The sequence below is a fragment of the Manihot esculenta genome, chromosome 13 (assembly GCF_001659605.2).
Source record: "Manihot esculenta cultivar AM560-2 chromosome 13, M.esculenta_v8, whole genome shotgun sequence".
NCBI lineage: Eukaryota > Viridiplantae > Streptophyta > Magnoliopsida > Malpighiales > Euphorbiaceae > Manihot > Manihot esculenta.
Genome location: NC_035173.2, coordinates 5,940,228 through 6,005,857, shown reverse-complemented (window position 1 = coordinate 6,005,857; position 65,630 = coordinate 5,940,228). Strand labels below are relative to the sequence as shown.

General features: G+C 39.9%; 5 protein-coding genes across 9 annotated transcripts; all 5 read left to right on the top strand.

Annotated features, from left to right (window-relative positions):
* Positions 1-5,951: 5,951 nt before the first annotated feature.
* Positions 5,952-11,047, top strand: LOC110629660 (chloroplast envelope quinone oxidoreductase homolog). 4 transcript variants are annotated; one of them, XM_043949201.1, is made up of 4 exons: positions 5,952-6,145; positions 6,335-6,482; positions 6,990-7,087; positions 10,098-11,047. In XM_043949201.1, the coding sequence occupies exons 1-4, from the start codon at positions 6,080-6,082 to the stop codon at positions 10,785-10,787; spliced, it is 1,002 nt and encodes a 333-aa protein (XP_043805136.1). In that variant the 5' UTR covers positions 5,952-6,079; the 3' UTR covers positions 10,788-11,047. The 4 variants fall into 4 exon arrangements, with proteins under 4 accessions (XP_043805136.1, XP_043805138.1, XP_043805137.1 ...); XM_043949203.1 differs by having other exon boundaries at positions 5,954-6,145; positions 6,341-6,482; XM_043949202.1 differs by having other exon boundaries at positions 5,954-6,145; positions 6,996-7,087.
* Positions 11,048-14,413: 3,366 nt separating this feature from the next.
* Positions 14,414-18,501, top strand: LOC122721536 (chloroplast envelope quinone oxidoreductase homolog). Of its 2 annotated transcripts, XM_043949417.1 has the most exons (5): positions 14,414-14,761; positions 16,486-16,627; positions 16,844-16,935; positions 17,183-17,872; positions 18,059-18,501. In XM_043949417.1, the coding sequence occupies exons 1-4, from the start codon at positions 14,696-14,698 to the stop codon at positions 17,870-17,872; spliced, it is 990 nt and encodes a 329-aa protein (XP_043805352.1). In that variant the 5' UTR covers positions 14,414-14,695; the 3' UTR covers positions 18,059-18,501. The 2 variants fall into 2 exon arrangements, with proteins under 2 accessions (XP_043805352.1, XP_043805351.1); XM_043949416.1 differs by lacking the exon at positions 18,059-18,501 and having other exon boundaries at positions 14,415-14,761; positions 17,183-18,018.
* A 3,756-nt stretch (positions 18,502-22,257) lies between these two features.
* On the top strand, positions 22,258-24,756 carry LOC122721471 (cell wall protein RBR3-like). The gene is made up of 6 exons (XM_043949303.1): positions 22,258-22,573; positions 22,703-23,112; positions 23,184-23,498; positions 23,544-23,703; positions 24,106-24,383; positions 24,751-24,756. Exons 1-6 carry the CDS (start codon positions 22,258-22,260, stop codon positions 24,754-24,756), a joined length of 1,485 nt encoding a protein of 494 aa, XP_043805238.1.
* Positions 24,757-35,933: 11,177 nt separating this feature from the next.
* LOC110608159 (chloroplast envelope quinone oxidoreductase homolog) lies at positions 35,934-38,732 on the top strand. The gene is made up of 4 exons (XM_043949620.1): positions 35,934-36,123; positions 36,329-36,470; positions 37,099-37,190; positions 37,819-38,732. The coding sequence occupies exons 1-4, from the start codon at positions 36,058-36,060 to the stop codon at positions 38,506-38,508; spliced, it is 990 nt and encodes a 329-aa protein (XP_043805555.1). The 5' UTR covers positions 35,934-36,057; the 3' UTR covers positions 38,509-38,732.
* A 1,581-nt stretch (positions 38,733-40,313) lies between these two features.
* On the top strand, positions 40,314-43,057 carry LOC110608158 (chloroplast envelope quinone oxidoreductase homolog). Its single transcript, XM_021747365.2, has 4 exons — positions 40,314-40,495; positions 40,651-40,792; positions 41,458-41,549; positions 42,235-43,057. Exons 1-4 carry the CDS (start codon positions 40,430-40,432, stop codon positions 42,922-42,924), a joined length of 990 nt encoding a protein of 329 aa, XP_021603057.1. The 5' UTR covers positions 40,314-40,429; the 3' UTR covers positions 42,925-43,057.
* The last annotated feature ends 22,573 nt before the right edge of the window (positions 43,058-65,630 follow it).

Below are 65,630 nucleotides of genomic sequence, written 5' to 3'. Positions count from 1 at the left end.
CATAAAAGTTTCATGTAGTTTGTTATAAGAGATTAGCCTACAGATAGATCACAAGCTGTATAACAAAATAAATTGAAAATATAACATATAACTTATCCTTATTATTGAAGATATAACGTATCCTTATCATTGAAGATCTAACTTATCCTTATCATGCCCCTGCAATTCGAGCAGCTGTTGGTGCTGGTCGAATTGACAAATGATGCATAAGCTAATAATGCCGGGCCTTTGCTAATGGTTTCGTCAAAATATCAGCAAACTGATCCTTCGAGCATATAAAACGAACCTGAATCTCCTTCTTTTGAACCTTGTCACGAACAAAATGGAAATCGACCTCTAGATGTTTTGAACGCGCATGAAAGACCAGATTTGCAAACAAATATGTGGCACCAATATTGTCACACCAAATGATTGGACTGTGTGTCGAAGCATAGTCAATATCACGCAACAAAGACTGAATCCAAACAAGTTCTGTAGTTGCCAAACCAAGAGCTCTATACTCAGCTTCAGTTGAGGATTTCACTACTGTTTGTTGTTTCTTGGAATTCCAAGAAATCAAATTGTAACCCATAAATATAGCAAAACTCGACGTTGATTTTCTATCATCCAAGTCACAAGCCCAATCAGCATTTGTATACACACTTAATGTTGTGTTGCTAGACTTGGAAATAAAGAGACCATAGTGTACAATAGCTTTTAAATATCTCAAAATGCGTTTGACATAAACCCAATGCTCAAAAGTCGGAGAGTGCATAAATTGAGAAATTTTATGCACCGAAAAATAAACTTTTGGCCGTGTCAAGCTTAAATACTGTAAACCACCAACTATACTACGAAATAATGTGGAATTTGAAAAAGTATCACCTTGATGAGAAGATACACGATCTTTCGTAGTTGCGGGAGTAGAAAAACCCTTACAATCGGCCATTTGAGCTTTGGCTAAAAGATCTTGGATATACTTTTGTTGTGTAAGAAAAAGACCATCTACTGTCCACTTAGCCTCCATACCTAAGAAATAGTCAAGCTGCCCAAGATCTTTAAGCATGAATTTCAACTGAAGAGCCTTGATAATATGCTGCACAACATTAATATTGTCACCAGTAATGATGATATCATCAACATAGACTAAGAGGAACACAATATTTTTGTCTTTCGTATAAACAAACAAGGATGAATCTGCAGGTGATAAACGAAAGCCTTGTTGTAAAAGAACATTAAACAGATGTTTATACCACTGGCAAGGTGCTTGACATAAGCCATATAAGGATCGCCTTAAACGACACACATAATCAGGATGTACAGTATCCACAAATCCCGGCGGCTGCTCCATAAACACAAGATCATCCAAGTCTCTGTGCAAAAATGCATTAGAGACGTCTAATTGTTTAATGTGCCAACCAAAAGAAACAGCAAGTGACAAAATAATTCTGATGGTTGTCGGTTTAACCACCAGAGAAAAGGTCTCTGAAAAATCAACACGTGGTCTCTGATGAAAGCCCTTGGCTACAAGTCGAGCTTTGTATCTATCAAGACTACCATCTGATTTATGTTTAACTCGAAAAACCCACTTGCATCCGATGATATTTTGAGCCTGTTGTCGAGGAACAAGCTCCCAAGTCCCAGTCTAAATTAAAGCATTAAGTTCAGTGATCATGGCTTCACGCCACTGGGGTTGTTTAATCGCCTGTGTATAATAGCTAGGAACAAATGTAGAAATAGCCACTGTATGAGCACTTGGTGACCAAGGCAATTTGGGTTTTAAGTTGCCTGTTTGTTGCCGAGTTATCATAGAGTGTGTCTTTGTCAAAACGGGATCAACAGAAGCAAGAGGAAGCTGCTGGTCTGTATTTTCATTCGAAGAAGAAGGATTAACACCAGGTGCACTGAATGAAACGGTGTGTAGTGGTGTAACCAACTCGGGTTGACTCGTTGGCTGAGGGGTTGATGGCGCCGAGTCAATTGAAATCAGGTGGTCTAATTGGGGCTCCACGTCATTTAATGAAATGGTGTATGGAATATAGGAGCTCGGCTGCATTTCATTTATGGAAACGGTGCGCAGCGTAGAGTCAGTAGGTTGAGATTCAAAAGTTGCCAAAGGCAGAGGCTGACTTATGTCTAAATGTGCATAATGTGGTACTGCAGGAACAGCTGGTGAAGCACGAAGAAGACCATTTTTTTGTGTTGGAAAATTTGGAACTGGAGGTAAAGGTATTGATGTTGGCTGCTGGTCAGTGACCGAAGAGCAATTATCAAACGGCTGCTTGAAGGGAAACATCTGTTCATAAAATAAAACATGGCGTGAGATAAAACGTCGACCAGAAGAGAGTTCAAGAAAGATATAACCCTTATGCAATTTACTATACCCAAGGAAGACACATTGAGTAGACCTAGGTGCCAATTTATGTGGAGCATAAGGCTTTAACCATGGAGAACACAAAGACCCGAAGACTCGTAACTCATCATAATTTGGTTTGGAGTGAAACAATAGTTCGAATGGGGACTGATTATTATGATAAGTTGAAGGCAATCGATTGATTGTATAGACAACATTATCAAACGCAAAGGTCCAGTATTTATAAGGAATAGATGCACTATGTAACAATGCTCTCCCAGTTTCCACAATATGTCTATGCTTGCGCTCAGCACACCCATTTTGTTCAGGCATGTGTAGATAAGAAACACGATGAACTATGCCATTCTCTTTTAAATATGTTGACAAAGATTGATATTCTCCTCCCAATCAGACTGAAACTGTTTAATAGATACCCCAAAATAAGACTCAACCAATTTACGAAATTGAATAAACACCTGGAAGACATCTGATTTGTTTTTGAGGTAATATATCCAACAATATTTACTAAAATGATCAAAGAACAAGACATAATATCGATAGCCATCATTTGAAACCACAGGGGAAGGACCCCACATATCAGAACATAATAATTCTAAAGGTTGTTTGGCAGTAAACAATGAATCAGAAAAAGACAATTTGTGTGATTTTCCTACACTACAACTATGACAAAAATCACAACCCTTATTTGCAACAAAAGAAATATTATTATTGTTGAGAACATTCTTAACAACTCTAAGATTAGCATGACCGAGACGTTCATGCCAAAGAGAAATGCTTGCTGGAAACGCTTTCGGTGAAAAAGAACGAACTTGAGACTGCATCGGAAACAAATACAACCCATTCTTACTCTGGCCTTTGTACAACACCTACCTCGTGGGAATATCCTTCACAAAATATTTGTTAGGAAAAAAATTCAATGGAAGCATTATTATCAGTGGTAAACGCAGAAACAGATAATAAATTCTGTTGAACATTAGGAGAATATAATATATTGTCAAGAATAAAAGAATGACCATTAACATGAGAAACAGAAGACCCACAAGATGAGATTGGGAGAGTTTTACCATCTGCAATAGTGAGAGAGGTGTTGTCTAGCACAGGAACAACATGAGAGATGTTCTCCTGATTCGCAGCCAAATGATAATTTGCCCCAGAGTCAACTGTCCAGGTCGGCATGGGAGGAGAATCTGTGTGAACATCATGAGCTTGAGGAGGAGGTTTAGGTGATGGACACTGTCGACTCATATGACCATTGCCAGTGCAATTGTAGCACAAAATAGTTGTATTCTGCCCAGAGAAAGAACCAGAACCACGTCCATGGGTATAATTAGTAAAATGTCCAGTACCATTATTTCGGCCACTATAACTTGAATTCTGGCCACCATGTCCTCGTCCACCCCTTCCACGCGATCGCCCACCGCCACGATTAGCATTACTATAATTAGCAGTCGGCGGAACAGTAGACGAAATAGCCAAGGTATCCATTTTCAATTGAGTTTCTTCACTCAATAACAACGCATACAGCTCATTAAAAGACATCGCAGAATTTCGGGCTTCCATAGCCCGAGCAAAGGGTCGATACTCAGTGCCTAGGCCCTCCAATACATCAGCAACAAGTGAATCCTCATCTACAGAACTGCCGAGAGACTCCAACTGATCAGCAAAGGATCTGGCTCATTTCATATAAGCATCGATTGAATCAGATCCTCGAAACAAGTGCTTAAGTTGCTTGCAAAGTTGCTGAATTTGTGTTCTTGCGCCTTTGGAATAGACAGTTACAATCTTATCCCAAGCCTCCTTGGCAGTCTTACACCGGAGGATTTGGTGCATAATAAACTCAGACACATAACTGTTTATCCAACTTCGCACAATTTGGTCTTGACTAAACCAGTCAGAATAAGCAGGATTCGGTTCACCATTTGCAAGAGTTTGAGAAGGAGCTTGAGACGATCCATCAATATGAGATGCAAGTTTATAACCATGTAACAGCGTCATAATTTGTGCCTCTTAGATCAGAAAGTTGGACGATTTTAATTTGAGGGATAGGAAAGGTGTGACATTCGGAACAGAAACGGATTGAGAAGCAGAGGTAGCAACAGTTGCTGGAGAAAGAGATGAGGATGTAGTAGACGAAAGGGATTGTTCTGCAGAACCCATTCTGAGATTCGAGAAACAGTAGAGATGAGAAAAAGAAAATCGCAATGGCAGAGAGTCCTTTAAGGCTCTGATACCATAAAGAGTCACACAGTTTTGGAATTTTAACACTGCTTGTATTACTTATGTTGTATGTATATATACACAAGAGTTTTGTGTAGTTTATTACAAGAGATTAGCTTACAGATAGATTACAAGCTGTATAACAAAATAAATTGAAAATATAATTTATCCTTATTATTAAAGATATAACTTATCCTTATCAATATAGACTTATTAATATCGTGTTTTGGTTGAGGGTTTATGATTGGGACTCCCACTCTTTAGTTTTGGCAAATTAGTAGTTATTATGGTAAACTATTTTAATTTTTAATGGAAAATTTATTTTATTTAAATAAATAATATTATTATAAATTCATTATACTTTTAAAATTATATAATAATAATTCTAATTACTCTCTATATTTAATTTACTTGTAAGTTTTACTAAGTATTTCAATTTCAACATTACATTTTTCGAATTGAAGAAGTGAAACTGTTGCATATTAGAGTTCATTAAAACTCAATTCATATTATTATATTCCATAAAAACTTAAAATGAAAAATTGATACCACGATACGATAAACCTCAAAATATCCAAATATACGGTCAAATTCTTGAGTAAGCAGGAGGGAAGATAGAGTTGGTGTCTGAGTGAAGAGGTGTTGAGGAGGATCGACTGCTTCAGCAGGGAAGAAGATGAATAAAACGGCAAGACTAGAGGCGTTTTGGGAGGGAAGAGAAATGTCGGTTTGGACAGAATTAAAAAGGAACCAAACAAAAAATTCTCTAGTTAAAAATTTTCATATCACTCCCCAAATTCCCCTTAAACAGTAAAACTAGGAGGTGTATATAGGGTTTCCTTAATCCAAAGGATTTTTTTTTTTTTTTAAAACTTCTTGATCAAGTGGTCATAAATTATCTTTTAAGAAAATGGATAGTCTTTTTTTTTTTTAAATTAAAATTTAAAAAGACTCAAAATTATAGGTTAATATTTAAAAGTACTATTTTTAGCTTTTCATAAAAAAATAAAGTAAAATTAAAATATTTTTTTAATTTTAATTTTTAGTTTCTTTTTTATAAGTTCAAATTCAAATGTTAATTTAATTAAAATTCAGACAAAATAATTATTGAAATTTTAGAATTAAAAAGTGAATCAAAATAAAATTTAATTGAAATAAAATTAAAAATATTTTATAAAAAATTCAACTAAAAAAATATTAAAATTTAAATTGCGAAATGAAAATTTTTAGTTTTTTTTTATTTCTTTTGTTTAATTTTTCTAGACAAAACATAGTGGGGACCATCTGAATAAAAGATAAGATAGCGGAATTATAATATTAAAATATAAAACACATTGCTTTTATATATATATGTATTGTAAATTTTTGCAGAATTATTGGGACAAAATTAATCCAAATATCAACATAAATGGCCACTCCCAACACCCATATGCTACTGCTTTTCATCTCTCACTTGTCTTCCCGCAAACGCCTGTCTTCTCTATCCACACGGCTTCGCTTCTTCTGGATATGGCAGGGAAGCTAATGCACGCTCTTCAATATGATAAGTATGGTGGAGGAGCCGATGGTTTGAAGGTCAGTTTGTATTTGAATTTGGCTTCTCCTACTTTTACTTAGCATTAGCTTATTATTATTCTTATATTTGGTATTGAAACTGTTAGTTAGGTTTTTTTGTAATTTTTGCTAAATTCTTTAACTTGAATTACTTATAGATCCATTGAAAATGATTTAAAGTGGTTTGATAAAGCAGAAAATTTTTGGTAGTTGCAGCATGTTGAAGTTCCAGTCCCAACTCCACGGAAGGATGAAATTTTGCTGAAGTTAGAAGCACTAAGTATAAATCCAATTGATTGGAAAATTCAAAAGGGTTTGTTGCGGCCTCTTTTGCCTCGTAAATTCCCTCATATTCCAGGTATAACTCATATTCAAAAGTGTTTTTAGATTTTGGTCATATTTCGATTCTGAAGGCTAGCAGATTGTTCTCAACTATGTTAACATGACTGTGATTTAGAGGGTTGTTTGGTTCAGCTTGGGTATGTGGCTACAACTACTTGCCGTTTGTCCCCAGTATCTTAACGGTTATTTTTTAGCAGTTGGACTGTACATTAATTTATCAATTGAATTGAGAGCTTTCTCTCTTTTTTTTCTTTAGTAATATTTTACATGATCTATTGTTTATAGTTGATGATAATTATATATAAAACTTAATGACTGCAAACAATTTCTCTTTGATCTTATTCCTTCACCAAGTCATTGGCAAGTCTGTCTGATTCAGGAATGTTATATTCTTGGACCTTATGTTGGTCTGTTAATGTCTTAGTTTGTTCGTGTAGGAGGCCAATCCGCACAAAGTAGCATGGTTGGATGTAAAGTTTTGTGGAGCTACAAAATGATCTTTTACCCTTATTTTTTTTGGTTGCAACAGGTACTGATGTGGCGGGAGAAGTTTTGGAGGTTGGACCTGGAGTAAAAAATTTCAAAGTTGGTGATAAAGTTGTGGCTAAGATTAGCCATTTTGTAAGTGCTTAATCATTAATTGATTCATCATATTTAAGTTTTGCAAGCAATTCTATTTCTGAAGCCAGCCAAATGTTCATAAGCTATTTGGGTAAACTGAAGGGACAATTGCCTCATTTGACATTTAACCTGTCTATATACTATACTAATGTTTTTGGGTTTTTTTGCGAATTTAGGGATGTAAGATTTTTAATTTATAGATTTGAAGTTAAAAAAAAATATTTATAAATTTGAAATTGAGGTACGAGATGACATTCGAAAAGGCTAGATATTTAGCGCCTGTTAAATAGGCGCTAAGTCTTGGCGCCACTCTAAGCGGCGCTTAACATTATTTTTTTTTTCTTTTAAATTGTGATCTGGCGTCACTAGACCGTGATTTATTTATTTTTTAATTATTAATATATTATAATAAAATATTTATATTATATTAATTTAATATATTATTATAATATATTTTGTTAATTATAATATATTTTATTAATTATAATATTATAATTAAATAATACTAATTATAAATTTATTTACTGTTATTAAATATATATATATAAAAGTACTAAATTAAATAATTAATAAAAAAATAGATAAATTAATTAATTAATTAATATAAATATTTAAAATTATAAAAATTAAATTTATTTTTTATTACACTCTTATTTAGAATCATAAAATAAAATTATACTGTAATTTAAATAATCAATAAAAAAATAAACTAATTAATATGAATATTTAAAATTATAAAATTAAATTTATTTTTTATTGATTTGCTGTTTAGAATTATAGAATAAAATTATGTTGTGATTAAATATTATAAGTGATCACCTTATTATTTATAATTTATCAAAAATAATAGATTAATTAATTAATTTATTTCTGTAAGTAGATTAATTAATTAATTTATTTCTTTTTGATAAATTATAAATAATTTAGTATTCTCATATAACATTTAATAATAAAATAATATAATAATTTTAAATATTTTATATAAATTATTTATAATTTATTAAAATAAATAAATAAATAAAGTAATTAGTTCAATTAAATAATTTTGTATAGATTTAATAGCAAAATAATATTATAATTCTAAATATTTTTTATGCATTTCTTTATGATTAGCTTTTATAGTATTTTTATATATTAAAAATATTTTTATAAAATATAATAACTATTTATAACTGTTTTTAATACTTTCTAAATTTATGAAATAACATTAAATATATATAAAATTATTGATAATATTTAATTATAAAATTACTATATTAATTTATTAAAATAATAAAAAATTTTATCATTAGATAAATATATATAATATAATTAAATTATTTTTATATATCTAATCAGAATATAATATTAATTTTATAATTTTCAAATTATATAATATCAGTAATTTTTTATTTAAATATTAATAATAAAATCTATTAAACATTAATATATTAAAATTATAAAAAATATTTATTATTATAAAAATATAATATAAATATTATTATTAAATTAATATAATATAAATATATTATTATAATATATTAATAATTAAAAAAATAAAAGAAATTAAATCATTCCCTAACGCTGCTCTAAATGGTGTCAGCCCAGGTCATTATTTATTTATTTATTTATTTTTAAAAATAGTTTGGCATATTCACAGCGGCGCCCTTTAAATAGCGCCAGATTATAATTTTTTTTTAATTTTTTTAATTATTAAAATATTATAATAATATAAATTAATTAATATATTATTTTTTATATTACATTAATTTAATAATTTTATTTATATTATATTTTTTTAATAATAAATTTTTTTATAATATATTTTAATTTTATGGTAATATTGTGCAGTCATATATTATTATATAATAATAATAATATTAATTTTATGATAATACATATAATTATAGAATAATATTAATATTTTTAATTTAAATATTAATATATAAAATATATTAATATTTCAAATTATAGAATAAAAGTATGATGTGATTAAATATTGTATGTGAACACTCAATTATTTATAATTTATTAAATATAATAAATTTAATTAATTTATTCTTTGATTAAATTAATTTATTTATTTTTTTTAATAAATTATAAATAATTTTAGTATTTTTATATAACATCTAGATAATATAATAATTTTAAATATTTTATGCGATTACTTAATTATTTATAATTTAATAAATAGAAAAAATAAATAAAGTAAGTAATTAATTTAATGAAATGATGTTGTATATGATTAATAACAGAATAATATTATAATTATAAATAGCTTTTTATGTGCAGTCTTTTCTATTAAACTCTTATATATTAAAAATACTTTTATAAAATATAATAACTATTTTTAAAGACTATTAAACTCTTATATATTAAAAATACTTTTATAAAATATAATAACTATTTTTAATTTGTCTCAGTGTTTTAGAGGGTTATTAAATAACATTATCATTATCATGTGATTAAATACATACAAAATTGCTCAAACTATTTAATCGCAATATTAATATATTAAAATAATAATAAAAATTTAATATTATATAAATATATATTATATAATAAATTATTTTAATATATCTAATCGCAATCAAATTATTTTTATACATCTAATTACAATAAAATAAAATTTTAAAATTATATAGTATCAATAATTTTTTATTTAAAAATTAATAATAAAATTTATTAAATATTACTATATTAAAATTATAAAAAAATATTTATTATTTTAAAAATATAATATAAATAATATTTTTAAATTAATATAATATAAATATTTTATTATAATATATTAATAATTAAAAATAAAAAAATTAAATCATGTGTTAGCGCCTCTTTAAGCGGCGCTAGAAACAGCACCAGCCAAACAACCATCAGCCACTCCGATCCTAAATACATAAATACGTTTTTTCTAATCCTAAATTCACAAACTAAAAATTTTTAGCCCTAAATTGGAAAAAAGCTTAATTTTCTTTTTATCTGTATCAATCTTTCTTCTGTAATTATTTATGTTATGTAACACTAAACGCAGGTTGGAGGTGGACTAGCCGAGTTTGCAGTGGTTAAGGAGAACTTGACAGTTGCAAGGCCACCTGAAGTTTCAGCAGCAGAAGGGGCGTCCTTACCAGTTGCTGGGCTTACAGCCCATCAGGCTCTCACTCAGCCTGCTGGGATCAAGCTTGACGGCAGCGGCAAGCAGGCAAACATTCTGATAACTGCCGCCTCAGGTGGAGTGGGTCACATTGCAGTTCAGCTAGCAAAGCTCGGAAACACACATGTGACAGCCACTTGTGGAGCCCGTAACATTGAGTTTGTAAAGAGTTTAGGGGCTGATGAGGTTATTGATTACAGGACTCCTGAAGGGGCAGCTCTGAAGAGCCCATCTGGACGGAAGTATGATGCAGTGATCCATTGCGCCACTGGGATTCCTTGGAGTACTTTTGAGCCTAATTTGAGTGAAAAGGGGAAGGTGATAGACATCACTCCTGGCCCTAGTACCTTGCTGACGTTTGCTCTGAAGAAAGTTACCTTTTCGAAGAAGCAGCTGATACCGCTGCTTTTGTTTCCCAAGGTTGACAACCTGGAGTATCTTGTTAAACTGGTGAAGGAAGGGAAGCTTAAGATAGTTATAGACTCGCAGCATCCGTTGAGCAAGGCTGAAGAAGCTTGGGCTAGGAGTATAAGCGGCCGTGCCACTGGGAAGATCATTGTGGAGCCTTAGATAAAAGTATTGTCCTGGAATTGTTAAAAATGTCACTACTATACGTGTTGTGCATCTGGGCCGTGCAGATTCAAGGACATGGATCTGTGGCTTTTATGTTTTTCTCTTCATTTTGTGTGTGTGTGTGTGTAAATGATGGATAATGGTTGTAATTTGTCTTCAGACTCTGCTTGTTTGTTTTCATGGCTTTGGTTGTACTTCAAAGGACATGGTATTTGATTGGATGGAATCAAGCATGATGGGAGAAATTAGTTTTTTCATTTTAAAAAATAAATTAAAATATTTTTGAGATTTTAAAAAATTCATTAATTTACTGCCTGATTATTTTTAGATTTTTAGCTATTAAACAGTATATTCAAAATATATTTTGATATGAAGAAATTAATTAATAAATATTTTTATAAAATTAAAAATAAAATGGAAGTAGAATTTATAATTTATTTAATTATTATTATATAAAATTTTATGCTTTTTACTTAAAAATTTAATGAATTAAATTATAAAAAGCAACAACAAAATATTTAAAAAATATCATTACTATCCAAACTCTATGTTCTTTTATTAAATTTTTTTTTATATTTCAACAAAATTTAAAATATAAATTCATTCAAAAAAATTAAATTGGTACATAAATATAGAAATCCCTTTATTAACATTTAAGTTTATATAATCTATATAAATAGTTTTTATAAATATAATTATAATTGTTTATAAAATTTGCTATTTATTTATTTATTATTATTATTTCCAAAATGATAATGTATTACATTGCATGGGCTGTGATGGGGTAGGTGTCTCAATCTCATTAAGATTTCCATTATCTTTCTTTTTCATGGTAGGCTTTTGTTTTTTAATTCTTCTTATTTATTTTTTAACTTATTGGTAGGACCAGCAATAATTTTTTTTTTTTTTTTTTTGAAATGGGACCAGCAATAATTGAAGATATCTCCTGTCGTTATTATCTGCTAGAAAATAATTAGAGACATCTACAAAATTATATTAATAATTTATTTAATTAATATATTAATAAAAAAATATAGTTTTCATATTCAAAATAAAGTGAAATTACATATAAAAACTATAAATATATTTATTAAATTAAAAATATACACTTTCTATTCTATAATTTTTATCTATTTTTATTTTTTTAAAATATTTTAAAATTTTATTTTTTATTTAATAGATAAATTAACTATTATAATTTTATTTTATTTTATTTTATTATCAATATAACTCACTTTAATTATTTATTTTTTAAATGAGAATACAAAAGATATCTAATATTTAGTTCAAATAATATATTATTAATAATAATTTTATTTTTTCAATTAACATATTCATTTTATATTAAAAATAGTATAATTTAAAAATTAATAAAAAAATTTAACTAAAATAATTATTATTTATTAATTTTTATAAAAAAATAAAGTGCATAAAATTTAAGAGCCTGAAAATATTTCAGCCATAATATCCATTACAATATTTCATACTTAACTTTATACCATGAAAATAAAGAAGCCTTTCATCGATCACCTTCCAGGCATTCTGGATTGCAGTTCTTCGTCTCCATTAAAGTATCTCATGCCAATTTTGTAATATGAAACAAAGAGGAACATTTCATCAAACACGTTACAGGTATGAAATTGAAGCAATAAATCAACACCTGTAAGCAATGAATCTTTGAAAATATTTACAACATCACTGGAATTTTGTTTTCAAAGTAAGAATATGGAATATGAAATTATCATGGATTGAAACATGAAGGAAGTAGCAATAATAACCTTTGTTGATTCCCAAGATAACAACAATTTGGTAGTTTTGATGGCTTTCCTTTTTATAGAATATTTGGAAAAGTAGAAATAATTTTGTCTTCAGAGATCATCTTATTCCTTATCACTTTGACCATTTACTCTTGGGAGGAATTTATTTGTACTTTTGGAGGTGACATCACATCCTCAAATGGCAACCCATCAGATCTCAGCAGCTGGCCTGGTGTCCTCCACCCCATGGTTGTATGAAAATTAATTTCAATGGTGTGGTCAATACCAAATCCAATTTTGGTGCCATTGCAGCTGTAGCTCGTGATAGCCAAGGGCAGCCTCATGGATGGATCGGTAAGCATGTTCAGGGCATTGTTGATCCTTTAATTCTTGAAGGCATGGCTTGTAGAGAAGCTGTTATCCTAGTAAAAGAAAGAGGCTGCAGCCGGGTGATCTTTAAAGGGGATTCACTATCTGTTATTCAAGCCATTCAAGGATCTTCATCCTTTCTTTTCATTCAAGGAATTGTTTAGGACATTAATGTTTTATTTTCTTCTCATTTTTCAGTTGTTTTCATTCATGCTAACAGGTCTAGAAACTCAGCAGCTCATGGTTTAGCTAGAAAGAGCTTGTTGGATGCTTCCTTTTTAGATAATCCTTTGGCGCAAATGAACTTTTGTAATTTCTTCTCTGGCTCTTCAGTGGCTGCAATGAATATCCTCTCTTTGGGGAAATAAACTTTTTTTTTTCATTTACCTTTTTTTAATAAAGTATATTGTAAATAATAATTATAAAAATATACTTTTATTATAAAAATTATATTAAATAATATAATTAAATAAATTCTATATAATAATGATAACAATCATAATAATTTTTTAAGTTACACTTTTATCGTTGATTAGTTGCTTAAGAAATAATAAGAGAGATTTACAATTTAATTTATGGATTAACAAGTCAGTTTCTATATTTTTAAAAATCTATTAAAATATTTTTATTTTTTTTTATCAACGAAATAGTTTTTTCATTTATTTTTATTGTTAAAAGTATAGCAAAAAACTAAATTATTCCATTTTTTTCCTCCTCCTCCTCGTTCTTCTTCATTCTTCCTCCTTCTCCTCTTCTTTTTTTGTTTGTTTTTTTCCTGTTCTTCTTTGATTCTTGAGATTCTTCTTCTCCTCCTCTTCTTTTTTTCTTCTTCTTCAAAGAGGAGGAGGAAATTCTTTTTCTTCATCATCATCTTCTTCTTCTCCTCCTCCTTCTTCTTTTTCTCTTTTTTTTTCTCTTTTATCGTAATTTTTTTTCTTTTTTTTCTCCTTCATCGTAATCTTTTTTGTTTAAAGAGGAGGACAATAAGAAGGATGAGAGACTATTTCGTTGATTGAAAAAAATGATAAAAATATTTTAATAGATATTTCAAAAAAAAGAATATTTTAATAAATATAAAAAAATAAGGACATTTTAATATCTATGAGAAAAGATAAGAACGTTTTAATAGATTTCTGAAAATATAAGAACTGACTTATTAATAATAGTAATATGCGAGAACTAAATAAGGAATTTATTTGAGAATAAAATTAGATTTAAAAATTTTTTTATTATTATTTATCTATTTTTAATGAAAAAGATAATAAAAAATTACTTAATTAATAGAAAAAAAATATTTTAATATATTTTTAAAAATATAAAAATAGACTCATAATAATTAAAGATTAAATTATAAATTTTTAAATAATAATTAATAATTATATTATTAATAAAATTTTATATGATAATAATTAAAAAATAATTTTAAAAAAATCCCTTTAATTGATGGCTGGCAGAATTTAAAAACCTTTAATTTCTGCCAGCCATCAATCACATAAAAAAATAAAAAAAAGGTAACCATGGCTTCCAGCGGTAGCCTTATTGATGGCTGACAGATTCCTCTGCCAGACATCACTCATAATTTAGAAAAAAAAAAAAAAAAAAAAGACTTCTGCGTGTTTAATCAGTGGAAGCCATTTCCGCCGATCACCACTATAACATTTTTTTACACCATTTTAATAAAATCCCCCGACAACGCCCATCTGCTACTACTTTTCTTCTCTCACTTGTTTTCCTGCAAACGCTTGTTTTTCTGTCCACACGGCTTCGCTTCTTCTGGATATGGCGGGGAAGCTAATGCGCGCCGTTCAATATAATAAGTATGGTGGAGGAGCCGCTGGTTTGAAGGTCATTTCTTATTTGAATTTGACTTGTATTACTTAGCATTAGCGGATTATTATTCTTCTATTTGGCATTGAAACAGTTACATGGTTTAATTTCAATTCTTAAAATTTTATAAAATTTAATTGAATTAAATTTTATATTTTGTATAATAAAATTTGAATTTGAAAACAATTTCACAAAAGTTACTAATAATATTTGATGAATTAAAATACCTATAATAAAATTTTAGGATATTTTTTTATAATTTTAAAAAAATTATCTTATAATTTAGTCCGTTTTCAAGTAGAGTATATACTTTAATTGGTATAATAAAAGGTCATATACTTTTATACTTGTCATAAAGTGAAATTTTTTATTAAATACTAATAAATATTATTAAAAATTTATAATTTATTTTTGATATTCAATGAAAATTATATTTTAATTCATATATTTTTAAATTTAGTCATTAAATTTTATTTAATTAATAAAATAATTTTATATTTTTAATTGAAATTAATTTATATATTTTTATAAATGGTTCCTTAAATAGTATAATTATTAATAAGTTTTACATTTATAAATTAATTTATTTATTTTTTAAATTTTAATATTTTATATGTAAAAAATAATAAAATAAAAGTAAAATAAAAAATCAGATAGCTCGTTTTTGTCCTTTTAATAAAAAAAATCATAGAGATGGAAAAATTAGAATTTTTTAAATTTTTATAAATTAAAATTAAAGTTATAATTTTTATTTTGAAATTAAGTTTTTTTTAGTTTACAAGATTTAAAAGTATATAATTTATAAAATTAATTAGATATTTTTTTCTTTATTATTATTTGAAATATAATATCTAAATTTAATTATTTTATTTTTATTTAATTTTTATAATATTTTTTAATATATATTTTTCAATTATACTTTTATTATATTAGTAATGATTTTTCATCATATTTTATAATTAGTATATCATTAATTAGTAAATTAACTTTAATAGGTAGATGGAATATGGAGCTAGTAAATTGTTTGAATTAACTAATAAAAAAAATATAATTTGGATTAAATTTGATTATAAAACTAACTAATGAATGTATTATAATGGATGAAGATAGTTTGCATTCAAATTTGATCCAAATTAATCCTTGAATACCCATAATTATCAGAGGAGTCTCAAATAAATTATCGGAAAGACATGATTTAGTTTGATTGAATTTGATTATAAAACTAACTACGAATATGTTATAATTATGAAAATAGTTTGGATTCAAATTTAATTTAAACTAACTATTGAATATCTATAACTCTCGTATATCAAGGTGGGTTGAGATGAATGATTCAATACCTTTCTCCTTTAAGTGAAGTCGAGAATTTGATTCTCATACATAAAAATACATAAAATAAATTATCACTGGAAGACATAATTCAGTCAATAAATTTGGAGATACCTTTAGTTATAAAAAAAAAAAAAAAAAAAAAAAAACTCAAATTTTTTCTGTAATTAAAACTATATATGTAATTATATATAAACATACATATACACTTTACTCTTGAGAATAATATATGAATTGAGTGCAAATAAATTTCAATTCTGAATGTAAACTAAACAAGAAATTATGTGGAATTTAATTCAACTTAGTTTTTTTTTTGGTAACTTTTGTTAAATTCATTAACTTGAATTACTTATGGATCCACTGAAAATGGTTTAAAGTGGTTTGATGGAGCAGAAAATTTTTGGTTGTTGCAGCATGTCGAAGTTCCAGTCCCAACTCCACGGAAGGATGAAATTTTGCTGAAATTAGAAGCAACAAGTATAAATCCAATTGATTGGAAAGTTCAAAAGGGTTTGTTGCGGCCTTTTTTGCCTCGTAAAATACCTCATATTCCAGGTATAACCCATGAGAATCCCTCTTTTTAGATTCTGAAGGCTAGCAGATTCTTCTCAATAATGTTAACATGACTGTAATTTAGAGGGTTGTTTGGTTCAGCTTGGGTACGTGGCTATAACTATTTTTGGAAATCTTTTAGCCGCTGGACTATAAATTATTTTTTCAATTAAATTGAGGGCTTTTCCCCTTAATTTTTTCTTTTTGTTGTTGCAATAGGTACTGATGTGGCAGGAGAAGTTTTGGAGGTTGGACCTGGAGTAAGAAACTTCAAAATTGGTGATAAAGTTGTGGCTAAAATTAGCGTTGCTGTAAGTGCTTAATCATTGATTGATTCATGGTATTTAAGTTTTGCTGATAGTGAAATTTAATTGAAATTTTATTATTATAAATTTGCATTAGATGTTAGTTACTTTTGTTCATCAACTATTTGGCTAAACTGAAGGCACAGTTGCCTCGATTTGATATTTAACCTATTATATACACTATACTAATTTACTTTTTACCTGTTTCAATCTTTCTTCTGTAATTATTTATGTTATCTAACACTAACCGCAGGTTGGAGGTGGACTAGCCGAGTTTGCAGTGGCTAAGGAGAGCTTGACAGTTGCAAGGCCACCTGAAGTTTCAGCAGTAGAAGGGGCGGCCTTACCAGTTGCTGGGCTTACAGCCTATCAGGCTCTCACTCAGCCTGCTGGGATCAAGCTTGATGGCAGCGACATGCAGGCAAACATTCTGATAACTGCTGCCTCAGGTGGAGTGGGTCACTTGGCAGTTCAGCTAGCAAAGCTTGGAAACACACATGTGACAGCCACTTGTGGAGCCCGTAACATTGAGTTTGTAAAGAGTTTAGGGGCTGATGAGGTTCTTGATTACAGGACTCCTGAAGGGGCAGCTCTAAAGAGCCCATCTGGACGGAAGTATGATGCAGTGATCCATTGCGCTACTGGGATTCTGTGGAGTACCTTTCACCCTAATTTGAGTGAAAATGGCAAGGTTATAGACATCACTCCTGGCGCTAATACCATGCTGAAGTTTGCTGTAAAGAAAGTTACCTGCTCGAAGAAGCAGCTGATACCCCTGCTCTTGTCTCCCAAGACTGAGAACCTGGAGTATCTTGTTAAACTGGTAAAGGAAGGGAAGCTTAAGCCAGTTATAGACTCGCAGCATCCCTTGAGCAACGCTGAAGATGCTTGGGCTAAGAGTATTAGTGGCCGTGCTACTGGGAAGATCATTGTGGAGCCTTAGATAAGTGTTTTGTCCTTAAATTGTTAAAAATGTTACTACTATACATGCTGTGCATCTGGGCCATGCGGATTCAAGAACATTGATCTGAGGCGTTTATGTATTTCTCTTTATTTTGTGCTTGTGCAAGTGATGGGGAATTGTTCTAATTTGTCTTTGTTTGTTTTCATGGCTTTGGTTGTACTTCAAAGGACAGTTTTGATAGGATGGAGCTAAGTGAAGGTGAAAACTCCATCGCATCATTCTGTTGGAATCAAAGCGTTATCGGAGAGGCAAACGAGAAAATGTTCTGGTGACTTAAACCTCGGGTGGTGCAGGTATGCTGCATAGAATTTGTAAAGAGTTTAGGGGCTGATTAGGTTCTTGATTACAGAATTCAAGAAGGGGCAACTCTGAAGAGCTTATCCAGAAGGAAGCATGACGAAGTGATCCATTGCGGTGTTGGGATTCCTTGGACTCCCAAGCCAATGTGTATTAGGGTTTTAAGATGCGGTAAAATGTACCTTACCTACGCACTATTTTATAAATTAAAATTTTGATGTTTTAACAAATAAGGGACCTTGCCACATTTTATAAGACACGTAAGGTTTATATTTTCTAAAAATTCAAATAATTTAAACGTTTTTATCTTATATCTTAACTTTCAATGTTAAATAATCAAATCAAATATTTAAAATTTATCATGATTTTATCTATTAATTTAAATTAATTTTGATTAAAATCTAAAATTATTTATTTAATTTAGTATTTTATTAATTTTTAATTTATACTTTTTGATGATCTGAGATCCAATAGAATAGGGTTTTTCCAGAGTTTTTTGTATAGAATAGGGTTTTTCCAGGGTTTTTTGTTACAGAATAAGGCCTAAACTTTCTGAGGAGGGGACTCCTCTTTTATACATTGTCTTGCTTGCTGGTGACGTGTAAAGGTCTCTCCAGGATTGGGCCACGCGTCTCTGCCATGCGGATTCGGAAGTACTAGGGTATCAGCCGCCTGCTCCATGCATAACGGCCTCTGATTCTCCTCGTGCGTACGTTCGAGCGGATCTGCCAGGCTGTCTGGTGAATATTATTCTGGATCCTGGGCTGGACTGAGAGTTGGGCCGGGCGCTAAGCCTGAGTGGAAAAGGCCTGCGTCGTGTGGGCCGGGCCGGCTTCAGTGAGGAAGATGGATCGAGCCCGGTCTTGAAGGTTGGATGATCCAGGCTTGTTATGTATATCAAGTGTGTGTGCCCCTACGCCATGGGCCTTAGGTTGTGGTCAAGCCCCTGGTCCGGAGTGAGGGAAATCCAGAGGTCATCAATTGCCCCTTCACCTTTTCGGTAGTTATTGCCCCAACTGCCGAGGGGGTGAATATCAAGAACCATTATGACCGCGTCTGTTCGGGTTCAGGTGCCTTAATAACATCCTTTCATCTTTCAGTCGTTGCGCAGTTTCTGAACTCTATATGCTCTTTCCTCTTTCTGTCTTTTCTCTATTCTTCTTGTCCTCCGCCGCCTTTGCTTTCCTGTCATCATTATCTGGACATCTCCTTTCTTTCCTTTTCCGTGAATATCTTTTAAAAATCTGACATCACTAGCTTAGAGTCTAGTGTAGCTTTGCCCCGTGCTGAGTCCTCAGGCTCCAAGTATATATCAGCGCTAACTTTTCTTCATTCTTGAACCTTCTGTTGAAGCGAGAAATTCTTGCTTCATCTGTGGTAGGTCTATTCGACGCCTTCTTCAAACAGATTGCCTTGTGTCTCAGAGGTTTGCTTTGATTTTGCTCTTATCATTTTAAGAGAGAACTGTTTCTGACTTGTCCATGTTTTGAAATTTTTGCAGTTCCTGAGATAAAAATGGGTCAGTTCAAAATTCTTGAAGATTTGATGTTACCTCTAAGGCGTCTGGGTGGTGTATTGAAGATCCTTCTGGTATGGCAGTCGAAAGGTGGGACCATTCGGCAAGCTGCTGAAACTGTTTTACCCAGGTCGTCTGGCCGACCTCCCCCGTTGCTGTCTTCTTTGGGTATAAATGGAAGGGGCTCAAGTGCTCGGTTTGTTGTTTTCTTTGATGTGAAGCACCAGTATTATTAGTCTCTTCGATGTGAAGTACCAGTATTACGCGAGACTGAGATCTGCTACACTCAGCCAAGCTTCTGCTGGTACCTTCACATGTTAGCCCGGCGATCCTTCTGAGGTCGTAATCTGAAGCCCGTGTTTTTTTATGCGTGATATACACACAGCATATGACATGTGAGTTTGTCACGCGTATCACACTTGGGCAACCGAATGCCGACCTACAGAGGATCCACGGGAAACGCTTATGAGGATTAACTTCTTGGCTTTCTGCAGCTCTTTCTGCCAAACTCACATATCGAGCTGCGAGAGTTTCTCCGAACCGAAGGCCGAAGTAGTAGGATAGGTGATAACGATGTAATTGTTGATGATGATGCATGTGGCTATGTAAATCCTTTAAGGATAGTCTTTCGTCCCGTAGTGTAGGCCTTTGTAACGTGCTGTAATGTGCTTTTCTTTTAATGAAGTTCTCGTTTTCGTTCATACTTGAGTTGTTCTTTCTCTACCATGGATGGAGTACTGAAACTGCTTTTCTTCGTAGCTTTTACTGAAATTTGTTTTTTCCGAGCTGAACTAACTGTACTCGTGAGCCGGACTTCGGATCCATTTAGCCAACTGGGCTCTCGTATTTCCAAACTGGACTGTCTGGCCGACCTGTGAGTTTGGTCTTCATTTCGATGAGTTAAGCTTTGAGTCTCCTTCATTCGGCCGGGCTCTCGTGTCGTGTTGTCCGAGCTGGACCATCCGACCTGAGAGCTCTATCTTTTGCTTAGTGAAATGAGCTCTGGGTCTTCTTTAACTGACCGAGCTCTTAGGTCATGTTGTCCGAGCTGGACTTACCGACCTAAGAGTTCTGTCTTTACTTAGTGAAATGAGCTATGAGTCTCCTTTATCTGGCCGAGCTCTCAAGTCACGTTGTCCGAGCTGGACTAATCCGACCTATGAGCTCGGCTTCTGATGAGTTGGACTCTAAGCTCTCAGCTCAGTATAGATCCGAGGTACCCTTGTCGTCTCTTTCCGATTGCGTAACCCTTGCTTTAACTATAAGTCAAATTCTATGTGATGAGTAGGTCTAACCTTTATCATGCTTTCATCTGCTTGCCTCTTTGAGTTTTTCCTTCTATTTCCTTGATACTTACCACGAATGTGGTGAAGTGATGAATCTTGTGGGTTAAGTTGTCTTGGCCGAAGATCAGGTCCGAACAAGTTGGGCTTGCCTGGGCCTTTAAGTGATGGGCTATCATTGCGGACCTGGCCCTTGATAGATGTAGACAAGCCTAGCGATCATCCTTTTGCCCCTTTACCTTCTCTCCGGTTATTACTTAACCGTTGAGAGGGTAAACTTCGAGAGCATTTAATGATCGCGCCGCTCCAAGACAAAACTGTTCAGATCAACGTTCCGTCTCATCATTGCCTTTCATTTCGAATTCCTTCTGTCTTCTGAAGAAATTAGCTCTCTTCTGTTCTCTGCCTTTCTGCGACTCCTTCTGCGTTTTTCACCTTATTGTGTTCTCAGGTACGCTTCCTTGTTCTTCAATGGCAAGTTCAAAGCTTCCTGATGTTGTTAACCTCGAGTCGCATATTACATCTTCCAATATAACTGATCACATTTCTCGGAGGCTCTTAGATACTCCACTGTATCGTATTCGAGCGCCTCTTCCGAATGAGAGGATAGTTCTTCCTTACCCTCCCCCTCCTGGTTTGATCGATCCCCAGGAGAATCGCTGTATAGTATTTTTTCTAAAGCAAAGGGAATTTGGTCTGCCATTGCCTTTTTCCCCTTTCTTCATTGAGGTCTTCGAATACTTCGGGGTAACTCCTCGGATGTTAGCCCCAAACTCCATTTTATTCATGTCCTGTTTTGAGTCTATCTGTCTGGGTTGGGGTTTCGCACCTACGGCCTGTTTGTTTGTCACTTTTTTCCGCCTGGTTAGGGCGAAGCAAAACTTCTATTATTTTTCCCCCCGTAGTGGGCTATCTCTTCTTACGGGCTACAAGGATTCTATAAAGGGATGGGTAGAGAATTTCCTTGTGGCGGAGCTGAAACTAGGGTCCTGCCGATCGTGGGATGTGGACCTAAGGTGGGGGGAGATCTTTCCGGGCTGTAATGATCTGCCCGAATTGAGTCTTATTGAGCAGGTCGGACTGTTTCGACTGACTTCCTTTGAAAGGAAGTATGATGTCGAAAAGTGTATGTTTGCTGCCAATCTTAGGGATATCCGTGACATGGGTATAGTGTTTTGTCCAGTTATTCTGTTTCTTCTTTGCTCATGACATCAGAAAATATGCTGACTCTTTATAACTTCTTGCTTTTTGCAGCTTCTGAGGTTAAAATGGATAACATCAAATTCCCCAAGAGCTTTGCCCTGTCTCGGGAGAATATGCATGCAATTTTTGACGCCTTTGGGGACGGGCGTTCGGTAGTTGAGATTGCTGCAGAGCTGGCTCAGGCCGCTTCCTCCAAGAAGGTCAGCCGTCCTCCTGTCAAGGCTGCTTCTCGATCTTTCAAGCCGGGCTCCCGCAGCTCCAAGTCAGCTCGGCCATTTAACCGTGATGGGTCGAGCTCAACTTCGACGCCTGCGGAAGGATCCAGGGAGACTTCCTTAGCTATTGTGGAGCAGGCCCAAGCTACTGGACAAGTGGGGCAAGGTGTTGCCCATTCTGCTGAGGAGGTGTTATGGGGAAAGTCTCAGTCCCCTGTTGAAGATAAAGAGACCTCTGGGACTGGGATGGAGATCATCCTCTTAGAGGATCAAAGCCCAGAGGTTTCTGTTGAAGGTGCCCCTGCCCCTGTGAGAACTGAGCCTGAGGGCACTCCAAAAACTGGGGAGAAACGTTCAACCCCTTCTGGAGCGTCTGCCCCTTCTCCTGCTCGGAAGAAACCCAGAACTGCTGCCAGGCCTTCTCCACCTCTTCCTCCTATTGGGAAAGGGAAAAGCGTTTCTGCTGTCCCTTCGTCATCCCCTACTGTCGACGTTCTAGATCCGTCAGCTATTACCTCTGAGTCTCCGGCCAGTGCCGTTGCCGCACTTCTCAGGAAGCGAATGTTCAGCGGAACAACAGAGGCTTTGGATCCTCGCCTTCTGGCTCTGACTGGCCATCTGGCCAGTTCGACTAAAGAGCAGGTGTCCTTCCGATCTCGCTCTCGTGAGGAGCTTGGATCCACAATTAGAGAAATGCTCCTGATGGTAAGTTATTTTTTCATTTCTCTCTGTGTTTGGTTTATTTCTTTTTCCTAAATGTTGGCTTCTCTTACCAGGTGACAGGTCTTTTTATGGAAGTTGATGCTCGCGACCACTCTCTCCGGGAGTCCGTGGACCGCCAGATTGAAGAGGCGCGTCGCGATGAGAACCTGATTGCCACCAGCGACGCAAGAGGTCACCTGGTAGCCGCCCGGGAGCAGATCCAGACTCTCCAGGTGGAGTTACATTCTGCGCGGGAAGCCACTAAAAAGGCTGAAGACAAAGCGGCTGAGGCAGCAGAGCACAGCAAATCCCTGGAATCAGAGCTGTCCCGTACTTGCGGGATTCTCCAGGAGACTGACAAGAGGGCAGCTGAAGTGGAAGCTCGTTGTGTAGAGGTTGTGAAACAGCTGTCCTCTATGACAACGGCTCTTCAGGAGAGGGATGATGCTATTGGCCAGAAAGCTGAAGTCCAGCGCCAACATGAGGCCTTAAAGGCTGATTTCGAAAGACTTCAAGCTTACCTGGATGAGGTGAAAGCTCAGAAGGGAGGTGCCCTAGCCCGGGTGGAGGTCCTTGAGCAGGAATTGGGTGCAAGTTCTGTGGAGTTCAATCTTCGCCAACAACAGCTTAAAAATGAAGTCAGGGCTGTGGAGCGTAAATGTTTAGCCCTGCTCGAGGTGGTAAAGTATGCCGAGGGGAAGGCTCAGCTAAATCGTGAACAGTATATAGCGGAGTATCAGGAGTCTGATGAGCTGAAGGTTAAAATTGAACAAGCCTGTGAAGCTCATCTTCAGGACTACAAAGACTCTTCTGAGTTTAAGGAATTTGTAGCTGAGGCCTGTGAAGAACATCTCGATGAGTTTAGAGCTTCTGGTGAGATGAAAAAGGCTATCCTTGATAAGGCCTTCCGCATGTATGTGACTGGCTACAATCGCGGTTTAAGAGAAGCTAGACAGGCTCCTGATATCCCTTTGGCCAAGCTTCGCAAGCGTGAAGTGGACTCAGATGGTGAGTCAGTGCTATATGGGGAGGATGATTTCCCTATGCCTCGAGGAGATTCCCGGAGGAACCGAGATCGGCCAGCTGAGTCTTGTTCAGAGGGGTCCGAGCTAGGGTCGGGGGAAGATGACCCTGATTCTGAGAAAGAAAGCCTCCACCCTGGGTCAGATGTTGGCCCTACCATTAATGTTGAGAGCTCTGGCCCAAAGGACACCGAGCTGCCTTCAGAGAGGGCTGTAAATAGGGGTAATGCCGGCGAGTGTGTCTTTACTGATGTAAGTCCTTTAAGGACTATTTATCCTCCCACCTCGCCGGAGAGATAAATTGTAATAGTCATCTTAATGAAATATCAGTTTCCTCTTTTCCCCTACTATTCTTGTTCTTCATGTATCTTTGAATCCGTACTTTTCATACACACTATGTGCCCTATTCATAAACTCTGAATTGATCTTGAGATGCGAGCTTGGCTCTTATCTAATAATTTGAGAGATTAAATCTCATACCCTTTTATTGGCGACTTGTATGTTTGCTTTTAGCTCTGCCTTCTTGGTCGTGACTTTGTATGTTTGTTCCAGATAAACTGATTTAGGCTTTGATTGTAGCCTTAGTATCCTTTCTAAGGATTTATGGCTTTGATTGTAGCCTTAGTATCCTTTCTAAGGATTTATGAGTCCTTCTATGGAGGGAGCTCGGCCTTTCTCTTTGGCCTTTGTATCTTGATCTTTTGAGGATATGAATTTATCCGAGCTGGGAGCTCGGTCTTGGGCTTTCAAGGATATTGGTCCGAGCTGGGAGCTCGACCTTTTCTTCTGTACCTTGAGTTTTTGAGATAAGTTTTTCCAAGCTGGGGGCTCGTCTTTGGCACTTCTTTAGCTTTTACGTCTCTTTAGTAAGTCGGAGCCTTAATTTTTCTTGGGAGCTCCGGACCTCTCTGTGTTTGTGAGGTCGGAAATATAGTTTTGTAAGTTGTCCCTGCATAAAGTTGTGGGAAATTTACATTTTTGGGAGGCCCTTAAGTCCTTTACCAACTATTTTTACTTTCCGGAGGTCTTACGAGATCCTGGTTGTGCCGGGGTGACCTTGGGGCCTCACCGGCTATCCTTTATTTTGTTTTCCCGGGAGTTCTAAGGGATCCCGGTCTTCTTTTTTACTGAGGTCTTTATGTCTCAGTGAGGTCTTCTTTTGCCAGGAGATCTTGGGGATTCTGGTCTTCTGCCTTACCGAGATCTCTATGTTTCAATAAGGTTTTCTTTTGCCAGGAGATCTTGGGGATCCTGGTCTTCTGCCTCCAGGAGGTCTCTATGTCTCAAGGAGGTTTTCTTTTGCCAGGAGATCTTGGGGATCCTGGTCTTGTAATTCCGGGAGATCTTGGGGATCCCGGTCTTCTACCTCCAGGAGGTCTCTATGTCTCAAGGAGGTTTTCTTTTGCCAGGAGATCTTGGGGATCCTGGTCTTGTAATTCCGGGAGATCTTGGGGATCCCGGTCTTCTACCTCCAGGAGGTCTCTATGTCTCAAGGAGGTTTTCTTTTGCCAGGAGATCTTGGGGATCCTGGTCTTCTGCCTCCAGGAGGTCTCTATGTCTCAAGGAGGTTTTCTTTTGCCAGGAGATCTTGGGGATCCTGGTCTTGTAATTCCGGGAGATCTTGGGGATCCCGGTCTTCTACCTCCAGGAGGTCTCTATGTCTCAAGGAGGTTTTCTTTTGCCAGGAGATCTTGGGGATCCTGGTCTTGTAATTCCGGGAGATCTTGGGGATCCCGGTCTTCTACCTCCAGGAGGTCTCTATGTCTCAAGGAGGTTTTCTTTTGCCAGGAGATCTTGGGGATCCTGGTCTTCTGCCTCCAGGAGGTCTCTATGTCTCAAGGAGGTTTTCTTTTGCCAGGAGATCTTGGGGATCCTGGTCTTGTAATTCCGGGAGATCTTGGGGATCCCGGTCTTCTACCTCCAGGAGGTCTCTATGTCTCAAGGAGGTTTTCTTTTGCCAGGAGATCTTGGGGATCCTGGTCTTGTAATTCCGGGAGATCTTGGGGTTCCCGGTCTTCTACCTCCAGGAGGTCTCTATGTCTCAAGGAGGTTTTCTTTTGCCAGGAGATCTTGGGGATCCTGGTCTTGTGTCCGGGGGATCTTGGGGATCCCGGTCTTCTACCTCCAGGAGATCTCTATGTCTCAAGGAGGTCTTCTTTCGCCAGGAGATCTTGGGGATCCTGGTCTTGTAATTCCGGGAGATCTTGGGGATCCCGGTCTTCTACCTCCAGGAGGTCTCTATGTCTCAAGGAGGTTTTCTTTTGCCAGGAGATCTTGGGGATCCCGGTCTTCTACCTCCAGGAGGTCTCTATGTCTCAAGGAGGTTTTCTTTTGCCAGGAGATCTTGGGGATCCTGGTCTTGTAATTCCGGGAGATCTTGGGGATCCCGGTCTTCTACCTCCAGGAGGTCTCTATGTCTCAAGGAGGTTTTCTTTTGCCAGGAGATCTTGGGGATCCTGGTCTTGTGTCCGGGGGATCTTGGGGATCCTGGTCTTGTGTCCGGGGGATCTTGGGGATCCCGGTCTTCTACCTCCAGGAGGTCTCTATGTCTCAAGGAGGTCTTCTTTCGCCAGGAGATCTTGGGGATCCTGGTCTTGTAATTCCGGGAGATCTTGGGAATCCCGGTCTTCTACCTCCAGGAGGTCTCTATGTCTCAAGGAGGTTTTCTTTTGCCAGGAGATCTTGGGGATCCTGGTCTTGTGTCCGGGGGATCTTGGGGATCCCGGTCTTCTACCTCCAGGAGGTCTCTATGTCTCAAGGAGGTCTTCTTTCGCCAGGAGATCTTGGGGATCCTGGTCTTGTGTCCGGGGGATCTTGGGGATCCCGGTCTTCTACCTCCAGGAGGTCTCTATGTCTCAAGGAGGTCTTCTTTCGCCAGGAGATCTTGGGGATCCTGGTCTTGTATCCGGGAGATCTTGGGGATCCCGGTCTTCTAGTTTTGTTCTTTCTTTTTCAAAGAGAAGTAACACTCTTAATGGAGATAACATCATTGCGCAAAGAATGGCGTTATTTTATTTATTTGTGCCTTTCAGAGTACAATATTTTTCTTTACATATATTTCAAGGGAAGTACCTTTTTAAGTGCTGGATGTTCCAGGCGTGGGGCTCGGGGTTTCCTTGCATATCTTCAATTCGGTATACCCCGGGCTTAACCACTTTTGTCACCTTGAATGGACCTTCCCAGGTCGGTGCTAGCTTGCCTGCGGCTGCTCTTTTTCCTGTAGCTTCCAAGTTTCTTAAAGTCAGGTCTCCCACCTTTAAGCTTCTTTCTCTGACCTTTTGATTATAATATCTTGCCGCTCGTTGTTGATAAGCAGCAGTTCGGACTTGTGCTTCTTCCCTAACTTCTTCAAGAGCGTCCAGGTTGCTTCTTAACTTGTCCCCATTGGTGTCCTCACTGAGAAATTGAACTCGATGAGTGGGGATCTGTAATTCAACTGGAACTACGGCCTCTGTACCGTAAGCGAGTGCGAACGGTGTTTCCTTAGTGGGTGCTCTGGGAGTAGTTCGGAGTGCCCATAGGATACTATTGAGTTCTTCTGCCCAGTTTTCCTTTGCACCGTCCAGCCGCTTTTTTAATCCTTGGAGGATTGCTCTGTTAGTGACTTCCGCTTGACCATTGGTCTGAGGATGGGCCACGGAGGAGAACTTATGCCATATGCCCATGTTCGTCGTGAAGGTTTTGAAGGTGCTGCAGTCAAATTGTCTGCCGTTGTCTGAGATAAGCACTCTAGGTATGCCAAATCTGCAGATGACATGCCCCCATACAAAATCTATCATTTTTCTGGCTGTGATTGTTGCTATTGCTTCTGCCTCTGGCCATTTCGAGAAGTATTCCACAGCCACTACTACAAATTTCCTTTGCCCCGTAGTCTTGGGGAAAGGTCCCAGGATGTCAATTCCCCATTGTGAGAAAGGCCATGGACTGGATATGCTTGCTTGAGGAGTGGCAGGGGTCCTGATGGCATTAGCAAATCTCTGACATACGTCGCACCTTCGGACAAACTCTTCTGCTTCTTTCTTAACAGTAGGCCAGTAGTATCCTTGCCTGAATATTTTGTTAGCTAATGTCCCTGCTCCCTCGTGAGCCCCACATAGGCCTCTATGTATTTCCTCCATTACCCTTGCAGCTTCTTCCGGACTTACACACCGGAGCCATGGGCTGGACTTCCCCTTTCTGTACAAAGTTCCCCTTATTACTTGGTAATTGGCAGCTCGAGCTGCTATCTTTCTGGCTTCGTCTCTATCTTCAGGGAGTTCGCCCTTCTCCAAATATTTCAGATAGGGGCTCATCCAAGTTGGGCTCTGGTCCACCTGCAGTACCGTGTTTGTCTTCTTGAAAGCAGGTGTGCGGATATGCTGTATGTATACTTCGTCAGGGAGCTGCTCTAATTCTTCTTTGGTCAATCGACTAAGCAGGTCTGCCTCCTCATTTTCATCCCGAGGTATTCTTTGAAATCTGACAATAACTCCCCGTTCTGCGAGCTCGGCTTCTATGGCTTTTACTTTATCAAGATAATTTTGCATGATGGGGTCTCTGGCTTGATATACCCCCGTTACCTGGTTGATCACCAGTTGAGAGTCACTATTTACTTCGAGGTCGGTTACCCCTACTTCCAAGGCTACCAACATCCCATTCACCAAGGCCTCGTACTCGGCCATATTGTTAGAAGCCTTGAATTCTAACCGTAAAGCATAACACACTTTGAAACCCTCCGGCCCCTTAAGCATTATCCCTGCGCCGCTGCCCTCAGATCCTGATGCTCCGTCTACATATAGCTTCCAGCTAAATTCTTGGGAAAGCTCTCGCTCTCCTTCCTTTCTAGGCATCTCCGAGGATGATTCTTCCTTCTCCTCGTTGAATGAGCATTCTGCTATGAAGTCAGCCAGCGCTTGAGATTTTATTGCTGTCCGAGGTCGGTACTCCAAACAGTAAGGGCTGATTTCCACGGACCATGCTAACATCCGTCCTGAAGTTTCCGGCCTGCGTAAGATCTTCTTTAAGGGTTGGTCCGTCATCACAACTCCTTGGTGGCCTTCCAGATAAACTTTGAATTTCCGAACTGCCAACAGCAAGGCATAAGCCAATTTTTCAATGCTCGAGTACCTGACCTCAGTGTCTCTGAGTACCTTGCTGATGTAGAAAACAGGTTTCTGCTCTCCTTCTTCCACCCTTACTAGTACTGCGCTGATTGCCTGTTCTGAGGCTGCCAAGTATATCAGAAGCTCTTCCCCTTTTATGGGACTGCTGAGCACATGAGGCGAGCTAAGATACTTTTTAAGTTCCGCGAAAGCTTCTTGGCAATCCTTTGTCCATTCAAAATTCGGAACCTTCCTCAATTTTTTGAAGAATGGCAAACACTTTTCTGCCGACCTCGACATAAATCGGTTAAGCGCCACTACTCTCCCGGTTAATCTCTGGACGTCCCTTACGCAGGTCGGCTCTAGCATATTCAATATGGCTTCTACTTTCTCCGGATTGGGCTCAATGCCTTTTCCACTCACCATGTATCCCAAGAACTTTCCTCCCCTGATGAAGAAAGCACACTTTGCTGGATTTAACTTCATTCTGTATTGATCTAACACCCCAAATATCTCCTTTAGATCTGCTACATGCTGTTGAAAAGTTGAACTTTTAACCACCATATCATCCACATACACTTCTACATTTCTGCCGATCTGGTTCTTAAAGATTTTATTCATTAATCGTTGGTAAGTTGCCCCGGCGTTTCTTAATCCGAAGGGCATAGCTTTGTAGCAGTAAGTCCCATCTTCAGTTATAAATGAGGTCTTCTCCTCATCCGTCTTTTCCATTGGGATTTGGTGGTAACCAGACATAGCATCCAAGGAAGACATGTAATCAAAACCGGCCGTTGAGTCGACCATCTTATTAATATCGGGGAGGGGGTAACAATCTTTAGGACAGGCCTTATTCAGGTCGGTAAAATCTATACACATCCTGTATTTGCCATTGGCTTTTTTGACTAACACAGGATTTGCCAACCACTGTGGGTACATAACCTCCCTAATAAAGCCTGCCTCTTCTAGCTTCTGCACTTCTTCCTGGGTAGCCTGCTGCTTCTCTCTTCCCACTACTCTCTTCTTTTGCTTTACTGGTCTGGCCTCGGGGAGGACGTTCAATCGGTGTGTCATCACTTTGGGGTCAATTCCAGGCATGTCTGAGGGCTTCCATGCGAAGGTCAGCGCGTGACTTCGAATCAGGGTCATGACTTCACCTTTTTGTTCTTTGGTGAGGCTGGCATTAAAACTGAAGACCTTGCTTGCATCTGCTTCTGATAAAGGGAAGGTCTCCAATTCTCCGACTGGCTCTGTCCGGGCTTCTTTTGTTTCATCTCTGACCTCCAGAACTTCCGAGTCAAGTGCTTCTCCAGTTGAGCTTGGCTCTGTTACCGTGGCCAAGTATACCGCCCTTGCTTCTTCCTGATTGCCCCTGACCATTCCCACTCCTTCTTCCGTTGGGAACTTGAGTGCTAAATACCTGATGCTAGTGACAGCTTCAAAGTTGAACAACGCCGGCCTCCCCAAAATCACATTGTAGCTCAGCGGGAGTTTGACCACCACAAACACCTCATGATGGGTGCGAGCTCTGGGTGCTTCTCCCAAAGTAAGGGCCAACTTTACCTTCCCTTCTACTAGTACTGGTGCTCCTCCGATCCCTTTGATGGGTGACTGGTCTCGAACAAGCTGTTCCTCTGGGATTCCCATCTGCTGGAAAACCCGATATGGCAATAAATTGACCTTACTCCCATCATCCACCAGAACCTTTTTCACCCGAAAATTATGAATGACTGCTTCAATGACAAGTGCGTCATCATGGGGCATCTGAACGCCCTGTGCATCTTCTGAAGAGAAAACGATGGTCATGGGAGAATGTTCAACGATCTGCATAACCTCGCCGTTGCTGGTCTCCCCTTCCCGGTTTCTCTTCTTTCCTCGACGGCTCATCCGTCCTCCGGTTCCTCCAACAATCATATTAATAGTCCCACTGGACCCATCATTCACTGAGCCGGCTCCAGTTCTCCTGGGCATCTGGGCTGCCGGACCGGGCTGAGGCCTCTGCCCCTCCGGTTTCTTCACAAAATTTTTGAGATGCCCCCTTTTTATCAATCTTTCAATCTCCGCGATTAATTGAAAACAGTTATTTGTATCGTGGCCATGTGTCCGGTGGTACTGACAATACTTGTCAGGATTCCTCTGATCTGCTTCCGTCCTCATGGGTGTAGGCCACTGGAGGAACTCCTTATCCTGGACTGCCATGAGCACTTCGGCTCTGGAAGCGTTAAGGGGAGTAGGCTTCTCAGGAACCCAAGGGGGGAGCACTTGTGGTTCATGAGCCCTGGGAGGAGGGGGGGGCCTTTGATCCCTTCTTTCCCAGGCCTGCTTATATGGCTCAGGCCTCTTCCCACGCTTCTTCTCGTGTTTCTCCAGCCTTCCTTCCTCCGGGGCTTTCTCTTTTCCTGCCACCCCTTTGGCAAATCTACTCGTTACTAAGGCGTCATCCTGCCTTATGTACTTTTCCGCCCTCTTCATCAACTCAGCCAGTGAGGTCGGAGGTTTCCTGCTCAAAGAACCAAAGAACTCGGCAGAGGTTGTTCCCTTTTGCATGGCCTCTACCGCCCTTCCTTTGTCGAGCTCGGAAATCTGCAGGGCCTCCGTATTGAAACGGGCGACATACTCTCTGAGAGATTCACCAGCTTTTTGCCTAACTGTTTCCAGATAGCTCGTCTTCCTATCTGCTGGCACCCCGGCTACGAACCGGCTGATGAAGCGGAGGGCAAGATCTCCAAAACTTTTAATGCTTCCGGCCTCCAGGCTGTTGAACCATGCCCTCGCTGGTCCCGAGAGCGTTGTTGGGAACACCTTGCACATCAGGGCATCTGACAGAGTTTGCAACTCCATGAAGGTCTTATAGTTCATGACATGTTCTCTCGGGTTTCCAGCCCCATTATAGGCCGCCATCGGTGGCATCATAAACTTTTTGGGAACGGTCTCCTGCTGCATTAACTTCGAGAAGGGAGAAGAAGTAGGCAAGGAGGTTTGACTCTGACCTTTCTTACCTAGCTCGGCTAGGAGCTGCTCCTTCAACCTTTTCAGTTTTTGGTTCATTTTCTCGTCTTCTGGGTTGGATCTTTTGCCCAAACTACATTCTTCCTCCTCTGTTTCAGTTCCCGTTTCCCTGGTTGTTTCAGTAGAATAGTCGTCCACCTCTTCATTTTCTATCATCTCTCTTGCCCTTCTCCCATGGATTCGGGCCTCCGGTTCTTCCTCTTCTCCGGCATCGTGGTTGTTGGTTTGGAGGCGGATAGAGGTAGGTCGGGGTTCATCGGTTCTAGGCTCCTCCACTACTGGGAGTACGTTTACTGGGGTGCTAAGCCCCCTCTGTTGCATTATCTGCCCCAACCAGTGAGCAGTGGTTTGCAGCTGGAGGGCCATGGTTTGAATGTCTTGGTTAGATAGGGTCATGGTGGGAGTATTCCCTGCCAGGCCTGGCGAGGGATTAAGAGAGATGGGTGTTTGGTTATTCAACGTCATAGGACTAGAAAAAGAGAACTGCTGCCCCTCTTGGGCGGAGCTTAAGTCATTTGGAATATTAAGGTTACTTTCTTGGTGGTTTGCCATTGTGGATCTCAGTGGGTTTTGAAAGTGAAAACTCCGGTGATGAAAAGATCTCCTTCGTTTCCCACAGACGGCGCCAATTGATGATCTGAGATCCAATAGAATAGGGTTTTTCCAGGGTTTTTTGTATAGAATAGGGTTTTTCCAGGGTTTTTTGTTACAGAATAAGGCCTAAACTTTCTGAGGAGGAGACTCCTCTTTTATACATTGTCTTGCTTGCTGGTGACGTGTAAAGGTCTCTCCAGGATTGGGCCACGCGTCTCTGCCATGCGGATTCGGAAGTACTAGGGTATCAGCCGCCTGCTCCATGCATAACGGCCTCTGATTCTCCTCGTGCGTACGTTCGAGCGGATCTGCCAGGCTGTCTGGTGAATATTATTCTGGATCCTGGGCTGGACTGAGAGTTGGGCCGGGCGCTAAGCCTGAGTGGAAAAGGCCTGCGTCGTGTGGGCCGGGCCGGCTTGAGTGAGGAAGATGGATCGAGCCCGGTCTTGAAGGTTGGATGATCCAGGCTTGTTATGTATATCAAGTGTGTGTGCCCCTACGCCATGGGCCTTAGGTTGTGGTCAAGCCCCTAGTCCGGAGTGAGGGAAATCCAGAGGTCATCACTTTTAAATTATTGGCTAAAATAATTTAAATATTTTTATGATGCATTTTTATATTTTAATCTTTTAATTTATTAGATAAAACAATTCAAAATTTTCATAAAATTCACATTTATATCTCAAATTTTCTATATTAAATAATTGCGACAACGAATTATCAAGAATTTCAAAAAATGAAAAGTTGCATTTTTTATTAAGACACTGACAAAAAAAAATTAAATTAGTCAGTAATTTTTTTATAACTTTAACAATAATGGAAGAATAAAATTTAAATGAAAAAAAAAATAAGAAAACTACTTTGAATAAAAAAATAAAAAGAAATAAATAACTATTTTTTTCCTCAGCTATTTTTATCCATTATTTATTTCTTTATTATCATTTTATTTATTTAAATTTATCATTTATCTTGCAATTAGAATTACAAAAAAGCTGCAATTTAACTTTTTTTTTTATTGGATTGATATTTTAGATAGAGATACAGTCGCTAATCTTTTGTCTCGATACTTTTCAAGTTTTGAATATTAGAATATAAACATGAATTTATCAAAAGAAAATAAATTATTTTATCCAATAAATAAAAATATTGAAATATAAATATAAAATTATAAAAATATATTTAGATTATTTTTTTAATAGACTAAAAATATAATTAATTAAAAAATTAAAAAAAATTATATGAAATGATAAATGTGGTTTTTAGATTTGATTAAAATTAATTTAGATTTATAAATAAAATTATAACAAATTTTTAAAAATTTTATTTAATTGTTCAAAATAAAAAGTTCAACATATAAACGTGAATTGTTTAGGTTAATTGAATTTAAAAAATAAATAAATTACCTTTTATTTCCATTTAAAAATATCCTTAAATGTGTATATAAAAAAAATGCAAAATCAATAAACAAACAATTCATTCCCTTACAAATATATTATTTTTACTGACCCTCTGCTTTCTAATACCTATTATAAATGGCTGAGATTACAAAGCCAACAACACCACAAAGAATAGACTTAAAAGCTTTTTAGGAAAATTATTGATGATGCAATGGATTTACTAAACTCTGATCAACCAAGGATGCAACTGCTTAGCATTTCAATGGATGAAACCAATTATTTTCTATAGAGCAGAGCAATGATGATAGCCTCTCGTGCAAAGGAAAAATTGAATTTTCTTAATATAAAAATTGAAATTTCAGATTCAGAATCCAGTGAATAAAAAAAATGACAGAAAATAGATAATATGATAATCTCTTGGTTACTAAATTTCTTATCAAAAGAATTTTAGTGCCCCTAATGGTCTTACCTCAAGGCCTTCCCATCCATTAAAGTTAAATCTTAGGATTCTAAATTCGGGCATCAATAAGGAAGATGTCCGTTGACAAGGTTAGTAAAGTAAAGTTGGTTGACGAAAGTGAGAAGGAGAAAGACCCAAAAAGAGATCTTGAACAATATGAGGAAATGGAGTATGCTGGAGATGACGAGTCTAACGAGGCAAGATCACCTCCCCCGTTAATGCTTTGTCAAATTTCATGTTTTCTTTACGAAGACATTATCATATAAAGTGGGGGGAGAGTCTCATATTGATTGCCTTCTCCCCTCAAAATATAAATATATATTGCATGCTACCTTGTTGAAGTATTTTTATTTTAAATTAAATTTTATAAAAAATTTTATTTAATTTATATAAATATAAAATTTTTAATTTTTAATTTTTTCATTAAATTTTAAATTAAATTGATCAAATATTTACATAAAAACTGATGGGACAAAGCCCAAAGTCTCATGATTATTTGTTAAAAAAATAGATACGAAAGTTGGTCCTTCGTGGCATGGGTGTTTTATTGATGGCCATTAACAAATATATTTGGGTTCATCATCCACATTTAAAATGTCAAATTCGTTTTTAATCGTTTACTCTCGCCTGACATGAAACTTCCGTTCACTTTGACAAAGAACAAATTTGCGATTATATGACCAAACTCTTTTTTTCTTTTCAAACTATAGAGTCTGATGTATTTGCTGCTGGTTATACTCTCTTTATTAGATTAGTTCTTGAAGACTTGATGTGTACACAAAAGAGTTAATGCCCCGCTGCTGTTTGATAAAATATTTTAAAGAATACGGAGATAGTATTTTAGAAATTTCTTTTAAATGAAAGATTCCAGATATAAGGCACATTTTATTATTTCTAAATATTATAAAAATGGACCAATTAGTTTTATTAAATTTGGAAATTTAATAATAATTTTTCTATAAAATATATAAAAAAAATCTTCGATTGATGGATTCTGCCAGCCATCAAACACATGCTAAAAAAAATAAAAAAGAGAAAGTTTCCGTGGCTTCCAGTGGAAGCCATGATTGATGGCGGGCAGGAATCTGTCAGCCATCAATCAATAATTTAAATAAATGATAACGGAAGAGGCTTCCGCCGTTTACATTAGCTGAAGCCCTTTCCGTCAACCATTTCCGCGCATTTTTTCTTTTTTAAATTAACCAAAAGAAAACAATCCTATTTGATAAATCCTTTTCACACTCCACTCCGATAACAATTATTATTTTTTTCTCCCGCACCATTTTAATAAGAAGCCCCCGACAACGCCCCTCTGCTATTACTTTCTTCTCTCACTTGTCTTCTTGCAAACGCCTGTTTTCTCTGTCCACACGGTTTCGCTTCTTCTGGATATGGCCGGGAAGTTAATGCACGCCCTTCAATATAGTAAGTATGGCGGAGGAGCCGATGGTTTGAAGGTCAGTTTTTATTTAAATTTGGCTTCTATTACTTTTACTTGGCTTTAGCTGATTATTATTCTTATATTTGGTATTGAAACTGTTTGCTAGGTTTTTTTGTAATTTTTGTTAAATTCTTTAACTTCAGTTACTTATGGATCTGTTGAATTACTTATGGATCCATTGAAAATGGTTTGATAAAGCTGAAAATTTTTTGTGGTTGCAGCATGTTGAAGTTCCTGTCCCTACTCCACACAAAGATGAAATTTTGCTGAAGTTAGAAGCAACAAGTATAAATCCAGTTGATTGGAAAATTCAAAAGGGTGGGTTGCGGCCTCTTTTCCCTCGTAAATTCCCTCATATTCCAGGTATATTTTTATTATTATTAGACATATTTTCGAATTTTAAGGCTAGCAGATGATGCTCACTAATGTTTACATGACTATAATTTAGAGAGTTGTTTGGTTCAGCTTGGGTATGTGGCTATAACTATAAGCCGTTTGTCCTCAGTATTAGTGGAAAGCTTTTAGCAGTTGGACTGTACATTATTTTTCAATTGAATTGAGGGTGGTTTTCTCTGTTTTTTTATTAAACATATTACATGATCTTATTGTTTATAATTGATGATAATGATAGGGTATTATAAAACATATTATATATAAGACTTAATTAATAACTGGAATGGCCAATTGGTACCTGACTAATCACCATATTCAGTATCCAAACCGAGTTGGATAGAAACCTGATACCTTAAACGTCACAGATCAATTTCTCTGTGATCCTATTCCTTCACCGAGTCACTGGCAAGTCTGTCTGATTCAGGAATGTTAATATTCTTGGATCTTATGTTGATCTCTTAATGTCTTAGTTTGTGCGTGTATGAGGCCTATCGACACTGAGTAGCATGGTTGGATATAAATGTTTGTGGAGCTCTTAAATGATCTTCTCCCCTTACTTTTTGTTCGTAAGATTTTTTTTTTCTTTCTGTTGCAACAGGTACTGATGTGGCGGGAGAAGTTTTCGAGGTTGGACCTGGAGTAAAAAATTTCAAAGTTGGTGATAAAGTTGTGGCTAAGATTAGCCTTGATGTAAGTTGATTGATTCATCGTATTTAAGTTTTGCAAGCAATTCTATTTCTGAAGCCAGCCATCTGTTGTAAGATCTCAATGATTTATTAGAAGTCTCAGAATGATTATGTTGAAATTATCCATCTTAATTCAGTCACTGGATGAAAAACAAAGATGTGGATGAGGCAATTTTGGGGGGGGGGGGGGGATATTGAGGGAACATTTACTATATTTGAAAACCACGCATAAAAATATCCAAGTGTTTGCAAGCGTTATAGCCAAATTATCTACTTGCTGAGATTCAAACCTTGGGATCCTCGGTATTTGCCAAGCTAGCAAACCACTAAATTTATTGACCCTTGTCAAATAAGTTCCCATTTATAACTAAACATTTTTCCCTGCTCCAGTGCAACTTGGTCCTTCTGATAGTGCAATTTAATTGAAATTTTATTGTTATAAATTTGCATCAGATTTTAGTTACTTTTTCTTGGGAGGGGGGGGGGGGGCGTTCATAAGCTGTTTGGGTAAACTGAAGGCACAGGTTGCCTCGAATTTACATTTAACATATTATATACACTATAGTAATTTACTTTTTATCGATATCAATCTTTCTTCTGTAATTATTTATGTTATGTAACACTAACTGCAGGTTGGAGGTGGACTAGCTGAGTTTGCTGTGTCTAAGGAGAGCTTGACAGTTGCAAGGCCACCTGAAGTTTCAGCTGTAGAAGCGTCAGCCTTACCAGTTGCTGGGCTTACAGCTCATCAGGCTCTCACTCAGCCTGCTGGGATCAAGCTTGATGGCAGCGGCAAGCAGGCAAACATTCTGATAACTGCTGCCTCAGGTGGAGTGGGTCACTTGGCAGTTCAGCTAGCAAAGCTCGGAAACACACATGTGACAGCCACTTGTGGAGCCCGTAACATTGAGTTTGTAAAGAGTTTAGGGGCTGATGAGGTTCTTGATTACAGGACTCCTGAAGGGGCAGCTCTGAAGAGCCCATCTGGACGGAAGTATGACGCAGTGATCCATTGCGCCACTGGGATTCCTTGGAGTACGTTTGAGCCTAATTTGAGTGAAAATGGGAAGGTTATAGACATCACTCCTGGCCCAAATGCCTTTCTGACGTTTGCTGTAAAGAAAGTTACCTGCTCTAAGAAGCAGCTGATACCTCTGTTTTTGTCTCCCAAGGCTGAGAACCTGGACTATCTTCTCAAACTGGTGCAGGAAAGAAAGCTTAAGGTAGTTATAGACTCGCAGCATCCCTTGAGCAAGGCTGAAGATGCTTGGGCTAGGAGTATAAGTGGCCGTGCTACTGGGAAGATCATTGTGGAGCCTTAAATAAAAGTATTGTCCTTAACTTGTTAAAAATGTTACTGCTTTACATGTTGTGCATCTGTTGTGTATGTGTAAATGTTCATTTGTTTTGAAACTTTGCTTGTTTGTTTTCATGGCTTTGGTTGTACTTCAAAGGACATAGTATTTGTTAGGATGGAGCTAAGTGAAGGTGAGTTTTAAGTATTGATTTTTTTTTTTAATGGAATATGGTTGTTTACAATGAGAAATTAATTGACCTCAGTAATTTTTTAGATATATAAGGAGTAATATTTTTAATAGTATTGATATTAATATAATTCTTGATGATTATTAGACATCATCAAGTTTAATTATAATTCTTGTGGACTTAGCATGGCTTTTTCTCAATTTCCATTATGCTTTTTTTTTTTTTTCTCTTAAATCTCTGTTCAACAAAATACCCATATCCAATGTGAATTAGGGGTTTGAGATGTGGTAAAATGTGAAAGAGTTGGTGCCACAACTCACGAATAATCTGATGAGCAGACATGAGGTGTAAGTAAAAAAATCAAGGAGATAAGAAAGAAGCAGGCAATCGAGAGGGATGACAAGGGGCTTCAACCCCGGAGAGAAAAATGAGAGAATTCAGTTATGAATGTTCTAATAAAATGTTTATTCTTTATTAATTTTTCTATTTTGATTAAAACAATAAATAATTCAGTGTTTAAACGTGAAAGTTAATATTTTATTATTAAAAAAACTAAGAATTTTTTTGCTATAATAATGAATTAACTTCAACTTAGACTAAAGTTTTTTTATTAATTAAATGGAAATCTTAAAATTTAACTTTATTTATACTTTTTATTGTTTAATTCTAATTAAACAAATAAAAATATATTAGTAAATTTATATTGAGAAATTTTAATAAAATTTGTAACATGCGAAAAATGTAAAAAAAAGTTAAAAATAACATAATTTTTTATTAATTATAAAAAAATTTTATTAATTAATTTTTTTATAAATCATTTTGATGATGTACCAAATATTATAATATTTTGATTTTATTTTATAATTAAAATTTAAGAGACAGTTATTAAATTTTTATCACAGGATTTTATTTTATAATAACGGTTTATAATTTATTTTAAATAATTATTAAATATATATAATAATATAAATATATAAAATAAAATAAATCATATTATGCTGACCGAAATTAAAATGATATACAATATAAATTTTCAATCTATTATATATGAAATTGATTATATTATCGCAACAATACTTTTTATAATTTTACAATTCATTATATATCGTCCCATGAAAAATTAGGTTTCAATTATAATTACTTTTGATAATTAATCTCACATCTAAATTTCTTCTTTTTTTTTTTTTAATTTTCATCCGAAAAACATTATTATAGATATAATAATTAAATTTTAACTGCAAAATTTATTTGCTTTAAATTGATAATAGTAATAATTAACAAATTTAAAATTTTTATTGTAACAAACTTTGTTGTTGTAACATTTGCATTAAAAAAAGGTAGACTATTTGAATATAAAAGTTATTAAGTGGGCCATATTATTACAGACTAAAAAGAATTAGAGACATTTTATATTATTTAAAATTCATAATAATATGAATAAAAAATCAGATATGAGAAATTAAAATATTAAAAGAATAAATATATTACTTTTAAAAATATATAATTAAACCGGATCGGAAGTACATCCTATCCTATAGTCTTGAAAGTTCTAAGTCACTAACCCTGTTTCAAAAAAAATAAAATATATATATAATTGTAAATTTTGTCCAATTATGGGGGCGAAATTATACTTATCCAAATATTAACATCGATGGCCAACGCCACCGCCACCGCCCATATGTTACTGCTTCTCTTCTCTCACTTGTCTGCCTGCAAACGCCTGCTTTCTCCGTCCAAACGGCTTCACTTCTTCTGGATATGGCAGGGAAGCTAATGCACGCCGTTCAATATAATGAGTACGGCGGAGGAGCCGCCGGATTGAAGGTCACTTCTTATTTGAATTGGCTTCTATTGCTTTTACTTAGCATTAGCTGAAAACTGTTAGTTATTTGTGTAATTTTTGTTATAATTCTTTAACTTGAATTACTTATGGATGCATTGAGTGGTTTGGTAATGCAGAAGATTTTTGGTTGTTGCAGCATGTTGAAGTTCCTGTCCCTACTCCACAGAAAGATGAAATTTTGCTGAAGTTAGAAGCGACAAGTCTAAATCCAATTGATTGGAAAATTCAAAAGGGCATGTTGCGGCCTCTGTTGCCTCGTAAATTCCCTCACATTCCAGGTATATTTTTATTATAATCCATGAGAAGCCCTCTTTTTAGATTCTGGTCAGATTTCGATTCTGAAGGCTAGCAGATTGTTCCCAAGAATGTTTGGATGACTGTAATTTAGAGGGTTGTTTGGTTCAGCTTGGGTATGTGGCTATAACTATTAGCCGTTTGTCCTCATTATTTTAGGAAATTTTTTAGCAGTTGGATTGTACATTAATTTATCAATTGAATTGAGGGCTTTCTCTGTTTTTTTTTTTAATAATAATTTACATGATCTATTGTTTATAATTGATGATAATGATAGGGTATTATAAAACAATTTATATATAAGACTTAATTAACAACTGGATTGGCCATTTGGTACCTAACTATACATTTCCAGTATCCATCCTGAGTTGGATTGAAACCTGATACCTTAAAAATGACTGGGAACAATTTCTCTGTGATCTTATTCCTTCACCAAGTCATTGGCAAGCCTGTCTGATTCAGGAATGTTAGTATTCTTGGATCTTATGTTGATCTGTTAATGTCTTAGTTTGCGTGTGTATGAGGCCCATCCACACAGAGTAGCATGGTTGGATATAAATTTTTCTGGAGCTATAAAATGATCTTTTCCCCATCTTATTTATTTATTATTATTATTATTATTATTATTATTATTATTATTTTGCAACAGGTACTGATTTGGGGGGAGAAGTTTTGGAGGTTGGACCTGGAGTAAAAAATTTCAAAGTTGGGGATAAAGTTGTGGCTATGCTCAGCCATGCTGTAAGTGCTTAATCATTGATTGGTTCATCATATTTTAGTTTTGCAAGCAATTCTATTTCTCAAGCTGGCCATATGTTGTAAGATCTCAGTGATTTAGTAGAATCATTATGTTGACATTATCAATCTTAATTCAATTATTGGATTAAAAACAAAGATTTGGAGGAGGTAATTTGGCTTTTTTTTTTTATTTGGGGGTGCGGGGTGGAACATTGAGGGAAGAATGGTGAGGTGTTAGGAGTCTCATGTTTACTGGAATTGAAAAGCACATAAAATTTCCAAGTGTTTGCAAGCGTTATAGCCAAATTATCTACTTGCTGAGTGGCAAATCTTGGGATCCTCGGTATCTGCCAAGCTTGCAACCACTAAATTTATTGACCCCTTTTGTCAAATAAGTTCTCATTTATAACTACTTGAAAATTTTCCCTGCTCCAGGTCAACTTGGTCATTCTGATAGTGAAATTTTGAAATTTTATTACTATAAACTTGCATCAGACTTTACTTTTTTTTTTTTTTTTGGGGGGGGGGGGGGGGGGAGGGGGGAAGTGTTCATAAGCTGTTTGAGTAAATTGAAGGCACAGTTGTCTGAATTTGACATTTAACATATTATATTCACTGTACTAATTTAATTTTTATCTGTATCAATCTTTCTTCTTTAATTATTTATGTTATGTAACACAAACTGCAGACTGGAGGTGGACTAGCCAAATTTGCGGTGGCTAAGGAGAGGTTGACAGTTGCAAGGCCACCTGAAGTTTCAGCAGCAGAAGGGGCAGCCTTACCAGTTGCTGGGCTTACAGCTCATCAGGCTCTCACTCAGCCTGCTGGGATCAAGCTTGATGGCAGCGGCAAGCAGGCAAACATTCTGATAACTGCCGCCTCAGGTGGAGTGGGTCACTTGGCAGTTCAGCTAGCAAAGCTCGGAAACACACATGTGACAGCCACTTGTGGAGCCCGTAACATCAAGTTGGTAAAGAGTTTAGGGGCTGATGAGGTTCTTGATTACAAAACTCCAGAAGGGGCAGCTCTGAAGAGCCCATCTGGACGGAAGTATGACGCTGTGATCCATTGCGGCAGTGGGATTCCGTGGAGTACTTTTGAGCCTAATTTGAGTGAAAATGGGAAGGTTATAGACATCACTCCTGGCGTTAATGCCATGCTGACATTTGCTGTTAAGAAACTTACCTTCTCTAAGAAGCAGTTGATACCCCTGCTTTTGTTTCCCAAGGCTGAGAATCTGAACTATCTTGTTAAACTGGTGAGGGAAGGGAAGCTTAAGACGGTTATAGACTCAAAGCATCCCTTGAGCAAGGCTGAAGATGCTTGGGCTAAGAGTATTGATGGTCATGCGACTGGGAAGGTTATTGTGGAGCCTTAGATGAATGTAATGTCCTTAAATTGTTAAAAATGTTACTAATATACATGTTGCTCGTTCGGGCCATGCAGAGTCGAAGACATGGATTGTACAGTTCAATAAGCATGCATCTGAGGCTTTTTGTCTTTCTCTTCAATATTATCATTTTTGTGTGTGTGTGTGTAGATGATTGTGGATGGTTCTAATTTGTCTTGCGACTATGCTTGTTTGCTTTCATGGCTTTGGTGGTATTTGATAAGATGGTGGGATCCAGAAAACCTTTGGTAACTGCAAACTCAGGTGGTGTAAGGTCAGCCAGCAAAGCAGCTAGTGCCATTGTTTGAAACAGCGAAGGGTGAGAACTTTGGGTTATCTTGTTAAAATGGAAGGAAGGCAAGCTCAAGAGAGTTAAGACTCAAAAGCATCTAAAGGCTGGATGTGCTTGGGCTAAGAGTATTTGGCCATGCCCATGGGAAGATTATTATAAATTAAATTTTTTATTTGTTTTTTGAAAAATAAAAGAATCTTATTTTAGTTACTGTATAATAAATCGTACATTTCTTTTTTCCTTTTTATAAAAGATTTTCATCATTTTTTACTAAAATTTTTAAATTATTAATATTAATCTCAAGATTTCAAGTTCAATCTCACTCGTAATATTGATCGATGATGGGGCGTTGGATGGCGGCTCGCGAAATTAGTCTCAAAAGGCGAGACTGGGATGCCAAAGAGTACACTATCCTTCCCCCTTGCTGGCGATGTTCTCAATCTGTAGGAGTTTCTCAATCTAGATGTTTGGCTGATGGTCAAAAGCTTTAACCTTTCCCCGACGCAATATAGTGGTATTTTCGACTTCTCGCTTCATATTTGATTCTGGTGTAAAGTACTTTACATGCATTTGTTTTTCTCTCCATGGGCGTCAGTATGGTGATAATAGGGTCTTATGACACTATCGAAGGAGATGCAACCACCTCTATCTTCTTTTCTAAAAAAATTAGTTATAAATTAAGTAATTACGATCGAATTATGCAAAATAACAATAAATAAAAAATTATGAATTCATGCTTTTTATAAATTCAACACTACAGTATATTGGAGAGAATGTAATGCAATAAGTCCTCCAAAAACATAAAATTTGATTTTTTTTTTAAAAATTAATTATTATTTTTTTAATTTAGTTTTATTTTAAATTGAATTGATCAGTTATACATATCTAATTATATACTATTTAAATTTAAAATTTACAAATTTGAAAATACATCAGTGATTATGGAAAAAAAATTGTGCTTTTAAATTTATCCAAAAGCAAAATCTAATCTCAATATTTTTTTAGTAAAATCCTCAATATTTATAAATTAATTTGAAAATATCACGACCGTCAATATAAAAATTATTGAAATTTTGAGTACATCATAACACTCTAAGGCTTTACTTCATAATGTTTAGTTATCTCTCCCATTATTCAATCACTAATTTATCTTAAATTTCCATAAGTCTCTTAAACTTTTAATTTATAAAATAATAATACTTTGTGTTTTTTAACCTGCACTTATTTCATGTAAAATGATTTATATATTATTTGATTGTAATTTAAAAAATTAAAAATAACTTAATTTTTGAAAGATACTTATTTTTTTAAAATAATTTATTTTTAATTAATTTTTTTAAATGTCTGAAATACAAAAATTATAAAATAATAAAGCCAGAATATTTGTTCGATGTTTTAAAATCTATTTTTTTAAAAAATAAATTTTATTATTTTCGAAGAAAAAAGGTAAAAAAATTTTCTAAAAGTAAAATTTAAGAGATAAGAGAGGAAACTGATGACCGCTGGGTTTCTTCACCCCGTTTAGGGCCAGATCCGCTAGGGCAGCTCACAGCCTGAAGGCTACTAAGCCTCTTCCAAGAGTCAGGGCCAGTTCATTCAGTTTAAAGACTGGACTCCAGTCCGATTCTTCAAACAGGCCAGTCTAGCTCACCCAGCCTGATGGACAGATTCTCTCTGGGCCTAGTCTTAACCTCATCCTCCGGCCCAGCCCAGAACTAGGAAGGAGTTCAGCCCCTTCGCCTTGTGGGACCATCCGCATGCGCGTCCAGGGAGAATCATGGGCCGTTATGCATGGGACAGAGATATGATTCTCTCGTACGCCCGTATCAACGTAGCAGGGACAGGTGGTCCAATGATACACGTTCTGTTAACACGTCACTAGCAGACAAAAGGAAACATATAAAATGAGAAATACTCTCCTCTAGGTTTAAGCTTTTTTTCTGTCTTACAGAACCCATTGTAAAATCCTATTTTCTGGATCTCAGATCATCAATTGGCGCCGTCTGTGGGAACGAAGGAGATCTTTTCATCACCGGAGTTCCATTTTAAACATACCCACTGAGATCCACGATGGCTAATCACAATGAAAACACCGTTAACACTCCTAACGACCTGAGCTCTGCCCAAGAAGGGCAGCAGTTCTCATTTTCTAGTCCTACAACGCCAAACAACCAAACACCAATCCCTTTCAACCCCTCGCTAAGCCTGGCGGGGAATGCTTCTGTTGCCACCTTGTCCAACCAAGACCTCCAAACCATGGCCCTCCAACTACAGAGCACCGCCCACTGGCTGGGGCAGATAATACAACAACGAGGCCTTAGCACCCCCGCAAACGTGTTACCAGTGGTAGAAGAACCCCAGACCAACGAACCTCAGCCTACCTTTAACCACCCCAGAACTGTCAGCCAAGAAATCGGAGACGGGAGGAGGAGAGCCGGAGAAGAGGAAGAGCCGATAGCTCGAGTTCATGGAAGGAGGGTGAAGGAGCTGATAGAGAATGATGAAGTCGATAGCTACTCCGCCGGAACCACCGGAAGAGTGGGGAGTGAGACATGGGAAGAGGAGGCCCACCAAGAGAGGAAGCCCAGGCGGGAAGGGGAGAGTGTAGATCAGAAGTTGCAAAAGATGAGAGAGCAACTTTTGGCCGAGCTAGGAACGAAGGATCAGAACCAGGCCCTCCTGCCCACTTCTTCACCCTTCTCGAAGTGGGTGCAGCAAGAGACTGTCCCCAAGAAGTTCATGATGCTGCCTATGGCCGCATACGACGGGGCTGGGAACCCTAGGGAGCATGTCCTCAACTACAAGACTTTCATGGAGCTGCAAACTCTGTCAGATGCCTTGATGTGCAAGGTATTTCCTACGACGCTCGCGGGACCAGCACGGGCGTGGTTCAACAACCTTGAGGCAGGGAGTATTGGCAGTTTTGGAGATCTAGCCACCCACTTCATCAGCAGATTTATTGCCGGGGTGCCTGCGGATAGGAAGACGAGCTACTTGGAGACAATCAGGCAGAGGAAAGACGAATCGCTCAGGGAGTACGTCGCTCGTTTCAATACGGAGGCCTTGCAAATCTCCGAGCTCGATGAAGGAAGGGCTGTAGAAGCCATGCAGAAGGGGACGACCTCAGCCGAGTTCTTTGGTTCACTGAGCAGGAAGCCTCCGACCTCACTGGCCGAGCTAATGAAGCGGGCTGAAAAATACATAAGGCAGGATGATGCCTTAGTGACAAGCAGGTTCGCCAAAGGAGCGGCAGATAAGGGGAAAGAACCGGAGGAGAGAAGGCCGGAGAGGCACGAGAAAAAGCACGGCAAGAGACTTGAGCCTTATCGACAACCCTGGGATCGAAGGGACCAAAGACCTTCCCCTCGGGCCTCATAACAAAGGTCACCCCCCCCGTGGGTTTCGAAAACACCGACTCCCCTCAACGTTTCTAGAGCCGAAGTGCTCATGGCCGTCCAGGACAAGGAGTTCCTCCAATGGCCTAGGCTCATGAAAGCAGAAGCAAACCAGAGAGATCCTGATAAATATTGTTAGTACCATCGCACGCACGGCCACGACACCAACAACTGCTTCCAATTGATAACAGAAATAGAAAGGCTGTTAAAGAGAGGGCACCTGAAAAACTTCGTGAAAAGACCAGAGGGACAGAGACCTTAGCCTAATCCGACAGTCCCAGTGTCGAGGAGAACGGGAGCTGGACCAGTGAATGATGGATCCAGTGGGACCATCAACATGATTGTTGGGGGGAACAGGGGGTCGGATGAGCCGCAGAGGAAAGAAGAGAAGTCGAGAAGGGGAAGGCAACAGCACTGAGGTCATGCAGGTCGTCGAGCACACTCCTATGGCCATCACTTTCTCTCCGGAGGATGCTCAGGGTATTCAGATGCCCCTTGACGATGCCCTTGTCATTGAGGCCGTCATTCACAACTATCAAGTGAAGAAGATCCTAGTGGATGACGGGAGCAAGGTGAACCTGTTGCCTTACCGGGTTTTCCAGCAGATAGGAATTCCCGGAGAACAGCTGGTCCGGGATCAAGCACCGGTCAAAGGGATTGGAGGAGTACCAATGCCCGTGGAGGGGAAGGTGAAACTGGCCCTCACCTTGGGAGAAACACCAAGGACTCGCACCCACTATGCGGTGTTTTTGGTGGCTAAACTCCCCCTGAGCTACAACGCAATCCTGGGAAGACCTGCGCTATATGACTTTGAGGCCGTCACCAGTATCAGATATCTGGCAATGAAGTTCCCCACAGAAGCAGGGGTGGGAGTAGTTCGGGGAAGCCAGGAGGAAGCAAGAGCAGTGTACCTAGCTACGGTAGCAGAGCCGAACTCAACAGAGGAAAGGCTGGATTCAAAAGTCCTGGAGGTCTGAGACGAGAAAACAGAGGCCAGGACAGAACCGGTGGGGGAACTGGAGATTTTTCCCTTATCAGAAGAAGAAACAGGTAAAGTCTTCAGTCTCAACGCCGGCCTCACCAAGGAACAGAAAACCGAGGTCATGGCTCTGATCCGAGGTCATGCATCGAGCTTCGCCTGGAAGTCTTCTGACATGCCCAGGATTGAACCAGAGGTGATGACGCACAAGTTAAATGTCCTCCACGAGGCCAGGCCAGTAAAGCAGAAAAAAAGGGTGGTAGGAAGGGAGAAGCAACAGGCCACCAGGGAGGAAGTACAGAAGTTAGAAGGGGTAGGCTTTATTGGGGAAGTCATGTACCCGCAGTGGTTAGCAAATCCTGTATTAGTCAAAAAAGCTAATGGCAAATATAGGATGTGCATAGATTTTACTGACCTGAATAAGGCCTGCCCTAAAGATTGTTATCCCCTCCCTGATATTAATAAAATGGTCGACTCTACGGTCTACGGCCGGTTTCGATTATATGTCTTCTTTGGATGCTATGTCTGGTTATCATCAAATTCCAATGAACAGGTCGGATGAAGAAAAGACCTCGTTCATAATAGAAGATGGGACTTACTGCTATAGAGCTATGCCTTTCGGGTTGAAAAACGCCGGGGCAACCTACCAAAGACTGATGAACAAGGTCTTCAAAGATCAGATCGGTAGAAACGTAGAAGTTTACGTGGACGATATGGTGGTCAAGAGCCCAACTTTCCAACAGTACATGGCAGATTTGAGGGAGGTATTCGGGGTATTAGATCAGTACAGAATGAAGCTGAACCCAACAAAATGTGCCTTTTTCATCAGGGGAGGAAAATTCTTGGGGTACATGGTGAGTGGAAGAGGCATTGAGCCCAATCCGGAGAAGGTAGAGGCCATACTGAATATGTCAGAACCGACCTGTGTAAGGGACGTCCAGAGACTAACCGGGAGAGTAGTGGCGCTTAATCGATTCATGTCAAGGTCGGCAGAAAAGTGCTTACCATTCTTTAAGAAGTTGAGGAAAGTGCCAAACTTCGAATGGACAGAAGACTGCCGAGAAGCTTTCAAAGAGCTCAAAAGCTACCTCAGCTCCCCTCATGTGCTCAGCAGCCCCTTGGAAGGAGAGGAACTCCTGATATACTTGGCAGCCTCTGAACAAGCGATTAGTGCAGTATTGGTAAGGGTAGATGAAGGAGAACAAAAGCCGGTATTTTACGTCAGTACGGTACTTAAGGGTGCCGAGACTAGATACTTGAACATTGAAAAGGTGGCGTATGCTCTGCTGCTAGCAGTTCGAAAGTTTAGGGTTTACCTGGAAAGCCATCAAGGTATAGTGATGACGGACCAACCCCTGAAGAAGATTCTACACAGGCTGGAAACCTCAGGCCGGATGCTGGCTTGGTCCGTAGAGATTAGACCTTACTGCTTAGAGTATCGACCTCGGACAGCTATAAAATCTCAAGCCCTTGCCGACTTCATAGCAGAATGTACATTCAACGAAAAGCGGGGAGAGTCTTCTTCAAAAGTGTTGGAGAAAGGAAGTGAGGGAGAGCCTTTGCAAGAATTTAAATGGAAGTTATATGTAGATGGGGCATCAGGCGCGGGGGGCAGTGGCGCTGAAATAATGCTCAAGGGGCCTGGAGAATTTAAGGTTTGCTACGCCTTGCGCCTAGAATTCAAGGCCTCCAATTGTAACGACCCGAAAATCGGACCGCTACCGGCGCTAGGATCCGGGTCGACTTAAGGCCGCCGGGACCCGTAGCAAGCCTGACATAAAACCTGTAAACCTGTATAATCCCATACATGATCAACAACATGCATAAAAATTAAAACTTTTCTTTCCATAAACATCAACCAAACTCAACCTGTGCATAAATATGAACATAACTTTGATCCCTCTGTGGGATCTCATCTGTGCCCTCAAAGGGTAACATAACCTGTGTTGAGCTGGTTTACATAAACAACATCAAAATCTCTAAGATCATGTATAAATAGGGATACAACATTCTATGGTCAAGCACACACTAACATCCATAAAACTCATTACATAACTATACTGTACTTTTATATTACAATTTGATCATGTCCATTGCTAGCTATTACATAGGCATGACTGCTTTACTCTATCCGGACTCCCGTACTATATCCTGTACCTGTAAGCCTGGGGGAAAAGGGAGAGGGGTGAGCTAAAAGCCCAGTGAGTAGAGCTATTAAAACACATTAACACTATGCTCTATGAAATGCATCATAACACAAACAATTCACATAAGGGTTGGGCGAACTCGTCACCAATTAGTCCAAGTTAACTCTGTGCCAGGCCTGTAGAATGGGGTCCTGGTCTTTCCTGTCAGAACATACATTACTTACCATTTTCCCAGGGCCTCCTCTGGCTCCTGGTCTTCACGTCCCATAACCGTGCCTTACTCTGTGCCAGGCCTGTAGACTGGGGCCTGGACTTGTTTACTCTGTGCCAGGCCTGTAGCATGGGGCCTGGTCTTCCTGTCTTGGACTAACTGGGTCATCCGACATTCACCCACAACAACAACAATTTATGCAATGCGGCATATTCGTGAAAACTAATGCAATCATCCTATTGCATAATCATGATGCATGAAACATGATAAAGCATTTAATTTAAAAGATTAAGTTATAGTTCCACTCACCTCTGGCTGACTCTGACAATACCGAAGCAGCTGAACTCACTGCTGGGGTCCTCGGTTCCTCGGGTCCGAACCTACACAGGTGGACTCAAATGAGGGACCAAACATACCTGAACATAACTCTAAAATATTCCCCAAAAACCCCCTAAAACATCCTGAAAATATCACATAGAGATATGCATGAAATGGCTGAACAGGGCACTTTCGGCGGCACCTTCGGCGGCCGAAAGTCCTGGACAGAGACGAAACTCAGGTAGGTTCGGCGGCACCTTCGGCGGCCGAAAGTGCCAGACAGAGACGAAAGTCTCTTTTCGGGGGCAACTTCGGCAGCCGAAAGGCCTGCCTCCCCAGCCATGTTCGGCGGCCGAAAGTGCCTTCGGCTGCCGAACCTGGTTTCTGCCAAAGAGCAGAAACTTGGCTCCTTTGTGCATTTCGCCTCCAAACCTTCCAAACATGCATATTTTTCAACCAAAGCATGCATACAAGTTCCTAGGGGCCTCAAACATGCATATACCCCATCTACAACACTTCAATCACACACAATCAAGCTACATTGTTCAAAAAGTCATCAAAAACCCTTAGGTTCAACATATGCCCTAACATGCATTCTATCCCTTAAAACTTCATAAAACTTGTTTAAATCATACATTGAGCTTAAGATCGGCTCTTACCTCTTGAAGATCGAGGGTTGAGGAGATCTAAACTTGGAGATGGGAGAAGTTCCAACTTTTGGTCTTCAAGCTCCAAAACTCGTTCTAAGCTCAAAGATCTTCAAAACCAAAGTTATACACTTGTAAAGATCATGGAAAAAGGAAGGAAAAACTCAAGATTGGGGAAGGATGGCGGAATGCTCACCTTGGCCGAAATGGGGAGAAAAAGCTCGCCCATTTTCGGCTAAGGGACCCTTTTATAGGTGGTTGGCCAGGCCACGTTCGGGGGCCGAATGTGCCTCCGCATCCATGCAATGTTCGGCGGCCGAACTTGACTTTCGGCGGCCGAACCTGGACTTCCCTCACTCATGCTTTCGGGGGCCTAACGTGCCTCCAAAACACATGCATGTTCGGCGGCCGAACTTGACTTTCGGCGGCCGAACCTGGGTTTTCCTCCAAAGACTTTTCTTGTAAAAACTCATTCAATTTCATACTCAAAACCATTAAAAACATGAAAATATTTCATAAAAACATGATTCTACCCTTCTAGAGGTCTCCGACATCCGAGATTCCACCGGACGGTAGGAATTCCGATACCGGAGTCTAGCCGGGTATTACATTCTCCCCCCCTTAAGAACATTCGTCCCTGAATGTTCCTCAACTAGTACATGCATACCAAACAACATAACATACACACATAAACACATAGAGACTAACCTTAAAAGAGATGAGGATATTGCCGGAGCATGGACTCCCGTGTCTCCCAAGTGCATTCTTCCAGATTGTGGTGGTTCCAAAGGACCTTCACCATCGGGATTTCCTTGTTTCTTAGCTTTCTGATCTGGGTGTCAAGAATCCGCACTGGCTGCTCAACATAGGTGAGATCCTCTTGGATCTCCACATCAGGCTCACTAAGAACCTTGCCCGGATCTGACACGAACTTTCTCAACATAGAAACATGGAAAACCGGATGGATTCTCTCCATTGAAGCAGGTAAATCCAGCTTGTACGATACATTCCCAATCTTTTGCAAGACTTCGAAGGGTCCGATGTACCGCGGAGCCAGTTTACCATTCTTCCCGAACCGAACCACTCCTTTCATTGGAGACACCTTGAGCAATACCAGATCCCCCTCCTGAAACTCCACTAGCCTTCTGCGGATGTCTGCATAACTCTTCTGTCTGCTTGCAGCTGTTTTGATTCTTTCTCTGATCATGGGCACCACCCTGCTGGTGATCTCTACTAGTTCGGGTCCTGCTAAGGACCTCTCTCCTACCTCTTCCCAGCAAACAGGTGATCTGCACTTCCTTCCATATAAAGCTTCATATGGGGCCATCCCGATGCTAGCATGATGACTGTTATTGTAGGCAAACTCCACCAAAGGTAGATGCTGCCTCCAAGAACCGCCAAAGTCCAGCACACTCATTTCCTTTTCATTCAAAATCATCAAAAACATTAAAACATCTCATGAAAACATGATTTTTACCCTTCTAGAGGTCTCCGACATCCGAAATTCCACCGGACGGTAGGAATTTCGATACCGAAGTCTAGCCGGGTATTACAGTCTTAATCAGTATAGATATGTAATGAGATGATGTTTATGGATGTTAGAGTGTGCTTGACCATAGATTGTTGTTATCCCTTTTTAATTACATGATCGTAGAGATTTTTATGATGTTTATGTAAACCAACTCAGCATAAGTTATGTCACCCATTGGGGGCACTGATGAGATCCCACAGAGGGATCAATGTTATGATTATGTTATGTACAGTGCATACACAGGTTGAGTTGGGTTGATGTATATGGAAAGAGAAGTTTTAAATTTTTATCCATGTTGTTGATCATGTATGGGATTATTCAGGTTTGCAGGTTTCATGTCAGGCTTGCTACGGGTCCCGGCGGCCTTAAGCCGATCTGGATCCTAGCGCCGGTAGCGGTTCGATTTTCGGGTCGTTACAGAGTGGTATCAGAGCCCTAGGTTCATATGGTCGGACCTAGAGTGTCGGGCTCATAGATGTTATAGAAGGTCAAGCACAATAGGAAAGATCATGTCCACTAGGATAGGATGTGGAGTCCTGTCTTACATAATGGTGTGAAATGCCATGATTATATGCATGTGCATTAATGATATGTGATGTATGTGATGCGGGTTCATGTGTGCCCACATGAACCATATGATGCTAATGTTTATGTGATGTGCACTGTTTTTCAGAAAACAGGATGAGAGGAACTCGTCGATCAGCAAGATTGACTGGAGTGCCACTTGAGGATGAGGGCACGAGCGCCCGTCCTCCTACATTGCCTAAGGCAATGTCTAGTAGGTCTAACCGAGAAAGAGCAGTAAGAGACCCTAGAAGGTCTTTGGATCTGGGTAGAAGCAGATCAGTCAGAGGAACAGTTCAGGGAGGAGCGTCAGAGGACATGGGGGATGATATGGATGTAGAGCAGAGGAGGGATGGCAGTCTGGGAGTTAGCGTGTCAGAAGAGGGAATGGGAGAGTCCCAAGGAGGCACTCAGGCCTCGGGATTTGTTCAGCCACCCCACTACCCACACTTCTCACAACATCCCGGGTATTCGATGGGAGGCACGTCGGATTACCCTAGCTTCACCCCTTATCCCACACAGATGCCATACCCACCGTACTACCCACCATATTCACAATACCCAATGTATCCACCCCCACCTTACTATCCAAATCCAGCAAACCCTACCTCAGAAAATGTTGCACCACCTCCACCACCTACAGAACCAGCAGCCCCAGTTACTCAACCTTCGAGACCTAGCTCAGCCAGTGGGAGCAAGGTCAAGATGACCGATTACATGAAACTGGGTGCTCCTCAGTATGAAAAAGGGGATGACCCATTTGTGTATCTTGAAAGGGTTAAAGTGATCACAGAGGAGATTGGGGCTGATGACAGTAGAGCCATTCAGATGGCTGGGTTCACGCTTAAGTGCAAGAAAGCACGAGAGTGGTTCAAGAATTATGTGAACCCAAGAGTGGACAGCATGTCTTGGGAGGAGTTTTCAAACGAGTTTGCAGGATGGGCTTTTCCCGATAGTTCAAGGGAGCTGAAGATGATAGAGTTTGAACAGTTGAGGCAGACGGATGAAATGAGTGTAGAGGAGTACACCGACAGATTCTTGGAGCTGTTGCCTTTTGCTGGGCAGAGTCTGGATACAGATTCGAAGAGGTCAAGGAGGTATGTCATGAAACTCCATTCCAGGTATTCCTCCTTGATTCAGTCAGTGGACAGGGAGAGCTTCCATGCCATAGTAGATATGGCCAGGAAAATGGAGGCCAGTGCTATTATTCAGGGGACAGTTAAGCAGACAGTGGCACAGTCTTCTGGTTCTAAAACTCCGGGTGGGGGAAGGTTAGATCCCTCTACCCTGAGTGCAGCAGCTTCAGGCAGTAAGAGATGGGGTAAACCCAATGGTAAGAAGAATAAGTTCTGGAGTAAAGTCAAGTCCAGTCTGGGATTTGGGAGTGGTTCAAGCTCTGGTGCGGATAATGCAGTTTGTGCGAAGTGTGGTAGGCCACACAAGGGAGTATGTCGGTTTGGGACAAACGCCTATTTCAGATGTGGTCAGGAGGGGCATATGGCTCGAGAATGTCCAAGAGCAGTCCCGATGGCTCAGTCTCAGCAGACAGCCTCAGGCAGTGTAGCGCAGCCAGCAGCTCCAGCCATGACTCAGGCCAGTGGCAGAGGCAGAGGGAGAGGGGCAGCCTCTTCTTCAGCGGGTTTCAGAGGTGAAGGTCCATCAGCTCCAGCACGGATCTTCACAATGACACAGCAGGAGGCAGATGCATCTAACACCGTGGTGGCAGGTAACTTAATCATTGGTTGTTCAGATGTGTATGCCTTGATGGACCCTGGTGCATCTCATTCTTTTATTGCTCCGAGAGCCGTGGGGAGGTTGGGTCTGATGACTTCTAGGTTAGAGTGTCCTCTCTGGGTCAGTGGACCCAAGTGTGATCCATCAGTGGCAGAGTCAGTCTGCCAGTGTAGTCCTGTGTTTGTTGAGGGAAGATGCTTGTCCGCCGACCTGGTGGTTCTAGATTTGACAGATTTTGACGTCATTCTAGGGATGGACTGGTTATCTACCCATGGTGCTACCTTGGACTGCAGGGACAAGGTAGTCAGGTTCAGAGGTCAGGATGGGTCTGAGGTTGTCTTCAGAGGAGACAGGAGGGGTACACCTAGAGGTCTGATATTAGCTCTTCAGGCTCGTAGGTTGCTCAGGAGGGGATGTCAGGGGTATTTGGCTCATGTGAGAGAGCTTAGCAGTCAGGATAGAGAACCCGCCTCAGTGCCAGTGGTTAGAGAGTTCTTAGATGTGTTCCCAGACGAGCTGCCAGGTTTACCACCTGCTAGGGAGATAGAGTTCGAGATAGAACTGATGCCTGGAACCCGACCGACCTCTATCCCTCCCTACAGGATGGCGCCAGCAGAATTGAAAGAGTTGAAGGAGCAGTTGCAGGAGCTGGTAGATAAGGGCTTCATCCGACCGAGTACCTCACCCTGGGGTGCTCCAGTTTTGTTTGTGAGAAAGAAGGATGGATCCCTTAGGCTTTGTATCGACTACAGGCAGTTGAACAAAGTCACTACCAAGAACAAGTACCCATTGCCAAGGATCGACGATCTATTCGACCAGCTAGCAGGAGCGGGTTGTTTCTCCAAAATAGATCTGAGGTCCGGGTATCATCAGTTGAGGATCAGGGAAGAGGACGTGCCAAAGACAGCTTTCAGGACCAGATATGGGCATTTTGAGTTCCTTGTGATGCCGTTCGGGTTAACCAACGCCCCTGCAGCATTCATGGATCTCATAAACAGAGTGTTTAGCCAGTACCTGGATCACTTCGTTATTGTCTTCATAGATGATATCTTGGTGTATTCCAGGAATGTAGAGGAGCATGCCCATCATCTGAGGTTGGTTCTACAGACCTTGAGGGAACATGGCTTGTATGCCAAGTTCTCTAAGTGTGAGTTCTGGCTGAGGAACATTTCATTTTTGGGGCATGTGGTGTCAGAAAATGGAATAGAGGTAGACCCCAAGAAGGTAGAAGCTGTGGCTAACTGGCCTAGACCCACTTCAGTGATAGAGATTAGAAGTTTCTTGGGTTTGGCAGGTTACTATAGGAGGTTCGTTCAGGACTTCTCGAAAATAGCAGCTCCTCTGACCAGGTTAACCAGGAAGAACCAGAAGTTTGTGTGGACCGACCAGTGCGAAGAGAGTTTTGAAGAGCTCAAGAAGAGGTTGACATCGGCACCAGTGTTAGCTTTGCCAGCTAGCAATGAGGACTTCATGGTTTTCTGTGATGCATCCCGAGTGGGACTGGGTTGTGTGCTTATGCAGAATGAAAGGGTGATTGCTTATGCTTCTAGGCAACTAAAGAAGCACGAGTTGAATTACCCCACACATGACCTGGAAATGGCAGCAGTTATCTTTGCACTCAAGATGTGGAGGCATTACCTTTACAGTGTTAAATGTGAGATCTTCACAGATCATAAAAGCCTGCAGTACATCCTGAGTCAAAGAGATTTGAACTTGAGACAGAGAAGATGGGTAGAGCTGCTGAGTGACTATGATTGCAAGATTCAGTATCATCCGGGTAAGGCGAATGTTGTGGCAGACGCTCTAAGCCGTAAGTCACTAGGCAGTCTATCCCACATCACGGCAGAGAGGAGACCAGTGGTGAAGGAGTTTTACAAGCTCATTGATGAAGGTCTACAGTTGGAGTTGTCTGGTACAGGAGCTTTAGTAGCCCAGATGAGAGTGACACCTGTGTTTCTGGAGCAGGTGGCTCAGAAACAGCATGAGGACCAAGAGTTAGTGAAGATTGCCAGGACTGTTCAGTCAGGCAAAGACAGTGAGTTCAGATTCGACAACAAGGGGATCCTCCGCTATGGGAGTCGTTTATGTGTACCAGATGACATAGGGCTAAAAGGAGACATTATGAGAGAGGCTCATAATGCAAGATACAGCGTTCACCCCGGAGCCACCAAGATGTATCAAGATCTGAAGAAAGTTTATTGGTGGCCAGCTATGAAGAGAGAAGTGGCACAGTTTGTGTCAGCCTGCGAAGTGTGTCAGAGGGTGAAGCTGGAACATCAGAAGCCGGCTGGAATGCTTAACCCGCTACCTATTCCAGAGTGGAAATGGGAGAATATAGCTATGGACTTCGTAGTGGGGTTACCGGCGGCGTCCAACAGATTGGACTCCATATGGGTGGTTGTGGACAGACTCACCAAATCTGCTCACTTCATCCCTGTCAGGAGTGGCTATTCTGTGGACAAGTTGGCGCAGGTGTACGTTGAGGAGATCGTCAGACTGCATGGGGTTCCTGTTTCTATAGTGTCAGATAGAGGACCCCAGTTCACCTCCAGGTTTTGGCGGAGTCTGCAGGATGCCATGGGTACGAAGTTGGATTTCAGTACTGCCTTCCATCCACAGACAGACGGACAGTCAGAGAGGACCATCCAGACCATAGAAGATATGCTAAGAATGTGTGTGCTGGACTTTGGCGGTTCTTGGAGGCAGCATCTACCTTTGGTGGAGTTTGCCTACAACAACAGCCATCATGCTAGCATCGGGATGGCTCCATATGAAGCTTTATATGGAAGGAAGTGCAGGTCACCTGTTTGCTGGGAAGAAGTTGGAGAAAAGGCCTTGGCAGGGCCTGAGTTAGTAGAGATCACCAGCAGGGTGGTACCCTTAATCAGAGAAAGAATCAAGACGGCTGCAAGCAGACAGAAGAGTTATGTAGACATCCGCAGAAGGCAAGTAGAGTTCCAGGAGGGGGATCTAGTATTGCTCAAGGTGTCTCCAATGAAAGGAGTGGTTCAGTTCGGGAAGAAGGGTAAGCTGGCTCCGCGGTACATCGGACCCTTTGAAGTCTTGCAAAAGATTGGGAATGTATCGTACAAGCTGGATTTACCTGCTTCAATGGAGAGAATCCATCCGGTTTTCCATGTTTCTATGTTGAGAAAGTTCGTGTCAGATCCGGGCAAGGTTCTTAGTGAGCCTGATGTGGAGATCCAAGAGGATCTCACCTATGTTGAGCAGCCAGTGCGGATCATAGACACCCAGATCAGAAAACTGAGAAACAAGGAAATCCCGATGGTGAAAGTCCTTTGGAACCATCACAATATGGAAGAATGCACTTGGGAGACACGAGAGTCCATGCTCCGGCAATATCCTCATCTCTTTTAAGGTTAGTCTCTATGTGTTTTATGTTGTATGCCTTGCATGTGCTAGTTGAGGAACATTCGGGGACGAATGTTCTTAAGGGGGGGAGAATGTAATACCCGGCTAGACTTCGGTATCGGAATTCCTACCGTCCGGTGGAATCTCGGATGTCGGAAGCCTCTAGTAGGGTAAAACCATGTTTTTATAAAATGTTTTAATGTGTTTTATGTTTTAAGCATGAAAGAAAATGAGTTTTTGCATGAAAATAGCATTGGAGGAAAACTCAGGTTCGGCCGCCGAACCTCAAGTTCGGCCGCCGAACATGCATGCGTTGCGGGTGTGCTTTAGGCCCCCGAAAGCATAAGTGAGGGAAGTCCAGGTTCGGCCGCCGAACCTCAAGTTCGGCCGTCGAACATGGCATGCATGCGGAGGCACATTCTGCCCCCGAACGTGGTCTGGCCAGCCACTATAAAAGGGTCCCTTAGCCGAAAACGGGCGAGCTTTTTCCCCATTTCCGGCCAAGGTGAGCTCTCCGCCGTCCCTCACCAATCTTTGATGTTTTCCTCTAGATCTTTCAAGATTTTCATTTGTTTTAACTTTGTTTTGAAGATTTGAGCTTTTGAGCAAAGTTTTGGAGTTTGGAGGTTCAAGAACCCACTCTCTCCCACCTCCGAGTTTTAGGTCGTCTCTCTCTCGATCTTCAAGCGGTAAGAGCCGATCTTAAGCTCATTGCATGTTTAAAGTAAGTTTTAAGTAGATCTATGGGGGTAGAATGCATGTTTAGGTTATGGTTATGTTTATGGGTATGAATGTATGTTCTTGAACAATGTGGATGCTTGATGTGTTGTAGATGGGGTTTATGATGGTTTGAGGCCCTTAGGAACATGTATGCTTGTGTATGTGTGTTGTAGAATAGGTTTGATGCATGTTTGGAAGGTTTGGAGGCGAAATGTGCAAAGGGAGCCAAGTTTCTGCCCTTTGGCAGAAACCAGGTTAGGCAGCCGAAGGACTTTCGGCCGCCGAACATGGCTGGGGAGGCAGCCTTTCGGCTGCCGAAGCTTGCCCCCGAAAGGAGACTTTCGTCTCTGTCTGGCAGTTTCGGCCGCCGAAAGTGCCGCCGAACATGCATGAGTTTCGTCTCTGTCTGGGAGTTTCGGCCGCCGAAGGTGCCGCCGAACCTGCCTGACTTTCGGCTCTGGAGGGACTTTCGGCCGCCGAACCTGCCGCCGAAAGTGCCCTGTCCAGGCCTCCTTTGCATGTTTTTCTATGGTTGTTTCATGATGTTTTAGGGGGTTTTTGGGGAGTAGTTTAGAGATATGTTCTAGTATGTTTGGTCCCTCATTTGAGTCCACCTGTGTAGGTTCGGACCCGAGGAACCGAGGACCCCAGCAGTGAGTTCAGCTGCTTCGGTGTTGTCAGAGTCAGCCAGAGGTGAGTGGAACCAAACTTAATCTTTTAAATTGAGAAATTAAATGTTTTATCATGTTTCATGCATCATGATTATGCAATAGGGTGATTGCATTAGTTTTCACGAATATGCCGCATTGCATCGATTGTTGTTGATGTGGGTGAATATTGGATGACCCAATTAGTCCATGACAGGAAGACTAGGACCCCATTCTACGGCCTGGCACAGAGTAAGGAAAGACCAGGACCCCATTCTACGGCCTGGCACGGTTATGGGACTCGAAGACCAGGAGCCCAGAGGAGGCCCTGGGGCAATGGTAAGTAATGTATGTTATGACAGGAAGACCAGGACCCCCATGCTACGGCCTGGCACAGAGTTAGCTTGGACTAATTGGTGACAAGTTCACCCAACCTTTATGTGAAATGTCTGTGTTATGATGCATTTCATTGGAGCATAGTGTTAATATGTTTTATAGTTCTGCTCACTGGGCTTTTAGCTCACCCCTCTCCCTTTACCCCCAGGCTTGCAGGTATAGTATAGTGCGGGAGTCCGAATAGAGTAAAGAAGTCATGCTTATGTAATAGCTAGCAATGGACATGATCAAATCGTAATGTAATGTCTTAATCAGTATAGATATGTAATGAGATGATGTTTATGGATGTTAGAGTGTGCTTGACCATAGATTGTTGTTATCCCTTTTTAATTACATGATCGTAGAGATTTTTATGATGTTTATGTAAACCAACTCAGCATAAGTTATGTCACCCATTGGGGGCACTGATGAGATCCCACAGAGGGATCAATGTTATGATTATGTTATGTACAGTGCATACACAGGTTGAGTTGGGTTGATGTATATGGAAAGAGAAGTTTTAAATTTTTATGCATGTTGTTGATCATGTATGGGATTATTCAGGTTTGCAGGTTTCATGTCAGGCTTGCTACGGGTCCCGGCGGCCTTAAGCCGATCTGAATCCTAGCGCCGGTAGCGGTCCGATTTTCGGATCGTTACACAGACAATGGTAGACAGTTTGACTGCAGTACCTTCAGAGCATTTACGGCAAACATGGGCATATGGCACAAGTTTTCTTCGGTGGCCCATCCTCAAACCAATGGCCAGACAGAAGTCACCAATTGAGCTATCCTCCAGGGGCTGAAAAAACAACTGGATGGGGCAAAGGCGAATTGGGCAGACGAGCTCAACAACATCCTGTGGGCACTACGAACTACCCCTAGGACATCCACTAAGGAAACGCCTTTCGCACTTGCATTCGGCACTGAGACCGTAGTCCCAGTCGAGTTACAAGTCCCCACACATCGAGTCCAGTTCAGCAGCGAAAGCTCCAACGAAGACAAATTAAGAAGCAACCTGGACGCCCTGGAGGAAATCAGGGATGTAACAGCCCGAAAACCGGTACCCCTCTGTAACGGCTCCAAACTGCTCGGCGCTAGGATCCAGATCGGCTTAAGGCCGCCTAGACCCGTAGCAAGCCTGCTACTGAAATCTGGGTACCTGCTCAATCCCATACATGAGCCACCTAAACACTAGCTTTGAAAACCTTTTCTGTAAAACTACCAGGCTTAACCTTAAAATCACAGCCGTCAAGGCCTACACCAGTGATCTACTACTAAACGGAAAACATAGACCCCATCCTCATAGGGTCAGTATATTACAGGCTAGCCTTGATGTCTGTTTTGGGTCAAGGGATTTACCCTTTCTTCCATCTCAGATGGGTCAAGGGATTTATACCCTTTCTTCCCTGATCACTGGAGTTTTAGAAACACATCATATGTTAAGCCTAGCTTGACACATTTCTCAGTTAGAAACGAAAAACAGGACACATGCATACACTAGGGATTCAGCACACACTGGGCAAAGCACAACTCTAGACATTATCTCATTATACTCTATCTCTTTACCACAAGACCTGTATATACATCATGCGCACATATCATGTCCATACAGCATGTCCACAACTATACTATACAAACATACATAACATAACATAACATCCGTTAATCTTTACATATCTTGCATCAACAAATACATTAAGTTTCTTGCATACATATACATGCCACTCTATCACAACCTAGCTATGCTATACAGCCAAACACGGCAACCCATGCTTAACCTCTGCTCTCCCATAGCTCACTCTGCTGAACTCTGGCCCTGCAAAACTGGGGTTAAGGGAATGGGGTGAGCTACAAGAGCCCAGTGAGTAGAAACCATAAAACAGTTCATTCATTATATGATTTCATGGAATGTGTCACAGCACAAACATTTCACATCTCGGATTAGACATGATCCCAGAACTCCCTCTGTCGGTGCCCGGTCCATACGGACTCTCAGGTCACTACATGTACTAGAGCCCGGCCCCTAACTGCGGAGCTCCCAAGGTCTTATCTAGCCATAACAGGTAGCGGGCTACTGAGATCGCCTTGGTCCATCCCATCAACAATACCAATGCAATGCAACATATTCGTGATCTCTAATGCAATACAACCTAGTATCACATGGCATCCATGATGCGTGTCTCATGCTCATACTGTAACTATCTTAACCATTAGCTTTAAAACATGCATAGTTAGTTCTACTCACCTGAAGCCACGCTGTGGCTAACTCTGGGCCCACTCTCACACTGGAGCTAAACACCTCGCCTCAGGTCCAATCCTACACAGGTGGACTCACATGAGGTGCTAAACAACTCTAACATAACTCTAAAACAATGCTTAAACACCTTCCCAAAAACCCCCTAAAAGATCCTAGAACAATCATGCAAAGCATCCAAAAGAAGGCTGGGCAGGACACGTTCGGCGGCCGAATGTCCTCTCCAGAGACGAAACTCGCCTACTTTCGGCGGCCGAATCTCCTCTTTCGGCGGCCGAAGCCTTCGGGGGCAAGGTTCGGGGGCCAAAACACACTCCAGAGACGAAAGTCTCAACCTTCGGCTGCACCTTCGGCGGCACCTTCGGCGGCCGAACCTCCCCTCCAGAGACGAAAGTCCAATCCTTCGGGGGCAGGTTGAGGCAGCCGAAACCACCTCCTCACCACGTTCGGCGGCCGAACCCTTCTTCGGCGGCCGAAGCTGGGTTCTCCAGTTAGGCAGAACCTAGCTCAGCTCATGCACAACTTCCCTCAAACCTCACTCAACATGCATCCCAACACACATAGCAAACATATACTCAAATATACGCACAAAGGGGTCCAAAACTATCTAAAAACCCCAACAAACAACTCCCATAACACATACACATACTCATGCATAAAAACCCTCAAAAACCTCCTTGTACACCTCACCATGCAACTCTACCCTTTCCCTCCATAAAACTTGCTTAAAACACTAGAAAACACGAGGATCAACACTTACCTCTTCTAGAACAAAGGTTGGTGTGATCCTCGCTTCAAAACATGGAGAAACCAAGCTCCTCAAGCTTCCAGCTCCACAACTTCCTCTTTTTACTCAAAACCTTCAAACCCAAGTAAAAACTCATGAAAACCTTATAAGATTTGAGGAAAACACCATGAAAACATCCAAGAAGAGCATAACCTCACCTTTGACTACCAAGAGAGCTTCCAACACCCTCCATGGCCGGTCAAAGGGGCTTAAATAGGTGGCCAACCGCCTTTCCTTCGGCTGCCGAAACTGCATGCAAAACCATGCAACATTCGGCGGCCTAACGTGAAGTTTCGGAAGCCGAACCTCTAGCACTTTCGGCGGCTGAACTTTCCCTTCGGCGGCCGAACCTGCATTTTTGCCTCCTTGGTCTTTTCTCTTCAAAATTCATTTCCTTTCCTTTCAAAACCATAAAACCATAAAACACTTCAAACCATGTGCGAAAACCTTTAGAAAACCTTCAGGTTACCCTTGCAATACCCCTCAAAACGAATCCGACATCCGAAATTCCACCGGACGGTAGGAATTCTGATGCCTGACCGAGTCGGGTATTACAATCTACCCCCCTTATCAAAACATTCGTCCCCGAATGTTAAAACAACAAATACACAAGCAAACAAGCAAACGAAACTGAACGTCGCTCTCGAACTGTCCAAGCTTCCACTGCGCACTCTGATCCTTGCCCTTCTCTCTTCATCTGTCCTCCACTGGCTTCGTCTTTAACTCGCAACAGGCTTCTGCTGCGCTACTCTGATCCTTCTTCTTTTTTTTCCTCCTTCTCTACTCTTACTCTTCTTTGCTCTCTTCTTGCCTCTGTACCCTCTTAAGCTCACGGATTCATCCTTCTTTTCTCACATCACACTGGACCATTCATCCTTGGCTCTCTAGCACACCACTACTCCTACGCGCCCTTACGCATGCTCACAACTCCGCAGGTGCCATCTTGTGAGGAAAGATAGAAATGGTACTGGTACTGCGTACCACTTCGATACCAACTCTACCTCCCTGCCTGATGGGAAACCTGACACTAGCCTACAAACACGTCTAACCACTCTCACACTATGATATTAAGGCTGGTTCCCAAACCTGCTTGCTACCCGCTCAAACCTGAACAAGAACTCACTTTAACAACCATGCCTAAACACCCTACGAGCCTGACAGCTGACATGAAACTTCTAGGCATTCTACTGGGTCCCCTCTGACACCTATCTCGGATTCATCAGGAACTCCGTTCCTGACTACCTTGCGCTGCAGACGCAGGTAACCCCAGCATCAGAAAGAGAAAACCAAACCATCCCCCGAATGACATCCAGACACTCAAGTCTCGAACCGTCAAGTCGAGTGGCTGGCATCTACTCTCAAGGACACTGGACTGAACCTTTGCCAGAGATGAATCCTACCCGGGTCTAACTAACCCAAAGAGGACACGCGAAGCCGAGAAGCTATCAACTCAACTGCTCAAAGCTCCTAGAGCACCTAACGAAGAGAACACACAAGAGCTCACAAAACAACAGAACAGGAACAAGTGAGCATACCTGGCATCACTGTGTCCGCTGTGTCTGCTCCTCTACGTCCCTGGTGACTGGCCTGACCTACATTCCTGGTAGCTAACCGTTGGGCTTGTACCACCCTGGGCGAAGTAGGACAGTCACGCGCAAAGTGCCCTTCTTGTCCACACGTGAAACATGCCGTTGTACCAATCCGACAAGGTCCACGATGTAACCTTCCGCACGTCAAACATCTTGGAGGGCCTCCACCAGCACCAAAACGAGTCTTTAGTTTCTGCCAAAACCTGCCCTTCTTCGACTGCCGAAGGCCTCTAACCTTCTTTCTCTCTCTTTTCGCAGCTGTGCTCAGAAGGGAGGGCTCAACTTCTCCTGAACTTGAGGTCTGAGCATCCTTCGTCTGCACATCATCTTCCGAGTTGCCCAACCTTTCTGCATCCATATTCACTTGCACACCTACATCCCTCCTTCGCACATCCATCCTCTCTTCTCGCATGCTGTCTCCGGACACTCTTCCTTGCTCCATTCCTTCTTTGTTTCCCTCTCGCGACATCTCAAGGTTCCTTGATGATTCCTTACTGCCAACTTCTCCTGACTGCACTCTTGGCAGAACGGGAGAAAAGGTGTCCGTACCTTCCCACTCAGATGGATCTGACTCCACAAACTGACTCGCACCTTGCATCATCACTCTTCTGAAACACAACAGGCACACAGGCACACATCAGCTTCACACATCATGTGAACAAAACACAAAACACATGAAAAGCAACCGAACATAGGGTCCATGTCGCAACCACATGAACTCTAAACCACATCGATATCATGGATGATCCTATCACCAAAAGCCCTCAATCTAACATGCCATGACCAACTGTGCCAAAGGCCATACCTGGTCTCTCAACTCATCTTATATCATAACATAGCATAGCGAGGACTAAGGGATCCGTCAACATCCATAATACCAACAGAAATGCACATGCATCAAACATGGCATTACACATCATCAAGCAAGACATGACTCCTCAGCCTATCCTAGTGGACATGATCTTTCTCTCGATCTTTCTTATTGTGCTTGCCCTCCTAAAGACAAAAACCTCTTTCCGATGTGAGATACCTCTAACCCCTGAGCATCTTTGCTCATGACACCGTACTCCACACCGTACTCAAGAGGCCCTATGCTCTGATACCATCTATAACAGCCCGAAAACCGGTAC

Bases quoted from the DNA above. Each gene is read 5' to 3' on its own strand.
- LOC110629660 (XM_043949201.1), top strand. From the start codon at position 6,080: ATGGCAGGGAAGCTAATGCACGCTCTTCAATATGATAAGTATGGTGGA. The intron at 6,146-6,334 runs GTCAGTTTGTAT...AATTTTTGGTAG, and splicing joins GAGGAGCCGATGGTTTGAAG to TTGCAGCATGTTGAAGTTCC. The intron at 6,483-6,989 runs GTATAACTCATA...TTTTTTTGGTTG, and splicing joins TAAATTCCCTCATATTCCAG to CAACAGGTACTGATGTGGCG.
- LOC122721536 (XM_043949417.1), top strand. From the start codon at position 14,696: ATGGCGGGGAAGCTAATGCGCGCCGTTCAATATAATAAGTATGGTGGA. The intron at 16,628-16,843 runs GTATAACCCATG...TTGTTGCAATAG, and splicing joins TAAAATACCTCATATTCCAG to GTACTGATGTGGCAGGAGAA. The intron at 16,936-17,182 runs GTAAGTGCTTAA...CACTAACCGCAG, and splicing joins TGGCTAAAATTAGCGTTGCT to GTTGGAGGTGGACTAGCCGA.
- LOC122721471 (XM_043949303.1), top strand. From the start codon at position 22,258: ATGGATAACATCAAATTCCCCAAGAGCTTTGCCCTGTCTCGGGAGAAT. The intron at 22,574-22,702 runs GTGTTGCCCATT...TTTCTGTTGAAG, and splicing joins TACTGGACAAGTGGGGCAAG to GTGCCCCTGCCCCTGTGAGA. The intron at 23,704-24,105 runs GTTCTGTGGAGT...GCAAGCGTGAAG, and splicing joins TGAGCAGGAATTGGGTGCAA to TGGACTCAGATGGTGAGTCA.
- LOC110608159 (XM_043949620.1), top strand. From the start codon at position 36,058: ATGGCCGGGAAGTTAATGCACGCCCTTCAATATAGTAAGTATGGCGGA. The intron at 36,471-37,098 runs GTATATTTTTAT...CTGTTGCAACAG, and splicing joins TAAATTCCCTCATATTCCAG to GTACTGATGTGGCGGGAGAA. The intron at 37,191-37,818 runs GTAAGTTGATTG...CACTAACTGCAG, and splicing joins TGGCTAAGATTAGCCTTGAT to GTTGGAGGTGGACTAGCTGA.
- LOC110608158 (XM_021747365.2), top strand. From the start codon at position 40,430: ATGGCAGGGAAGCTAATGCACGCCGTTCAATATAATGAGTACGGCGGA. The intron at 40,496-40,650 runs GTCACTTCTTAT...TGGTTGTTGCAG, and splicing joins GAGGAGCCGCCGGATTGAAG to CATGTTGAAGTTCCTGTCCC. The intron at 40,793-41,457 runs GTATATTTTTAT...ATTTTGCAACAG, and splicing joins TAAATTCCCTCACATTCCAG to GTACTGATTTGGGGGGAGAA.